A 72,089-nucleotide genomic window follows, 5' to 3' on the forward strand; every position below is an offset into this window, starting at 1 on the left:
ATTTACTTATTTATGGGGAATAGTAGGAATGAACCTCTCTGGATCGGTGGTGCCTGGGATTTTTCTGTACCTCTCAAAAAGTGGTTTGGGTGATTTTTGGCACTCTTCACAAATTCATGGTTATTATTTATGTGCTATCTTTCATCTCTTTGGCTTCTCCTTAGTATTCAGCATTGTTGATTCCCAGAATCACTCATTTGGGTGATGTCACAGATCTTTTTCAGAGGTGCTGACATCACTAGTATTATTCATGGACTCAGTCATAACCAACAGGGCTGTTAACTGGCATAAACCAAGTCTGGAAGCTTTCCTTTCTTCTCTCTTTTGGTTCAGCATCATCTAGTGAATTACCAGGTTAGATAGGGTGGACACAGTCCTGGTCCCTTCCCTTAAATGTTGCCATCTAGTGGGACCTTCCTGGTAGAAGCCCTTGCCCTATGGAACACCATTCCCTCTGAGATCCAGCAGGCCTCTACCCTCCTATCCTTCTGGAAGGCCTTGGGCACAGTGAGGCTGGAGCCTATAGTAAATATGAATGTTGATGTGTGGAAGACTGTTGCCTGGGGGGCACCAGGACTTTTCTGATGTTTTTTTTTTTTTTTTTTTTAATGTTTTATGTGTTCTTATGTGGATTATTTTTCCTGTTTTTATTGCTGTTTGTAAACCACCCAGGGTTATTATGGTTCATAAGATAGGTGGCTGTATAAGTCCAATAAATAAATAAATAAATTTGAAAGTGAGTACCAGAATCATGGAATATTCTGTGAAATCCTATTAAAGTATATGTGGTTCTGAATTTATATTTATTTGGGTTGAGTATGTTAAAATAATCTGCTTTAATACTCCCTTCTGTGGATTGCTCCAAATTCATTGTAATTAAAGGGCTCTGGGAATCCATGCAAGTTCCTTGGCATTGCCTGGTCATTATATTAATCAAACACTCTAAGATTTGGATTTACTAACTAGGTTTTTCTCAGCAATAATAAGAAGAAAAACACTAAACTGCGATAAAAGTATGGGTTTGTGCACATATGTGTATGGACACAATGGGGTGGTAGGCAATTTTCTTTTTATTTCTCCCATGAATTATAATAAAAAGCTTTAGATTTCTGGACTACTCAGTGAGGAAGGATTAAAAGAAATAACTTGTACTTGCTTAGGTGAACAATAATAATATATTCTGTGTGAGATGAAAAACATGCTGATGGAACCCTGTTAGTCATTTCATCACGTTCAACAGAATTGATCCTCCTCACTGCATACAGGATTAATAAAACAAGTTAATGGAATTTATTTTTTCACAAATGCTACAGTTTCAAAGTCTTGATGGCAGACTATAAGAAATCAGGGCCTTACTGTCTTTTAAAGAACTATGGTAACTTCAGGAAGTTATTCTATCTGAATAAGCTCTATTGAATAACAGTAGTCTGATATGTATGGCTTTTTGAAAACTTCTGATGGGAGAAAATGCCCAGAAGGAAGATATGTATATCAACTGTTCATGTTTCTTTCCCTAATTTGTAAATTATAAAGGTAAGCATTGATTTTAAGGCCAGATAGGGTAAGACTGCAATTTCCTGAATATTTTTTGCAGCAAATTAACATGTTGCAATTGACCTATACTAAATATGAAATACCAATATAGTAATCATTTATTTCTTAGGGTATTTCTTAGGGTGTTTATGCATGAGCCACTGGTTTGGCTTTGCCTCTTTCCAAACATCCTTCAGTAAACTACTTTTCATGCAGTAATTCCCAAGTTGATCTTTGAGGTCTCTAGGATGAATATCTGAAGCATAAGGCAGCACTGACTTTTAACACAGCAGGGCACTGGGGTGTGAAAATATCATTCAGTCTTTTGCAGTACAGACTAGGGAAGTCAAAGAGCTCTGTTGTGGAACCTCTGCAGGTAACCTGGTCCCCCAGAACAGACTCCGCTGTGAATGAATTAGGTGTGTGACACACAGCGTTTGCTGACAATTACTGCAAATTATGGATATGGATATTAAAGATAGTTGAGTGCAAAGCAATGATTGTTAGACATAGATAGATGGCACTTTTGTATTTCTGAATATGTTTGTTCTAGAAAGGATAATAACTCTGCAAACAGATCAAGGAGGAGGAGGAGGAGGAGGAGGAGGCAATTCCATGCAACAATGCATATTTTAAGGAAAGTTGTGAATGCAACATGTGCATGAAAAGAAAAAGAGGTGGACAAAATATATTTGCTCAAGAAAAGTTAGCATGGACTATGTGGATGTTTATATTATGTGAGGGGTAGGATATTTTTTAAAGAGTCTATAGAAAAAATTGTCAGAACAATCTTAGCATTTTACTGCACCTGGTATTGACACATTCTGGATTTAAACTGATCTGTTTAGATACACAAGCAGAAAAAATATTTTTTTTTCTGTGGAGGATAGATGATTTGGTCTTTCCTGAGGAATTTTGATAGAGACCAAATAGGGCTCTCTGTGTCTCATGATACCAGCTTCAAAAAAGAGAGAACTGTTATAAGTGCTCTGAATTCTTCTCAAATTCAGATGGCAATCTGAGCCAGAGAGGCATTCTCAGTTCATTCTCTTTTCCCCTTGTCATCAACTTCTTGGCACATCCACCAGCATGAGAAGAAGGGAAGGCATCTCTGCTGACTTGCCCTTCTGTTTAGCTGGTCTTGCCAAGTTGTGTAGGCACCTATGGCCCCTTGGGAAATGCAGTTTTCTCAAGAACTATTGATTTTCCAAGCCCTAGAATTAAAACACACACACACACACACACACACACACACTGGCCAGCTGCCTGTTCAGTCACTGCTGTACGCAAACTTCCATTTGTTGTTGTTTATTCATTTAGTCGCTTCTGACTCTCCGTGACTTCATGGACCAGCCCATGCCAGAGCTTCCTGTCGGTCGTCAACACCCCCAGCTCCCCCAGTGACGAGTCCCCGATATTAAAGTTTTGCCTTTAATATTGTTCCCTCAAGTGAGCAGTCTGGCTTTATTTCCTGGAGTATGGACTGGTTTGATCTTCTTGCAGTCCAAGGCACTCTCAGAATTTTCCTCCAACAGCACAGTTCGAAAGCATCTATCTTCCTTCTCTCAGCCTTCCCTCAGCCTTCCTTATGGTCCAGGCAAACTTCCATATCTTTCTCCATTTCTAGGAGCCTATGCCCTAATTACTTTCAACATCTGGTGGCATGGTTTACAGCTAAATCTGAGCAGTATAGTTTTACAGATGAAATTGGATGTAAAAAAAAATAGTTTTAAACATTTAACATCTTCAGGCTTCATTAATATTGTTTCATTATTAGCTTCATGTTATTCTGAAAATTACTGCATTCATTCATTCATTTATTTTCATGCCTGCCCTGTGGTCTACCCTCCAGTCTAGAAAAGTCTCTGGTCCTACTCCCAACTACTTCTGGTGCCTCAGCTTTTCACAGTTTTGACTATGGCCCTGATCAACCACATAAATACAAAGTGTAGTCCTTAGTTCCTTTTTCTTAACGATTTGTCCAACGCATTTGAATCCTACTGCTATCTAGATGATGGTATTTTTGAGTCTGTTGAGTGGTATATAGCTAAGCAATGCAGCCTTCTACCTGGGCTCACAATTCTGGTTTATGGTTAGCTGTTCTTAACTTTATCTAGACTGGAGTTACCCCTGATTAAGGGGGGTGGGTGTTTAGTGCAGGAAACAGCAATGCCAGTATGAGATGGGAGGAAACAAATCTTGCTTTCTCTAAGTTCTGAAGCTGCATGCTGTTCTACTAAAATGCAAGGTTAATTATAAAGTTCAGTAGTAATCAGCTGAATTAATAGCAGCAACATAACTTCATTTTCATAGAGAACTCTGATTATAACCATAAGTAAATATTGAGAGGATGTTCTGCCTTGAGACAATGGATTGGAATTGTTGCATAGAAGACCATGATGCTGGTAGACCTAATCAATGAAGTTTGTTTATTTAAGGTAAAGCTTGAAAGGGTTACTGGAGGAATAATATTCTTCCTATTCATGGTAAGTTGTATTGAGGTTTAGGAGAAAAGTTAATCTTACCTGCATACCACAAGCAAGGATCAAAGATACAAATTTTCATTATACTGTAGAACACATCTAATTTACTCCAATATATGAGCCATCTCCATTCGATTTGCAGCATACTAATTAGGAAGGGGCAAATTTAGTTATGGAACCATCTGAAGTCCTGCCTTCTAACTCTGAAAGTAGCTAATGGGGTTAAAATCTTTAGGGGCTGATGCTTTGCATAAAACCAGGAGGACATTCCAAAGTGACTTAAGAACAGTCACAGCTCTCATGGCTTGCCGAGCTTTTGAAGTCAGATAAAATCAAGTGCAGCTATTTTACAGATGGATTTTATATCCCAGGGCAATTGAATCAGTGTTCTACTGTGTCATTTTTATGTAAGTCAGCAGAAGGGCAAAGGCAAGGTAGATGCAACAATATTACTATAGATTTATTATCCACCCAAAAATGTATTGAATGCTACAGCTCTAAACTTTCTCATAATATTGAAGCACAAAGCAGGGGTTGTGAAGTCAGACAGTGGGATGCTCTTCTGGCACTCCTTATGCTGAGTGACAGAAGAGCATCCCGCTTTGTTACTTCAACCTGCATAAATCTTCTCAAGCTTGCATGCTCTGTTTCTCCCTCTCCAGTAGAACCATCAGCTTGATTAGCATTAGGATAACTATGGATCAGAATCCCCTTTAAGCAGCTATTTAGAGGGACAGAAAGAATACATTTGCCCTCTATTTTATTTGTTTTTTTAAAAACATTTCATATTGTTTTCTACCCAGTGCTTATAGACCCTGTAAATAGACTTCAGGCCAGTCACACATCTTGAAATGCCCAAGAGAGCACATCAAGACTGAGAAGAGTTGGAGACCAAAGAGTTGGAGACCAAAGTAATTAAGGGAGAAGAAGGAGGAGGATAACTTAATCACACTGAAGTTTCCTTTCTGTCCCTTTTTTACAGAAATAATCAGAAGCAAAACAGTGGGAGGGCCAGTGGTCCTCACGACATTTCATCACAAGTCCTGCTTACACTCTTGAATACGAAATGTTAAAGACAAACACAGAAGGAAACGTCTGGAGATATTTGGGTAGTCATAGCTGAAAATAGAATGTTTGCCATCTTAACTTCGTTGGAATCTTCGATTTATTTTAATCTAAAGTTCAAACTGAGTGACAAGTATAACTTTACATCCTGTTCACAAGGTCCTGGAACATCTGGCTGACCACCATTGGAAACAGGATGTTAAACTAATTGGGCCTTCATCTTATCTACAAAAGACAATTCTCATTTACTTAGCCTTCTCTTTTCCTTTTGAGGTAGAAAAAGGAAAATGAAAGGTTAAATAGATAAGATTATTATATTTAATACCCCAGAGAACAATTTTATCAATAAGCAATTTCTAGAAAAAAAAAGGTGGTGGTTTTATTATGTTATATTTATCTTAATAAAGGTGTCCCATGTGGCATTCATTCAATTTCCAGCTGAAGCATGGGTTGCTTGAGAGCTGTGGCAAAGGGGGAAAAGGAAGATAACAACATAAACATGTATGGATGATGGCTATTATTCTTGAACAATCAGAAGCTTCCTTGTTTACTCAAAGTTAGCGGATGGGATGGGTGGGAATAAAAGTTGTTTCACAAGAATAGAAACTCTTTCATCTGTTTGATCAGATTCCAAATTCCTGAACTGTCTCCTCAAATAAGCCAACTTAGGAACACTTAAATAAACAAGACATCTCAAAAGAGAAGTTATATGCAGGCTTCCCTTCCATTTTATACTGTATATCATAGGCAGCAACTGGATAAACCATTTGTCTCTTCATTCTCATCAGAAAGGCCATTCCCTTGCACATCTATCCCTTACTATATTTTTTTCTTCTTTCCCTTGTTTATCTTATCATTCTTTTTATTGGTAAAAGAGGCCGCTTTGTTCTTACAAATCTCATCATTGACAATCTTTAAAATGTAAGAGTGACACACAACAGCCTTCTCATGGTCCAAAGGGCCATACATTGAATGATATAAATATATGTATTTATTTACTACATTATATTCACTCAAATTAGGTAGCAGTACCTAGGCCATCTTAGATGATCCTGAAAAGCTAAGCAGCTTAGTATTGGGAGACTAGCAGAACATTTCATGGCTGTAAAGTGAAAATGTCATGACCAATAAGTTAAAACACACTCACTGTAATGGTATGTGGAGATGACCTTGGGAGACAGGGAGAACAACCACAGCCAGGGGAATGGTCAGACAAGTGGCAGCTGAGTCCGCAGAAGGAATGGAGGCTGGAAAATGTCTCAGAAGGGACCCTCCCTAGTTTCTTTGGCTGTAAAGCGGATAGGGAGAGATGTACTTTCAGACTTGCAAGACTGATCTCAGCCTAGCAAGGTAGTCCAGACAGGAAGCATGACTGGATGGACTAATTCTACTTCGTTGGAAGGTTACTTTAACAGAATCTTGCAAATTTGAAGGCAGTGCTGGCCCATGTATGCATCACAGGGAGAACTGTGAAAGGCACTCAGTAAAGGAAGAGTGAACCCCTGCACCCAACTCTGCCAGGAAATTGATTTGTAAAGGTCCAAAACATTGTGGCATGATTTTCTTTTGTTATCCGAAATATGTCTGTTAACCCCCACTAAAATTAATATTCCTATAGCTTTTCTTTTTTCAAGAGACCCACATCCCAAACAGAAAAAGAAAATGGGAAAAAAAAATGTTCAGAGCATTCTGGTGGCATTAATGCATCTCTGCTACATTTCCGATGGTGCACACACACAAACACAATGTTTTTCAACTCTAAGGTTAAACATCCAGTATTTACTTGGCCAGGACTGACCCCAAAATAGAGAAGAGTTCTTTGTTTAACTTTCATAGGGTGCTTCTCCATATGCCGGGGGGGGGGGGGAGGGAGTGTCCTTGTTTATAATAACACTGTCAGGCTGTAGGAATCTTAAATGCCATTTGGGATGCTCCTTCTATAAATATGCAAAAATGTTTATGTTATGGATCCCATTTGGACCAAGTGTACTAACAGCAAGCTTACAGAATGGATTCTTGAGGAATTTAATCTTTGCATACCTTGACAGAAGGGACCTTCTTTGGCGATAACTTATCAACTTATCACACCTCCTGAATGTTATTATGCAATGATTCATTCTCAAATATATATATATATATATATATATATATATATATATATATATATGTGTGTGTGTGTGTGTGTGTGTGTGTATAAAAGTATGTTCAGAATTGCATATAATGAAAAGAAAATGAATTTATAGTCTAAAATATGAATGGCTTATTCATATTTAGAGACCTAAAGAAGGATTCTCCTTGGATTCAATGCCAAAATAGTTCAGAACAGATAAAGTATTGATGGACCAATGTATGTCAACCTGATATAGACAAGAAATAGCAGTTCACCTCTTCTACCTAGAAGACCGAGATCTGGCAGTTAATGAAATTGCGGAAAACAAGGGAAGGAAGGTCCATCCCGAATTTCCTTCAATGGACAGAAGTGATCAGGAACACTACTCAGTGTTATCTGATGGCTTCCAGTGGTGACCCATGAAGTTTTTAGAGAGGGAAGCTAAAGAGAAATGGTCAGATTTGCAATAGTTAATAAAGACCCTAACTTTTTTTTTTAATTGCTAACAGTTGAGGAGAACCTGCTGGGTAGAAGTGCCTAGATATTCTTAGTTGTTCTCAGAAAGCTAAGTAACAGCAGATCTGGTTAGTACTTGAAAGGGAAACTATCAGGGAATCCCATAGCTATAAGGTAGACAAAGAAGCTGGAACTATTCTGGAAGAAGTCGGTGAAAACCCATTTCTGTCTAGGTGATAAGAAAATTTCACAGATATATCCATGAAGCCACCAAGAATCAAATTCAACCTGCAGGAGATTTTATTTCTCTTGGTCTCTTTAATCTTTGGAGAAGATATAGTATACTATAGAGTACTTAGACTGATCAAAACAGAACTCAAAATATTGTTGCTCTCCTAACCCCATGCTTAATTTGCATATATGGAGATTAACATTTTAGGCCTCCTTCCATGAAAGCTGCCCTTCTATAAAAACTGCCCTTTTAGCAGCTGGTATCATAAAGAGCATATTATGATAATACAAGAAAATGAGGCACATATGTATTTATTTCTCAACTTGAAAATGTTATTTACATAAAACAACAGAGAATAGCAGTGCTATTTTGAAATATCCAAGCTAAAAATGCCTGTTGAACTTAAGATCACTGATGGGTGTATGAGAGTGAAAAATACATATCTTCTGAAAAAGCAATCTGTAAAAATATCTCAAGAGATGCAGAATGACATATACTTAAGTCTTTTTAGATATTTTTTTTATGTTTTTATTGCTTTTAAAATAATAACAGAAAAAGAAAAAAAACAAAAAGGAACAAAACACAAAGAAACATACATTTTCAAAAAAATAAAAAAAAATACATAACAAGTGCTTAAAATAGGTGAAAAAAACCACATATTTTTTTTACTTGAGTCTTTAATTATTAAAAAAAAAATCAAGCACAGCTTCATAAACAATTACACAATCACTTAGAGTGATTATACCTGAACAAAATGCATTAAATGGGATTTTGGCAAGAATATGTTGCAAGTAGAAGCAGACCGACACATGGTTTATGAAGATTACAGAGAGTTTTTTATGTTTGAATACATTTTTAAAATGAATCTGGTATTTTAATTTGAAATTTGCAATGAGTGGGCCCTAGGCTACTGGTCTGATCTGATTTCCATCATAAAATATGTACACTATTAAAATAAATGTATGTAAAAATGTTCATATTCCTACATTGACTATGGAGGTAGAATGGAATATTTTTTTTGTGAATTTTCAGGGCAAATGTTAAGGAGATTTAGGGGATCTTCCACTTCATTATGAGGGTTTTTCTTTCTTGATTTTAATCCCAACAGCAACACTGTATAGTAAGGCATTAAGTGAATAGTTTAGTTCTCCACCCCACCCCTGTTAAAGTTCTTAACATTTGCTATTTTAGGGAATTTGTCACATCTTCAGAAAGCACTACCATGCTATGCCCCAAATAATTTAAAAATGTGGATTTTGTTTCCATAACTCATGGCCTGTGGGGGTTTAAGGCCTACCACCCATGTTTCTCAGAGGATAAATTGGGGTGGTTGCCCCACATCCAGAAACAAATGGTAGAACATGTGATTCGGAGAACTTATAAACTAGGATTGTTGGGTAGGTACAAGTTATTTGCTGTCTTTTTAATGTTATTTTTATTGTATCACATGTTTCTGTTTAAGTTATTGTATGTCTATAGGTTTTAGGTGTACAGTGTGTATTTTCTTCTATGTCTGATATGCATAGTTGATGTTAATTGCTAAGACCGCAATAAAGAAAGAAAGTCTATAGCTAGTTTAGTTTAGTTTGAGAACTAAACAAAGGTAATAAAACAAGGACGTTGAAACATCCAGTATTAAACAGTGAAGTTACACATACTGTAGTTCAAAAATGATTGGAAGAAGTACTTTGACATCACATGAATGTGGGCCTACACCTCAGTCCTATTCATTACAGCTAGCTGACCTTTTTCAGCTTCCATAGAAGCCCAGGGAGATAATTCATCTGCTCTGAGCCTGGCAGTAACCTTAATGAGTGAATTTCTGGAAATAGCAGACTTTTTTTGATGCGTGACAGGCAGAAGGAATTCTATGGAATAGTCTGAATAGCATATACAGCCCTACTAAAGAGACGGTATTTATTAGCCTATAAGCTGCTTCTCCTGACTTCTTCTGAAGAGGCTCCAGGCTCTTTTTTGAAATCGCTTTACCTGTTCTGTCATTTAATCATTCTTAAAGCTATCACCATCCTTCTTATCCAGCCAAAGATAAGTTTAATATAGCAGATCTGAGCACTGCAAGGATGAACCACCTTGGCATGTCAACTCAGGCACTGGAGGTGACAGATCTTCATTGAAAAACATGAGGTTGGCCAAATCCCTGGGCAGATAAATGCAGCTCCCCTCCCTTCCCCTAAAGGTGATACAGTGAGAGAGGAGTTTGGTAAAATCCTTCCTTTGGCCTCTACCTTCAATCACCCATGCAGGAAGAAAACACATGTTCATGCCACTCCAAGGCATTGTCTTCCAGGACTGAAGGAGCAATCCAGCTCACTCAGACTTCTCAATGCAGTGAAGAACAAAGCGGTATCAGAGCATTTCAACCACCCAGGGCATTGCATTGCAGATCTCCAAGCAGCCATTTTTGAAAATATAAACTTTACCAACACCATTGGGTGAGAGATTGCTGAACTCACAAATATCAAAAGATTTCAGGCTATCTCAGAAGGTCTTAACAATGGAGTTTTTAACACACTTAGTGTATTACAGTTTTGACTTAAATTTGGTATGTATTCACACTTTGTCCAAAACCTTAGTGCCTTGGACTGCAAGAAGATCCAACCAGTCCATCCTCCAGGAAATAAAGCCAGACTGCTCACTTGAGGGAATGATATTAAAGGCAAAACTGAAATACTTTGGCCACATAATGAGAAGACAGGACACCCTGGAGAAGATGCTGATGCTAGGGAGAGTGAAAGGCAAAAGGAAGAGGGGCCGACCAAGGGCAAGGTGGATGGATGATATTCTAGAGGTGACGGATCCGTCCCTGGGGGAGCTGGGGGTGTTGACGACTGACAGGAAGCTCTGGCGTGGGCTGGCCCATGAAGTCACGAAGAGTCGGAAGCGACTAAACGAATAAACAACAACAACAACCAAAACCTTTCCTGACTGTTTGTCTCCAAGGCATAGGCTCCAGGCTCCATTTTGGATGGCCCACCCTTTGTTATTATTATTATTATTATTTTAATCTTGGCTCTTTGAATCCTAATCCTTTTTCTCCAGGCCAAGTATCATCTACGTTTTCTTTGCTGTTGTGTGTGTTTTAATACACTAAACACTATTTTAAAAAGACATTTTGATAGCTTGTGTTTGGGTGCATGGGGAATAAATCTGACAACAGGGCTCAGACAGCCTAGCTTTTTCCAGATTGCTTAACATTGGTTACCAGATAGTGGCTTAAGGTACTGTAGTATTTCTCAAGTAATAGAAAGGGGAAGACTTTTTCTGGCTTTTAGCCTTTCTCTTCTAAACCTGGTTAAGAGGACAAGAAAAGTTGGTAGCAACAAATATCAGTCAAGACAATAAGTGTCTTATCACTCCAGGTGGTCCTAATTGGGTGAGGAGGCACAGTGTTGAAAGAACTTTTCACCCTTGAATCTAATAATTCCACCAATGCTTTGAGCAGCTATGCAATTTAGATCCAGTGTAATTTAGAAACAGTTATTCATGTAAGTTCCTCCAACTGAAATCATTTGGCCTTAAAAGTAGTTAGATTGAGATGAAGATGATTTACTATTAATCTGTTTTTTAAAACAATGCAAGGACTGTTAATATACATGCACTGCATGTAGCAGCTGCTAAATGCCTTCAGATCTTGAGCCTGAGTTTGAGCAAACCAAATTGAAGAGTGACCTTGTACTTTTTGGTTAAGCAAAAAGGAAAACAGTGATATCAGTTGACAAGTTAGAAGGTGGGGTACCCTGGTGTAGATTTTAACTAAAATCATTGATCTTTACAAATTATAGTGGCTTGACAATGGGAATGCATCACAGTCCAGAAACCCAGTGCAGGGAATTCATTTCAGCTCCTTTTGTCTCTCTTCCTAGACTTTCTTCTTCTTAAATACTTGCTCTCCCAAACAAATATCAGCACTGGCAAAATAGAGTCAGGAATTAGCCATTCTGATATGATGAAGCCTAAGGATACAACAACAGCAGCTATATGAAGGAAATTAGTTTAATCCGATATCTATTACCATCACTCTATTTATCCACTTTCCTCTCCTGAGGTTGGCTAATAAATTTGGCAGGCACCTGTTAAGTAACTGATATTGCTTTGTTGCCTAAAGGCACTGCAACAGGTTTCTAATAAGAAGCTTAGATCATTGTCTAAATGTATGGTCTGGAACTGTCCATCCAATATAAGTCGAAGTCACTTTTTACTTATCCACACCTGGAATTTTACACAACAGTTAGCATCATATGCACATCAGTGGCACCGTGTATATACATATGTATGTAAATGTGTTTGTTTATGTGTCTGTGTGTGTTGTTGTTTATTCATTTAGTCGCTTCCAACTCTTCGTGACTTCATGGACCAGCCCACGCCAGAGATTCCTGTTGGTTCTCAACAGCCCCAGCTCCCCCAGGGACGGGTCCGTCACCTCTAGAATATCATCCATCCACCTTGCCCTTGGTCGGCCCCTCTTCCTTTTGCCCTCCACTCTCCCTAGCATCAGAATCTTCTCCAGGGTGTCCCGTCTTCTCATTATGTGGCCAAAGTATTTCAGCGTTGCCTTTAATATCATTCCCTCAAGTGAGCAGTCTGGCTTTATTTCCTGGAGTAGGGACTGGTTTGATCTTCTTGCAGTCCAAGGCACTCTCAGAATTTTCCTCCAACACCACAGTTCCAAAGCATCGATCTTCCTTCGCTCAGCCTTCCTTATGGTCCAGCTCTCGCAGCCGTATGTTACTATGGGGAACACCATTGCTTTAACTATGCGGATCTTTGTTGTCAGTGTGATGTCTCTGCTCTTAACTGTTTTATCGAGATTTGTCATTGCTCTTCTCCAAAGGATTAAGCATCTTCTGATTTTCTGACTGCAGTCAGCATCTGCAGTAATCTTTGCACCTAGAAATGCAAAGTCTTTCACTGCTTCTACATTTTCTCCCTCTATTTGCCAGTTATCAATCAAGCTGGTTGCCATAATTGGTTTTTTTGAGGTTTAGCTGTAAGCCAGCTTTTGCATTTTCTTCTTTCACCTTCAGCATAAGACTCCTCAGTTCCTCTTTGCTTTCAGCCATCAAAGTGGTATCATCTGCATATCTGAGATTGTTAATGTTTCTTCCAGCGATTTTAACTCCAGCCTTGGATTCCTCAAGGTCAGCTTGTCGCATGATGCGTTCTGCATACAAGTTGAATAGGTAGGGTGAGAGTATACAGCCCTGCCGTACTCCTTTCCCAATCTTAAACCACTCCGTTGTTCCGTGGTCTGTTCTTACTGTTGCTACTTGGTCGTTATACAGATTCTTCAGGAGGCATACAAGATGACTTGGTATCCCCATACCACTAAGAACTTGCCACAATTTGTTATGGTCCACATAGTCAAAGGCTTTAGAATAGTCAATAAAACAGAAATAGATGTTTTTCTGAAACTCCCTGGCTTTTTCCATTATCCAGCAGATATTGGCAATTTGGTCCCTAGTTCCTCTGCCTTTTCTAAATCCAGCTTGTACATCTGGCAATTCTCGCTCCATGAACTGCTGAAGTCTACCTTGCGGGATCTTGAGCATTACTTTACTGGCATGTGAAATGAGTGCCACTGTTCGATAGTTTGAACATTCTTTAGTGTTTCCCTTTTTTGGTATGGGGATATAAGTTGATTTTTTTCCAGTCTGATGGCCATTCTTGTGTTTTCCAAATTTGCTGGCATATAGCATGCATTACCTTCACAGCATCATCTTGCAAGATTTTGAACAGTTCAGCTGGGATGCCGTCGTCTCCTGCTGCCTTGTTATTAGCAATGCTTCTTAAGGCCTATTCAGCCTCACTCTTCAGGATGTCTGGCTCTAGCTCCCTGACCACACCATCAAAGCTATCCCCAATATTGTTATCCTTCCTATACAGGTCTTCCGTATATTCTTGCCACCTTTTCTTGATCTCTTCTTCTTCTGTTAGGTCCTTGCCATCTTTGTTTTTGATCATACCTATTTTGGCCTGGAATTTACCTCCAACGTTTCTAATTTTCTGGAAGAGGTCTCTTGTCCTTCCTATTCTATTGTCTTCTTCCACTTCCACACATTGCTTGTTTAAAAATAATTCCTTATCTCTTCTGGCTAACCTCTGGAATTTTGCATTTAATTGGGCATATATCCCCCTATCACTGTTGCCTTTTGCTTTCCTTCTTTCTTGGGCTACTTCTAGTGTCTCAGCAGACAGCCATTTTGCCTTCTTGGTTTTCTCTTTCTTTGGGATGTATTTTGTTGCTGCATCCTGAACAATGTTGCGAACTTCTGTCCATAGTTCTTCCGGGACCCTATCTACTAAGTCCAGTCCCTTGAATCTATTATTCACCTCCACTGCATATTCCTTAGGAATATTAGTGAGCTCATATCTAGCTGATCTGTGGGTCTTCCCTAATCTCTTTAGTCTTTAGCATTCCAGTCTCCCGTGATGAAAATAACTTCTCTTTTAGGCATGGTATCCAGTAGGTGCTGCAGATCCTCATAGAACTGCTCTACTTCAGCTTCTTCAGCATCTGTGGTTGGGGCATATATTTGGATCACTGTGGTGTTAGATGGCTTGCCCTGAATTCGAACTGAGATCATTCTATTGTTTTTTGGATTGTATCCAAGCACTGCTTTAGCCACTTTACTATTAATTATGAAGGCAACTCCATTTCTTCTGTGATCCTCTTGTCCACAGTAGTAGATCTGGTGGTCATTTGATGTGAAGTGGCCCATTCCAGTCCATTTCAGTTCACTGACGCCCAGAATGTCTATCTTTAATCTTGACATCTCACCAATAACTACATCCAATTTGCCCTGGCTCATAGATCTTACATTCCAGGTTCCCATGGTGTGTTGATCCTTAGAACATCGGATTCGCCGTTCACCACCAGCACCGTTGGCCGCTAGCCATCCTTTCGGCTTTGAGCTAGCTGCGTCACCACATCTGGGGCTAGTTGAGCTCATCCTCTGTTCCTCCCCAGTAGCATTTTGACCATCTTCCGGCTAGTTGAGCTCATCCTCTGGTCCTCCCCAGTAGCATTTTGACCATCTTCCGGCCTGGGGGTCTCATCTTCTGAAGGTATACCGACATATCTCTGGTTGTACTGATCCATTTAGTTTTCACGGCAAGAATACTGGGGTGGGTTGCCATTACCTTCCCCAGGGATTGCATTTAGTCTGACCTCTCTGTCATGACCTTCCTGTCTTGGGTGGCCCTTCACGGTTTAGCTCATGGCATCATTGAGGTGCTCAAGCTCCAGCACCACGACAAGGTAACGATCCTTTGCTGATGGTATTTGTGTGTATACACACATACACACACACACACATACATACACACCTACACACACACACACTGAACTCAAGTGGGAAATGCCATTCCATGAGCAGTGAGTTAAAGGTCAAAATGCACAAATTTCTACAAGTCCAGGCAGTCTTTAAACTGTCATCTTTGCAGGTGATACCATTAGCCTGGTACTCAGGTTAATGGCACACAGCATTTATTGTGTTAGTGGAGGTGTTGGTTTGAACTGGCCCTCAAAACTGTAATAATCATGGTCACGTTGACCCAACACTTGTGAATGTTCTTGCCAAATATAATTTCAGAAGGCATTATTTATAATAGCAGAGTGCTATTCTATTTTTTTTTCTTTTTCTACTAGGCAGAGTAAAATGAGAGTAATATAAATGAATACCATGCCAAAAATTTCTTCTGCATTTCTTCCAGTTCTTCTCATTCAGTTTGATTAAAAGGATGTTTCTTCCATTTTTCTCCCAAAGGAATGTTTGGTAAATTTCTCAAAGTTCCTTAATTTCCTTCCTTTGAGAGATATGTCCTGTCTTTGTTATACACCCATCTTTCTGATAGTATGAAGCCTTTCTGACTTCCCTTATCAAAGCAAACATATTATAAAGGAATTCATCCATGGGAATTTTTGAGATTAGGAAATATTAGCAACCAGGTAGGTAGCAGAATGATTGCAAAGCCCAGCCATCATTTTCCAGAAGAGGATCCCATGGTCATGAACCTAGCCAAGATTTTAAATGCCAAGGAAGCTGGGCTTTGGCAATCATTCAATTTCAACCAATCACCAACCAATTTCAGTTGTTGTTTATTTGTTTAGTCGCTTCCGACTCTTCGTGACTTCATGGACCAGCCCACGCCAGAGCTTCCTGTCGGTCGTCAACACCCCCAGCTCCCCCAGGGACGAGTCCGTCACCTCTAGAATATCATCCATCCATCTTGCCCTTGGTCGGCCCCTCTTCCTTTTGCCTTCCACTCTCCCCAGCATCAGCATCTTCTCCAGGGTGTCCTGTCTTCTTATTATGTGGCCAAAGTATTTCAGTTTTGCCTTTAATATCATTCCCTCAAGTGAGCAGTCTGGCTTTATTTCCTGGAGGATGGACTGGTTTGATCTTCTGGCAGTCCAAGGCACTCTCAGAATTTTCCTCCAACACCACAGTTCAAAAGCATCGATCTTCCTTCGCTCAGCCTTCCTTATGGTCCAGCTCTCACAGCCATATGTTACTAGAGGGAACACCATTGCTTTAACTATGCGGGCCTTTGTTGTCAGTGTGATGTCTCTGCTCTTAACTATTTTATCGAGATTTGTCATTGCTCTTCTCCCAAGGATTAAGCGTCTTCTGATTTCCTGACTGCAGTCAGCATCTGCAGTAATCTTTGCACCTAGGAATACAAAGTCTTTCACTGCTTCTACATTTTATCTACCTTGAAGATGTGTAGGTTGTGTTTCTTCACATGAGTTCTTGATTGCCCAGACTGGATTTCTTCAGTCTTGATGCTGGATATGGATTGTCTGTGGAACATTGACCCTCTGTCTGACTTGAACATTGCTGCTGCCTAGCTGCTTGCAACTTGAATTAAAGTGTAAAGACTGAAAGCTTCACCATCAAGTATTGTAGTTAAGTGGACAGATCTAAGTACTTTGTGTATTTTCTGATAGGTTGTGAAAATGATGGAGAGATGTGTAAGTGGAAACAATGACTTTTAAAACAAAAACTCAGTTATGATGCTTATTGAGAAATTGGAAAAAAGAAACCAGTAGCTTTGTTCTCAAGGGGGAGTAATTCCCAGGGCAGAGGAGAGACTGTAGCCCAGCATTAATACCATATACAACAATTAGAAAAAGCACAGGAAATAGACAAGGTATATTCCAGAAGTGGAGAAAAGTAAAATAGATCTTTATGTTTTATCTTGCTAGTTATGCTACTAGGACATGCAAATATTTTTTTTAATTATTTAAATTTAGTATTTCAATGATCTGATTTTCAAGTTGGTCAGTTTTTATAGGCTGACAGTATCCTAACAGAGGGAACCATCAACATCTCTCCATTCTGGCAGCCATAAATAACCGATGTCCCGCAAGATCAGTAGTTAATGTGATTTTTCTCTCTGTATAGTTTTTAAAGGACAATTGGATCATTGGGTGGAAAATGATTGCCTCAGTTTCCCTCTTTCTTCCACTAACTGCACTGAAAAGGCATCACCGTTTCATTACTGAATCCAGGGCTTTGACATGAACATCTAGCAGCTTAGTATGAATTCATAAAAGAAATAGCATGTCTCTGCTGGACTACACTTAATACTGTGCCAAAATGTGTGTCTTAATTTCCTGAATATTCGCTTAACAAAAAAGCTAGGAAAAAAAATCTTTTTTTTTTCCTCCCTCCCTCCTTTCTGCTTTGGGTGCTTCCAAATTTCATTAGAAACTTTTTTGAAGTGTGGTCCTTAAGTTTGCTATATAGCTGGGGGGCCCTGGGAGCCACAGTAAGGAGCAGAGATGGCCTTCCACCAATGGGAGTTTTTTTGAAGTTGAATGGCCTTAACACATTTAATAAATAAATTAAATTTATCAGTGTTAATGATGATGATAAATTAAATTTATCATCATCAGTGTCAGTTAATGATGCCTTTGGCTGTATGATGTGAGAAGTACCACCTACCTTCTGAAGGTATGCTACTTTGTAGCCCTAGAATCACCTTGTCTTCTCAAGCATCCTGCCACCTACTCCAAAATAGGTTGTATTTTCTTGCTTCTATTATGAACTGTATCGTTGCTATGCAGTGCACCCACTCCTTGGCCTGAAATAAGTCCCATGGGAGGAATTATGTTGTGACATCATCTCTAGGACATACATAAAGCTGTAAAAGGATCACATATTATCACTTGTTGAGGAAAGGAATGAGCATGGTGGGTTAATGCATATTTTAAATTATGAGCATTTTAAAGGTTTAGCCAATAAAGACCTTAATGAAAGAGGTCGTTCATTTGCTGCATACAAATAAGCTAGGGGGAAAAAAATCACTAAATTCTTTCTTGCTCTCACTTATTCTGTGTGATATTTCATTTGGGTGGGGGAGTAATTTTTATCTTCTTAACCTACCATTCTGGAATTTCCTATTTTTTTTCAGTTTTGGTACTAATCAGTCTCACTCTGCTTAGTTTTTTGCATCCAGACCAGTTTGTACCAGGAGGTATTGCAGGAAGTACAGTATGTCTGTCCTCTAGATGCAGATTTTGTTACCTGGACAAAGAGCACTTTTTAACTCTGTCGTTCTTCAGGAAAGTCCTGTCTCTTCCACAAGTATCTGCCTGATCTCTGAGGTCACCTTTTAGGTGTTCCTCTGGAAGGAAGGTAGAAAGTTAGCTCCAGGAAGGAGGACCTTCTACTTTGTGGTGCTCTATTTATGGCACACATTCCTTTACTGGGAAGAGAAACAGACACACTTCTCTTGTCCCAAGGATTTCAGGACTTCAGTTTTAGATTTAACAAAGACGTTGAAGGCTAAGTGGGGACTGGTTATTTTTGTACATTGGTATGCACTTCTGTTTCCTGTGCTGTGGCTGCTGTTGGATCCCAATTTTCACTCTTTTTTCATGTTATTCAACCTGAGCATGGAGAGAAAAAAATCTAACTGGAGAAAAAAAAAAAAACAGTAAGGAGGAAACTCTAATCTTAATTCCTCTTTCTCAACCTCCCTAAGTCTGGCTGCCACAATTTCTGCTCACCAAAAGAGCCCTACGTAGAGCACACAGTTTGTTATGGGAGTCTAGTTGCAAACTCAGGACATCTGGAGAAGAGACATCTTATAAGGCAGCCTAATCCTTAGATTTCCCTCTTCACCTTTCATCCTTTCCACCATGGCCCCTAGCATGGAAATAAATGGAGCATGGCTCTCGGTGTGCTATTGTTCAGGTTGATAACAAAATGCTTTGAATTTAAATGTGACTGGTTAGCTGCTCTACACATTGATCTCCAGAGTAACTTGTTAGCTGTACCCTGTCTCAAGTTTCTATTAAAAATCAAAAACCTTCTACAGTATTTCTGAAAGGGGAGATAATCTGAAATAGGACGCTTTCAGAAACAACTTCTGATGGAGCACCAGTGCATATATTCTATACATAATGAAACTTTCTACAATATTTCCATAATAGAATTCAAGGAACTCCATACCTCCTCCATGCTTCTTAAGTTTTCATGATTACAAAATTCCCTCAATTTTTTAAAAGAATTGCTTTTCTTTGTAATGGATGCAGCTTCAGCTTACAGCTATTATCTCCTTCCTATGCTCCAGTGTGATGACATCGTTCTTAAACATTCATTTCCTCATGAATCAGCTTGTAGACCAGACCAAGTAAATGCTTTGCATTCCATGCAAACAAGTGAACAGATAGATCCAAGGAATTCAATTTACAACACTGATGTCAGCCTCTTTAATACTCATTCTCTCTCCCAAGGAACTATAGATTGGTGATGCAATGGGAAAACTCCATCAAAGCTAACATCCTTTGGAGAAAGCAGCTGTTAAAATGATCTACATTTATAGCCTTCTGAGATATTTCAGGAGATCCAAGTTTTGTTCCTGTACACACACACACACACACATATTTTAAACAAATGCTCTTTTGGGGAAAAAGAACAGGCTATATGCATGACTATAAACTAACCAAAAAATTAACAAACTTTTTAACTCTCAGACATTTAAATTATCAATCTATTGTCTATCTATTGTTTGCACAGCAAGTAAGAAAGGAAGTGGTAAAAATCAGACAAAGCAGAGAGCTTTTCTCAGCCTGTTTCATATCTCAGAATAACAGAAGTATAATCACTCTGGAATCAACATAAAGGACCACTTTAAGGAGAAGAGAAAACTAGTGAGTTGCCATTTATGAAGGAAGAAAGATCAGATTTTCACAAAATCACCCCTACTGTATTTGATTATCCTTCAGCCAACCTAACCTGCCTAAACATGAGAATAAGAATTGGGCAAAGTGAACAGTGTCTGTTTCATATTTTTCAACCACTCCTCAAAAAAATGAATATTTTTTTTCAAATTTTTAGTATGATATATGAACCTCTTCAATTGGTGGTATTAAATAGCAACAATTTCAGCCTTTAAATCAGTAACCACAGTGAAATACTGCCCAGTATAATAAAAGGAGTTTACATAATTACAGTTAAAATGTTACAGTTGTTATGACATTTTTAGCATTGGGAGTTCTATGGCATTTAAGTCCTAAAGGCCTTCTTGAACAGCTAAATTTTACATGCTTCTGGAAATGTGTAAGTGGGGAAGCCAGCCTTGCTTTGGGAGACAAGCTGTTCCAGAAGAAGGGAGAATGGTCCCTTTGGGGCCCCCCTCTCAACAGCAGGGGACTTTCAGTAGAAATTCTTGGTGCTCCTAATTTGGTTGGGCAGAATCTATGTGGGTAAGCAGTCTCGAAGACACCAGACCCTGAGACATTAAGGTTGTTTGGTGATAGCTGGAGGTTTGCAAATATATATACTATATATATATATATATATATATATATATATATATATATATATATATACACACACACACACAATAGGTACCCTTTTTCTAAAAAGCATTTCCTCTGTCCATCCTGTTCCATACCATCTAAGACAAGTGTGGGAGACATTTTATTGAATAGGGATTGATGATTGATTATGTGCCACCAAGTTGATCTCAACTCTTATCAACCACATAAATAAATTTTCTCCATGACCAAGTGCCCCTAACCTGATTCTCCAAGTCTTCCAACATTGCCCCCATCACCATTATAACTGAGTCCATCCACCTTGCTGCTTGTCACCCTCTTCTTCTCTTTCTTTCCATGTTTCCAATCATTATGGACTTCTCAACAGAGCTAAATATTCATATTGATTGATTGATTGATTGATTATGTGGCATCAAGGTGGTGATTCCTAGTGACATAGACTCCTCCAGGATGATCTGTTCCCAACCTGGCCTTCCAAAGATGCACCTGTTGCTGCTGTAACTGATTCCATCCACCTTGCTGCTAGTCATTCTCTTTCCTTCTACCCCTCCCACCATTATAGGCTTCTCAGGGTTGCTGGGTCTTCGCATCAATTTATTATGTTCTATCAAATCAGTTTTGACTCTTAGCAACCACAGAGATGGACCTTCTCCAGGTTGATTTGTGTCCAGCCTGATCTTCCAATGGCACCCCTCTCTCTACTATAACTGAGTCTGTCCACCTTCCAGTTGGTCCTCCTTTTTTTCTCATTCCTTCTACCTTTTCCAGCATGAAAGCCTTTTCCAGAGAGCTGGGTCTTTGCATCATGTGAACAGGGACTGCAGTTTTGCTTTTTTTCCCTCTTGCTTGCAGGACTGACATTCTAAATATTTTTTTTTCTTTTCTTTTGTGGGGTTATAGGGGTACACAATTTAAACCAATGATTTTTCTGCTTTTTAATAAACAGATTAACGATTGCACTGCTGAAAATCATCATTTTGGTGCTGAATATCCGAGGCACAATCCTGGACTGTAAAAGTGGGAGTGGGGCGGCCTACCCCAAACCTCAGACAATCTTTATTTGATTTGAGAAAGGTAAACTGAGGAACCTTCATGGTGGAATTGCCCATATGGAAAGCCTATCTCAGATGATCTGTGGTTCTGGGCATGTTGAGGTTATTGCTTAATCCAGAGGTGGGATGAATTGGTTCCAAAGGCATGACTTTTCTGAAGAAACAATTTATGTCCTATCCCATCCTCATAGTTCATTGGAATAAGCCATTGTGAAGAAAACAATTATGGAGGCCAATGGGCAGAATGGATACAAAAGAAAAATAAAATTAAAGTTTAGGAAAAATAAATAATACTGTTGCCAGTCTGAACTGTGAGCTTTATTACCAAACAGAAAGGGGATTTTGTCTGTTCCTGGGAGGGGTGGGGGAGGGAAGCTAGTGAACTTATTGCTCACAACTTGGGTGGAACATTATGGAAACCTTTTATGCACGACTTTAAATGATTAAAAAAAAAAACAGTTAGCAAGGCCTTTCTCTGACAGGCTTGTCATCTTACATGATCAGTAGCTTTGTAGTGTTTTGTGATGGATTTAAAGGATTCTGTTCTTTTAATTGCATTTACATTTGTCAGATTAAAAATGCTGAAAGCTGCCAAGTGTTGACAGGCATTGGTGGTTCTATGACACATGAGCCTTAAATATACATATACATATACATATACATATATATATATATATAAACATTAAAAAAATTACACTACTCTCAAATAAAAGATTTATGTTAGTGTGCAGTCATCTGGAACATGATAGCCACCTCACGTATCACAATGCAAAAGGAAGGAAAATGCAAACACAACTCACTAGTCTATTTTTATCCTCTTTTCATGAATAAGGCTGTTCTTTAGGAACCAAGAGCAACATTTGCTTGATTACAATATTATTATTAACAAGGCATTTGGGTTTTCTTTTTGCAACAAATTCACTGATTTTCCCCAGACTGCCTTTCTCTTTAAGCCATTTTTCTAAATAATAATCTCTTCTGACTTGTTAGCAAAGTAAAACAAAACAAAATAGAAAGGATCACATTTGTCTGAGCACTTTTGCTGCCTCCAAACTAGCCAACTCTTGCCTTCCCCTCAAGACCTGACTTTTGCACAGATGTTGAGTTTTCACTATCTTGGTAAGGAGCTTAAAAATTGAATAAAGAGGATGCATGTGCACTGCCACATGGGGACTGGTGGGCAGCTGCTCTGTGGATCTGGTGGCACTAAGCTCATATTAGAAAGGAGGAATGAGACGTGTTTGGTTTGAGACCTGTCCCCTATGCATGAGGTAATCTTCTCATGGCTTTTGAATAGAAATTCATAAGAAGGGACAACTTTAATTCACTCTTAAGGAATTACATAAAAGGGAAACTTTGGTTGAGGCAGGCTGGATTGTAGGATGTCCTAAGCAGGTTGCATTTGGTAATCCATGGAATGGAAACTTTTACTTGGAAAAGCAAGCTCACCTGGAGGATATCATGAAGCAAGTGGCAAGCAGGATTCTGTGGACCATGCAAAGGCAGAAGATCAGTTTATTTGGTCTGAAGGCTGCTCTTGACCTTGGAAAGGCATGTTGGGCACTCCAAAAATTAGGCACAGCCAAATTGAGAAGGTGGATATTGGCAAGGATAATCACGTGATTTAATCAATTTTATTTTTGATTTAATGCAGTTAATTAAATGCCATGTATTTCACGTTTTGCCCCTTTGGACCCATTGTAAGGTAATCATTTTGGGATGAAATCCAGAGCATTCACCCAAGGCTTTGGGGACTACTTATTGCCTAGTGACTATGTTAAAAGGTAAAGGTAAAGGTTTCCCTTGACGTAAAGTCCAGTCGTGTCCGACTCTAGGGGGCGGTGCTCATCTCCGTTTCAAAGCCTTGGAGCCGGCGTTGTCCATAGGACACTTCCGGGTCATGTGGCCAGCATGACTCACGGAACGCCGTTACCTTCCCGCCGAAGCGGTACCAATTAATCTACTCACATTTGCATGTTTTCGAACTGCTTGGTGTGCAGGAGCTGGGACGAGCAACGGGAGCTCACCCCGCCGCGCGGTTTCGAACCGCCGACCTTCCGATCGACAGCTCAGCGGTTTAACCCGCCCTGAGTGACTATGTTAGGACTGAGTAAATTTGGGAAAAATAAAGGTTTTTCTGGAAGCTGCAGGACTTGGTAGTTATTCCCTTTGTCAAGCTCTACCCAGCTTGCCAGACCAAGGAAGCAAGAAGTCCACCAATTCTAGTAAAATGCAGCACTTCAGCTAAGTTGTCACTTATTCAATAAACAGTCAATGGAGTCCTTTACTATCTCTTGATCGTTTTTGACTGTGTTTTCTTCCTTTCCAGACTCCCCACAATGTCTCTCACTAAGTAGATATGAAGCTTTCTCAGATGGTTGAAGAGATCAGAGAATTCAAGTCAATTCATTTGCACCAGTAATTGAAATAACAGAGCTATATGTGGGCAGCTATGAAAATCAGCTTCCAACTAGACAGCATCAGATCCTGTCTGAAGCTTCCCAGAGTTCTGATATCCTTTGCCTATTAAGAGGTGAGTTTTTCCTTGTCCAGATATAATGTGCTACCACCAGCATCATTAGGGCAGTATTCTTCTGCTAGAACCTTTGAGTTCCTACCTACTGAGCAGAGTTCAATCATTTGGCAATATAATCTTATACTGCCCTTTCTATTCAGAGAAAAGGACTTTCTCTTTTTTAGCAGTATTTCTTGGAAGTCTAGAAGATGACAACATGGTTCTCCATCTTTTAGCCAATAAGTCAGTGATGATGTCCGTGAGCATAACACAGTTTTGCACTATTGCTGTTGCAGTTTGTTCAAGAATCAGGCAGTCCTTGAATAGTACAGCTGTGAAGGTAATAAAGAAATATGTTTCATAGAACCTTAACCAATGTTCTCTGTAGTTCTTTAAAAATATATTTATCTTGGGTTATTTCTCAATTATTTAAATGCTCTATTAAATACTAAACCAGTATTTTAGTGTTCCAGCAGTTTTTCGTTTTAGTAACCCAGCTTCACATTCTTGGAATACTTTAACTGCAATTTTCGCTTTAGAAATACTTCAGTTTCTTTTCCTGTATTACAGCACCTTCAACCCTATCATATTAATCTTTAATCTTACCCTGAGCAGTCTTCAGCTGTATAGAATTTTAGTCTGCTTTACTTATTTTGAGCAAGTTTTCCTTTTTTTTTTTTTTTAGTTTTGCAATTTTGTTATTGAACCGTGTACAGATTTGGTCATTGACCATAATAAAAGCTGTTGTTGTTGCTTGTTGCCTAGGGAACCATGATTGTATAATCTAATTTATACCATATTGGTCAATTAAAGGCTTCAACCTGCCTATTGGTTGCATTGATTGTTTGGTATAAGCCAAGGTTCACTGCCAAGGGCTGCGTTTGAACTTGGAGTAGGTACATGCCAAACATTGACACAGGAGTGGATGGAGCAGGACACAAACGTAACTGAAACTAAGTTAATTAAAGGCAATATGATAAAAAAGGATTAGCTCTTTGTGAATCAGGCAAAATCTGATTTGAATTACTGCTATTATTAAGGGGAAAAAAAACTAATGTTACATTTCAGAACTGACTTTAAAAAACCTGCACAGGTAGAAGAACATCCAGGGCCTTTCAAAGGCATCTCATTCCATTTAATGATTCAAACTGACTTTCCAGTTTGATAAGTTGATTTGTGTTGGCAACTTTTAGAAGGGACTGTGCTCTGGAAGACTACTTGCAGCTCTGGGGCCTGTGGCTATGTACTCCTGGAATAAACAGTGGTACACCTACATCTATCTAAAGATTTTGGACCTAAAAGTCTTTATGTGAATGATCCATCTTTAAATGGTATTTGTACTATTTAGTTAGCTTTAGAATATAGTAAGCCACCCTGCTGATTTTAGAGACTCTCCTTCTCATTCAGCTGTGCACAGTTCCAAAGCGCTGCCCCAATGCACTACCTGGGGTCAGGGTTAGGGTTTTCCCATTCCATCCCATTTTAAATAGGAGTTTGTGTGTTTTGAAAGTGTTTGGGAATGTCAAATATTTTGGGTCTTATGTGAACGTTGTACTTCTTTGTTGTTCATAAAAGCAGCATGAAAAAATTATGCAGCTGCTTTAAGGGATAGTTATGGATTAATAAAGTTAATGTGACTTATAAGGCATACCTACTTCTTATTCAAGGTTGTCCAGTGTACTTCTTCAGATCTGAGCAATTTGTAATCTTTTCTCCACTGGTTGCCACCATAGCTAATTGTCTATGAGTTTGTAGGCTGAGAACTAATAATTAACCAAATGAGAGGGAGGAGGGAATTTTAGTGAGGACATAGTTATATGTCTCTTCATCCACCATGCTCTTGATGAAGCCCCTCTGTTCCCATGCTACAATTAATGTTTAGCTGGTGACACTGCCAATGCCCCCATTAGGCCTACATCTGGCTATGGTCTAAAGGAGATTTTGATTGATTATGTGCCATCAGGTCAGTGTTGACTCCTTGCAACCACAAAGATAGATTTTCTCCATGACAATCTGTCCTTAACCTGGTCTTTCAGTTCTTTCAACAATGCACTTATTGCCACTGTAACTGTCTCTATCCACTTTTCTGCTGGTTGTCCTCTTCTTCTCTTCCATCTTTGCCAGTATTAGAGAGCTAGGTCTGAAGCAGGATAATCTAAGCCTAGTCATTTGTGTCTTGAGTAAGAACTTTGAGTTGATTTGTTTGATGATCCACTGGTTTCTTGGCTGTTCACAGTATTCTCAGGAGTCTTCTCCATCACCAAAGTTCAAAAGACAAACTCTTCCTATCCTGCTTCTTCAATGTCCAACTTTTGCTTCCATAGAATGTCACAGGAAATATCATGGCTTGCATGGTTCTGATCTTTGTAGGTGTTGACACATCATGGCCAATGGAGTCCAATGGAGAGGTGAGCCTAAAAGTGCCTGAGAAAAGCTTGTTTTACAGCCCAACACATTTTGGACCTCAGGCCCTTCATGAAAAGCACTGAAAATTTGTTCATTTCTGCTTATATACACTTCACTTGTGTATTTCTAACCAACTCTGTAGTTAGAGTCTTAGCTGTAAGCAATGTTATTGCTGAAGGGAACTTTCCTTCTTCTGTATATCAATCTTTTGAAACAATGATTGTTTCAACAAATCATCTTCACTATTTCTTGCCTGAGGAATATCTCACTAAGATATTGGATATTTAAGGCATATTAATAATTACACCCAGTAATATGGCTGGAATGGTTAGATTCCTGCAATATTTTTCTGATCCCAGGTTCAGTGGACTCCACTTCTTCAGTGGATCTCTTCATATTTCTGTGCCAGGCCTTGCCTCTACCTTGCAAAGATTCCTGCTGAAAAACATCCTTTCTCAACTAGAGTTCTAAGAAAGAAAGTCAGGCAGCAATTTAATAAAGTAAGAATGTGCAAGAAGATACATCACACTTCCTGTATATAATTGGCTTTTGCCTAACTCCAGGAGTGGATTTCTTTGGCGCATTGTTTCCATAGTAGGAATATATTAAGAGGTTCCTGAAAAGGAGATATATTGGAAGTGTAATGTGAGTTATCATTGCAAAAAAACAAACAAACCAAAAAAAACACCTTTGTAATTTACATTTCTCAAATATTATCTGAATGATCCTTTGCAAACTAGCTAACCCTTGACTCAGCCAGTATGTTAGTGTGTGTGTGTATATATACTTAGAATAACATCCCTCACTATAATACCAAAACTAGGAACAGCATGTCATATCACCATGTTCTTCTCACCCTGTTCCATCTAGCTAATGTATAAGATAAATGTGCCACATCACAATCACACACCTATGTTTTATCATAGACTTTGGGCTGCCATTTTCAGAACAAATATGCATTTAAGTAATAGTTAATTAAGAGGCAAAGATTTACCTGTTGAGCTTCTAACACAGGTAAACATTTAACCTATAGCAGAGTCCGTAATTCTATACTCACTTACTTGAGAATAAGCTCCACTTAATTAATTATTTTATTTTATTTATTTTTCAAATTTCTATCACTGCCCATCTCTCCTGAAAAGATGACTCTGGGTGGTTAATTCAGTGCCTTGAGTGACTTTGGAGCACACATGCAGAAAACTCTACTGTCAGATCTTTCTTAGGAAAAGGAGTTATGAAAATCATACATTATGAAAGAAAATAAAAGAGCAATATGTATGATATTTGTGGTAATAGATGTAGCAGTGCCAAGTGACAGCAACATCAGGAAGAAGGGGTATGAGAAGCTGGAGAAGTACCAGGGCTTGAACAAGGAACTAGAGTGGATGTGGAAAGTGAAGGCCAAAGTGGTCCCAGTGGTAGTAGGGGCACTTGGGGCTGTGACCCCCAAGCTGGGAGAGGGGCTCCAACATATCCCAGGAACAACATCAGAGCTCTCTGTCCAGAAGAGTGCAGAGCTAGGAACAGCCAAGATCCTGCGCAGAACCTTCAGACTCCCAGGCCTCTGGTGGAGGACCCGAGGTTGAAGAAGACACAACCCCCCCATAGGAGTGAGAAGGGAATATCCCTATTCCTATTCCTATCCATCATCTCTATCTTCTCTATCTGTTGTCCGTTCTATTTCCTGATTAATATCTTTTTGCCATTTATTGGCAAGAATGTTCTGCATGAATACGTAGAAGAACAGATATAGATGTGAAGAGTGGAGAGTGATATCTGGGAAACTTAAAATGGACTTTTCTTGGAAAATAATGAAAGTTTTGGAAGGGAGGACCAGTCTGTACAATGGACAATCCATTCCTGGCAAGTTCTGTGAACTTTGGTAAGCTAAGAGATCCAGAAGACAAACAGCCCTGGTTTCATTCTTCAAAGGCGCTATAATATTTATAGCATGTTCAATTTTGAAGATAGCTATTACTTTAGATTAATGAAAATAGGTTTATAAGGAGCAAACACCAAGAATTAAAGAAGGGTCTTTTTATTACATTCATCCCAGACTCTGCCATCAAGCTGGCCTTGCAAACTACACTTATTTCATTATTTAGTGTAGTTTATTGCTCTTGAATTACATTTTTTCCCCCTCACTGTGATGACACTTCAAAATGAATGCTTGCATCCACTGATTTCCATAAGCATGTTCTGAATTCATTTGAGAGCCATCTTTCCAATTCTTTTCCTCCTCCTTTCATTTTGAGTGACAAGTGTAATAATAATGAGCTCAGGAGAAGACATAATCTTGAAAATTAGACAAGGAGTGGATAAAAGGGAATGGGTTGTATTAGTGAACGAAGAAATTACATTTCCATCAAGGCAAAATTAGAGACTTTCAGAAAAGGCTCAGACAAACCTAGAAGGGGTGGGGGTGGGAGAAATCACACAAGCTTTTCAGTTTAGAAGTAGAAAATGAGACAGCCCTCTGCCTGGGCTTGGTGAAAATTATGTGCCAAGAGTTTGTGATATTTAAATGGGGAAGGGGTAGTATGGTGCACTCTTTCTATTATCCTAGACAGGTATGCTGATTCTTGGGCTGACAGAAGAGGGTGATAATGGCAGGGATTAAATCTCAAAACAGTAAAGAGAAGATCATGTCTAAGACCCCCCTGATGTTTTGTCTCTAATGCTGACAGCTGCCTAAAATTTCTTCCTCTCTTTTTTTAACAAAGCTGGTTGAGCCTGTCACTGTAATAACTATTTCTGAATTGAGATGGACTCTGTAAAGGATTACACACATATTAGATTATGCCTAGGAAGCTTCAGGAAAAGCACACCTTACTTCTAGACTCCTTCAAATAAAACAATGGCTAATAGCTACTTCATTGGAAAGAATGGAAAGGTAATGGTTGCTTGATCTCAAGGAAAGAAGAGAGAAATAAGATGTCTCCCCACCCCAAAGCTTCTAGCATCAAGTTCTGCAGATATTAGTACATGATAATGATTTTACTCTTTTCATTGAAAGGATTCTCTTGCTGATGACAGCGGATCAACGTAATTTTAAAGTACAGAAACTAGCAGAGGTAATTTAATCTCTAGCAAATTGGTAACCTGTATACATGATCCTTGCTGTTAAAACAAAACAAAACAAAACGTGTTCTTCCCATCTTTGAGAAGGGAGACATTTTCCCCACTTTACAAAGGATATGTTTCTGATCACTTACTGATTTCTTTTTGTTTGTTTGTTTGTTTTGAATATCCTTTTTTTTTAATGGGACAAAATCCTAATATTACTATTCTGCACAGTTTTCTTTTATCCATCATTCTTCAGATGCTGGAAATTAATTTGGGAGCAAGAAAATAGATTACCACAAAATACACAAATCCAGAATGTACACATGGAACTAAAAATGTCAGCACATTGAAGAGCAGAAATGTTTTTTGCAAGTTATATTGGAAGACTATGTTTAGTTTCATAACGTAAGGTAGACCTTCTTATGGTATGAAACTAAAACTAAATTAGAGATGTTAAAGCACTCATTTTTTTTTTTTTTTTAAGTATCAGTAGGTAGTATATTGGCAATGGGTGCACCATTGAAAGACCTGAAAGACCAGGTTAGGGACAGACTGTCATGGAGAAAAATCTATGTGGTAGCTAAGAGTCAACACCAATTTGATGTTGAGATCATCAATCAATCAATCACATAATCAAACAATCAAACAATCAAACAAACAAATAATATACAAATTTAAGGCAAGGAAGATTAAATTTCGATCAGCTGCTGCCTGATACATCCTGCTTTTGTTGTTTATTCGTTTAGTCTCTTCCGACTCTTCGTGACTTCATGGACCAGCCCACGCCAGAGCTTCCTGTCAGTCGTCAACACCCCCAGCTCCCCCAGGGACGGATCCATCACCTCTAGAATATCATCCATCCACCTTGCCCTTGGTCGGCCCCTCTTCCTTTTGCCCTCCACTCTCCCTAGCATCAGAGTCTTCTCCAGGGTGTCCTGTCTTCTCATTATGTGGCCAAGTATTTCAGTTTTGCCTTTAATATCATTCCCTCAAGTGAGCAGCCTGGCTTTATTTCCTGGAGGATGGACTGGTTTGATCTTCTGGCAGTCCAAGGCACTCTCAGAATTTTCCTCCAACACCACAGTTCCAAAGCATCGATCTTCCTTCTCTCAGCCTTCCTTATGGTCCAGCTCTCGCAGCCATATGTTACTACGGGGAACACCATTGCTTTAACTATGCGGACCTTTGTTGTCAGTGTGATGTCTCTGCTCTTAACTATTTTATCGAGATTTGTCATTGCTCTTCTCCCAAGGATTAAGCGTCTTCTGATTTCCTGACTGGAGTCAGCATCTGCAGTAATCTTCGCACCTAGAAATACAAAGTCTTTCACTGCTTCTACATTTTCTCCCTCTATTTGCCAGTTATCAATCAAGCTGGTTGCCATAATCTTGGTTTTTTTGAGGTTTAGCTGCAAGCCAGCTTTTGCACTTTCTTCTTTCACCTTCATCATAAGGCTCCTCAGTTCTTCTTCACTTTCAGCCATCAAAGTGGTATCATCTGCATATCTGAGATTGTTAATGTTTCTTCCAGCAATTTTAACTCCAGCCTTGGATTCCTCAAGCCCAGCATGTCACATGATGTGTTCTGCGTACAAGTTGAATAGGTAGGGTGAGAGTATACAACCCTGCTGTACTCCTTTCCCAATCTTAAACCAGTCCGTTGTTCCGTGGTCTGTTCTTACTGTTGCTACTTGGTCGTTATACAGATTCTTCAGGAGGCAGACAAGATGACTTGGTATCCCCATACTGCTAAAAACTTGCCACAATTTGTTACGGTCCACACAGTCAAAGGCTTTAGAATAGTCAATAAAACAGAAATAGATGTTTTTCTGAAACTCCCTGGCTTTTTCCATTATCCAGCGGATATTGGCAATTTGGTCCCTAGTTCCTCTGCCTTTTCTAAACCCAGCTTGTACATCTGGCAATTCTCGCTCCATGAATTGCTGAAGTCTACCTTGCAGGATCTTGAGCATTACCTTACTGGCATGTGAAATGAGTGCCACATCCTGCTACTCTACCATAAATGGCTTTAAACATGGTAACCAGCACTTCTAATTGGGCCCAGAAGCCTATGGTCAATCAATACAGTGACTTCAGAGTAGGAGTTATTTTCCTTTGGTATGGAAGACCCATCAGGGAATTAACTGCTGAATTTTCTACCAACTGTAGATTCTAGGTCATCTCTCAAACCAATCCTATATATGAAGGGGAAAGTTGGTTGCTGAATGAGAGAAGAGTGGTATAAAATGGAAGTAAAGCATACATTGGGATAAATAGAACACTTATTGAATGGGACATAACATAAGGTAGATCTGCTTGTGTTATGAAACTAAAACTATATCAAAGGCCAAGATAGTTCTGTTTAACAGGGGAAATGGAATGAACAGTTACAAGTTATGCATAACTGGAGTAAGCAGATTTTTTTTTTCTTTTTAATCTTGGTAGAATGTTTACCAAGGTTAGGAAAACAGATGTGCAAATGTTAGTAGGACTGGTAGAATGTGGTCTTTGGCAAGGAATGGACATTTGTCAAAATGCATGAGACTGTGTGTCTTTTGGTCCGAATGCAGGGGGAATGGGGCATTTAAGAAGTAAGTGTGGTAAAACCAGAAGAGAAAGGATCAAGAATGACTGGACAATGAATTGAATGAATACAGAAGTGAGTGACTAGTACAAAAGACCTGTGTTGAGGTGATGTGGTTATATAGAGAGAATGAATGAAGATTGAATCACAAAATGAATACATGCAGGAAGAATGAAGAGGTCAAAAAGAAAGGAAAGACTGAGAGAGTCATGGTTGGATGGAGTTAATGAGGTCCCCAAGAAGAGAGAACTCAGGAGTTTCAGGAACAAAAGGTAATGTATGAAGTGATGTGTGCATTTGGTTGAATCACTGATTGTGTAAAAGATAGAGAGGTATGGTGAATGGTGTTCATGTAAACTAGACTTAATTTCAATTTCTTTGTTGTCTATTTTAAAATCCTTTTCTGTGCTTTGCAAAATGTTGCTTAACCCAAAAGTGAATAGTGTGATGGGTTTGTCTGTATGTAGGCAATTTAAATTTCTTTTACACATTCATGTTCTCACAAAATTTCTTCAGATAGGTGGGTGGGATGCCGTCTGACCATCTGAACTGGCTTGATCGACAGAGTTGATTTTCTGAATGGAAAATTCCCCAGATCTACATTTGATACAGCCATTCCATCCAAGCTATCTAATTTGTTTACAGTGTTCTGCATTAAGGGATTGCATTTACTGCCCCCTCATGGAGAAAATCTAGCTATGTGCTTGCTAAGAGTTGCAACAATGTATGGCACACAATCAATCAATCAATCAATCAAAAATAGTTTTATCTTAGCTTGCAGTTCTGCTTATGATGTGTTTGCTCTATATCTACTACTAGCTTCTTGTCCAGGGCTAACAGATTTTGTTCCTTCTCTGATACTTTGGAAAGCAACTTTGCTGAAAATCATTGGCTTGATCATGATGGGCCTTTGCAAAGGATGCTACTAATTATTTGATTTTGGTGGAATTTTGTAGCTATAAATTTCATTCCTAGTTGAGAAGTGTTCTAGGATGATTGAGTCTTTTGGCAACCTGAAGTGACAGCATCTTGTCATTCTCCAGAGATATTTAACCTATTAAAGAGACAGAGGGAGATCTTTCTGCACTCTACAGCCAAAGTATCTTTTGAAATGAAAACTAAATTGATGTTCAACATGTTTTTCCATTTGGATATGCCACTAGATATGCATGCATGTATGTGGAATTTGGAAAAAAGAAGACCTATCTATAAAATTCTACCACCTCTTTGGCACATCACTCTGGGATGCTGAGAAATTCCAAGGGTACACAGCACTTACCCAGGTTTAGTTTCCTTGGGGAAAAGGTCATAGGAAACTTTTGACACTGAATAATATTTCAGCTTATTTAGAAATGTAATAACTATGCAAATTAAGCATGATGTAGGTGGAGGCAAAGAGTGCAACTTGTTCAAAGAGTACAATTTGTTCAAAAACAAGCTACATCATATTACATCCAATCTCCAGAAAGAGGCAGCACTTCAAAAAGCATTTTCCAGATCTCAGAACAAGCCAGCTTCTGCCTTTCTTCTTTTCTCAGTCTCTCTCTCACAGATCGGTGTCCAAAGCCTGTCCCTTTTGTCCCTTTCATAAGCTATGATTTATTTTGAAATTGAAGAAAAATGGCTTTCATTTTCCTACTTCTAGTAACTTTGGATAATTCCTTCATGCCATTTCCCTAAGAGAAGATGCACTGACATTTTGGCATTAACTAGTAGAAAGACTGCAGTGGTCCTGCTGAGGCCATTAACCACCTCAAGTTTGCAAAAATGGATGGAACTGAACAAGAGCTGAAAATGCAGAAACTGGATCTAGACATACAGCAGAACAGAGTGATAAAATCCTGAACAAGAAGAAGGAATTATTCCATCCAGCTTCAGTGTGGCTGAAGACCTATCTTTAGTATCTGCATGCCTCCCTTAAAATAATATTGCATACAGAATGTTGCCTATTATAATATCACCTATTTTTCCTTTGTGCTCAGTAAAAGAATACACTAAATGAACATTCACATTGTGTTCACACAACACACTTAACTGTAAACCCTGATTACCAAACCACATAATGCAACATGTAATGCCAACATTGTGGCTTAAAATGATATTCTTGTTCCCACAACATGCCAAATATTCTTGGATTTGGCTTAACTATTGTGCTTTTTAAAGCATGCTTCAGAACTTTGTGTGAACACAACCTTTGTTCAGTGTGAGCTGCTGGATGGACGGTCCCTTTAAACAAGGTCTTCTCCCTAGCTTATCACCATGTTATGTTTACTGTGGCACCAAATGCAGTCATAGGAGTAAGTAACAGCAATACATCAGTTATTGCAAGTGATAGAGGCAGGGAAACATCTGCGTGGGAACATCTGTATGGGGACATCTTTTTCTCTCGTTCTGTTTTTATGCAGATGCATCTATATTCCGATATGCTACAATGAGCAAGATCGTAGCATCACAGGACTTTTACCACTGGATTGTGCTAGTTGTAGAGATCTATTCTAACAGACCCAGAAAAGTGGCTCGGTTAACTTGTAACTCTCCAGTACGAACCACAGATGCTCTGCCGCTGTGCTCATCGGTCTTTTAAAAATATAGAGTCAATACAGAAATAATAGAGACGAGCTATTATAACTGGCCTGCCAAAACACTGAACAACCACTAGAGGGCGGATATATCAAACTATAACCTCTCTCCTGCCCTCTGGTGGTTATACAGATTTCTACAAGCCAGATATGATTATTCTAATAAGGAAAGAAGTCTAGCAAAAACCTTCATCCGTTAGGTCTCTATCCGGTATAGAGACTTTTGACTTGTACCTTAGCTTGTGAAGAAGAATGCAGTGGATTCTGCACTGTGAAATATTTTAAAGAGAAAGGTGGCTCTGATTATCTGGAAGAACCCAATAGATCCACATGAAGCTTCTGGAACATTGCTTCTCTGCAAACCATACCATCTAGATGCTAAATGGAGAAAGGATTGACTAGATTGGTCTTTCTAAAGGCAGCATAGGAATCATTATTTGAAAGAGAATATATAAATATCTACCTATATCCATCCATCCATCCTGCAACAGCAATGATAAGGGTAACAGAGAGAAGGATCAAAACATAGGGAGACAGAAAATGTTTCCTGCAAGGTGTTACGGATGAATGGTATCCATATCTGTACAGCAGAACAGCTTTACTAAAATGTTTCCTGCTGCTCCATAGAGGTGTGCTTTGCAGAAAACTTTGAGAGATGGTATAGGGTGGGGTGAGGGAGTAGAATGATATTAAAGGCTCTTTTGAGTCCCATACCTCATAAATGAGCAGTAATACTGTATATCAAACAGCTATGGGTGAGTACCTGGCTTGTATCACTCTGCAGGTAGCAGTAGCTAGGCAACTGTGGTTGCTCTCGGAAACTAAGCTAATCTGGACCTTGTTAGTTCTTGATGGGGAGGCCATCAAGAAACCACAGGGTTGTAGGGTAGACTGGGAAGTAAAAGAAACTCCCTCCCTCCCAAAGGAAATGGAAAAACACTTCCATAAAGTTGCAAAGAAAACTGAAAGAGTGCAGTCATTAGGGTTTGAGCTCATTTTGAGAGGATCTTTGCTGTTTTGATTGTCTTAGAACCTGAACTGGGTTGACTTGGCAGAAGTATTCCAGTAAGGGGATCCTGGGGACAAAAGGAAGAACTTCTGCAACATTGATTTAATTTCTAACAAAAAGAAGAAAAGAAAGTTGCTGCTTTTCTCACTTAGCCTTTTTTTTTTTGGCTCTTTACATTTTATTCCCAAGGTAATGTTCAAGTGGAAGCAAGAATCTTTTTCAAGGCAGAATCATTATTATTTGCATAATACAGGCTTGCATTTAGTTAAGAATGCACATTTTATTACCATTCCCTTGAAAAGTCAACCGCTTGGATTGAGGAACGGAGATGTCTCATGAAAGTCCTAGCTGTTTGGGGACCAGTTCTGTAACACATCACACCAAGGAGGAACGGAATAGTATTCCTAAACCTCAATTTCAGGGGCTCTCCTATTGTGAAGGTCAGTCTATACTGCCTTACTGGCTATTACTATTGTTACACAATAATTTCCCTGCGGATTGCCTGCTGCTACATGTTTGGAATAGGGCAAAGTGTGTGGACTTCTCCTTTCTTTCTCCTTTCTCTCTTAATCCCTGTCAAATTAAGTTGCTTGGAAAGATTACACTTTCTAGAGATCCAAACTGGAAGAAATGCAAAGAAGGGTAACTGCAAGAGTGAAGGGATGAGAAATTAGATTTATTGGTGAGAGACATAAGAAACAGGGTATCTTTAGCCTGGAGGAAAAGTGACTCAGGAAGGATGTGATGAGACATTTCTAAATCCTGGAGGATGTCATACCAAAGAAAGCCATTACCTGTTTTCTTCTTTCCCAGAATGCAGAACAAAGAAGTTCCAGGAAGACAGGTTCTAAAGGGACGTTAGGAAAAGGTTTCTAATAATAACAAGAGTTTGGAGGTTGAAACAGTGACCAAGGAAGTTCCCTTCTTTTGAATACACTGAAACAAAGACTAGACATTGAGCTGCTGTGAATGTTTTAGCTTGCATTCCTGAACTAAGCAAGGGATTGTGCTCAGTTACTGTAATGGCTCTTTAAACTCCAGAATTGTACAGTGTGTCCAGGATGCTGGAGTAAATTGGGGGATTCCTTTACAACAATTTGCTACAAGCAGGATAGAAGAAGGAGATTCCAGGATTTGCTGCCAGGGGAAAAAAGTTAAAGAATACTTGCATGAAGTAGTACTGACTCATTTCCTTGGATATCATTTCCCTAACTGATGCCTCTTATCTTTTTTAACAGATTTAAACAGTTTTTAATAAAAACAGAATTTTATTTTTCATCCTTAAAATGGAAACTAAATAAGTTACCCTGGCCCAGTAACCTCCAATATGTCATTTTTAAGGAACATTAAAGTATCAAAATGTGATCTGTTTTCTGATTAGTTGCTGGGCTGCTGAGGTGCCACAGAAACCCTCTGTGAGCCTGGACTTCCGGCTGAGTGCCATGGCAAGCTGAATGTCCCTTTTTTGCATCAGGATGGTGTTTTGATGAAGATCTGTGTGGGTTGCAGGGTCCTGGCGGCTGAAATGCTGTCTGGATTAAGCTCTTTGAGATTGCCCGTGTGACTCTGCATAGCTGCTCCTCATGAGTAAACCACAGGAATTGTTGTTTTGCAGTTTGCCTATAGGTTGAGTGGCTGGCAGTCAAGGGAGAAATCATCTTTGCCCAGAGTCGTTAACACAGCTCTTTAAAGGACGATAATCTTGACTGATCTTCACCTCTTAATCACTTTGGATTTTTTTCCTGCTGCTTAAAAGCTGTACTGTATTTGTTAGGTGACTCACCTTCTCCTTAAAGAAAGTACTTTTAAATGCAATTTTTAAAAGCTTTTGAAAAAAAAAATATTACTTTTGGGATTAAACAGCAAAAGGGTGCTCAGAGTAGGGATTTTAGAAAATTAAGAATGGATTAAGGGCTCAGATGGACTTGGAATTATAACTGTAAATGTTCACAAAGAGCTTTGAATTAATTAGAATAAAATTTCCCTTGGAAAAAAGGCAATTGTTTTGAACTTTTTCATGATAAGGGAACTTTGAAGTTTGGACACTAGAAGGAGCTAGAGGCTAAAGAAAATGGAGCAGACATCTACAATACAAACCTGGGAATATTTGTCTGCCAAGTTCTTTGATAAAATAGAGAAATTGTTTGACAAAATTGACAGAGCATGTCATAATGGAATTATAGAACAAGAACAAGTAACAACAGATGATTTTGAAATTACTCTGAAGTGGGACTTAAACGTAACAGGTAATGAGAAAGATATAGAGAAAGATATGGGCATACAAATGGAACCTATGGATGACCTATTCCCAAAAGGAGATGTACAAATATTGAACCAAGAAATTGACTTCGATATATTTGTTTTAATTGGATATACTAAGGAGCTCTGTTAAAGTTTTGAAATATTTTATTAGAAGTGATAAACAAAAGGACAAATTTGACTTATTGGATATACAAAAGAAATCTGTTAAAGTTCTGGAAGATTTTTTTACTTGAATCATAGATGGACAGAAAACTGGGGGACTCTGGGACTCTTTTTGAAGAGGTTAAAAGTTATTTTTTAAAACTCAGAAAAGCAATACAAGGTTGGCTTATTCGACCAAGGCTAAAGGAGAAAAATAGTTCCATCTGGTTGCCCTTACTGGACTTTTGCTGACAAAGAATGACTGATGAAGCATTTGGATTTTGCTTTTTTTATTCAATAGATAGCAGATGAAGAGAGATTATGTTGTATTTAGAGAGACTGATAAGCTATTGAGATTGTTTTCACTTGCTGGGATGAAGGGGGAAGTTACTATTTCTTCCTGTTCCTGTTCCTCTTCTTCTCTTCTTCATTTCTTTTGTTTCCTTTTCCACACTTTTTCTTTTCCTTGGTATTTTTTTGTATTGGCTTTTATCCTTTTCATTTATACTTCTTAATAAAGTTATTCCAAAAAAGAAAGAAAGGAAGAAACCCGCTGTAAGCCATCTCCTGCTTAAAATTCAGAATGCATTACTTGGAGCTTCATGTGGCCCCTGAACCCCTTCAGTTGCTACCTAATTGTCATTTTTAATGCATTAGTATTGGCAAACGATTAAATACAAGGGCAGTGATATTTTCTCTGCCTCCCTCCCTCCCTCAAAAAAAAAAAAATGTTTCAGCAGGTGGTAGCAACTTGAAGCTAAGACAGATATTGCTTTTATAGTAACTTGGATGGGAAACCACCAGGGAAACCCAATCAACTGATTGCATTTGCATTAAATTTTAACTTAATAAATAAATACCCTTTGAGTCAAACAATACTCCATATACTTTTCCTGACAGCATATGGAAGTGATTTCCCATGGCTGCATTTTGCTTCTGCTTTGCTTCTATTTCCCAGTCCATTCTATAGCTTTGGAATTTATAGATTGTTCCAAGAATTAGCTAGCTCCAATACTTCCCTGAAGATGGCTCACCCTCCTTCTCCTGTCATAATGTCCCTGGCCTGTCACAACCTCAATAACCTGCCCCACCCTACAACCCCCAGAGTTTCTGAGTCCAGTTGCCCCCAGTCCTGGACCCCTGAAATCCCTGGTTAGAAGTGGGGGTGGTGATCCCTCCATTCATTCACACTAGCATGCACACAATCAAACAAACACGAGGCAGTGGAGCCCCCCCCCCCAGCACACCAGCTTTCACTCTCAGTGCTGACAGAGCCCAACCACCGCCCATACACTCACTGTGCCCTCCCATCTCTCTCACTGGGACACAGGAGGTGCACTCCACCCACTGCTCCTCAACCCCTGCCTCCCACTCAGAAGGTGGGTGTTCTCACTTACACCATCCAAACCCATACTCCCCCCTGCCCGCCTCTCACACCTCAGAGGGAGTACCCCATTCACCTTGGAGGGACCTTAATAACCCCCTCCACATCCAAGCAGGTTAGGATTAGCTACTGTCCTTCCTTCCCTCTTTAACAGACAGATCTTTTTGATTTTCCAAGGATGCCCAGGATGTTATGAGGCTCATTTCTTTTTGTGAGTTGTACTTTCCCAGTCAATTAGAATTAAAACAAAACAAAAACAAAAAAACAAAGTCACGTGAGATAGGCAGCCTGGTGATCTCAAACATTATCTCAATTTTCATCTGTGGTGAAAGATGAACTACTTTTGTGGAAGTGGGTTAATATTTAATGGTGAAAGTTGTGAAACTTGCACATATTTTCTCCTATGTACTGCCAATTGCTTTCTGAAAGCCTCCGAATGGTTGTAAGTAACAGATGCAGCACCATGGGAAAGGGAGCTGTCCCTACTACCACCTGCGATAAAATAGCTTTAACCATTTCATATGCCTTTTGGTGAACAGATACATGGATCAGAGTCCTCCTGTAAACAGAAAAATAAAAGTAACAAAGTAAAAAAAAAAAAATGATTGATGGACACTGGCAGTCAGAAACCTGTCTAAAATGCTAGAATTTTAATGCTGGGGGATGCACTAAATTTGAAAGTGGATGGGAGATCAACTGAGACTGAAAGAAAAAGGAAATTTGACTGCTTGCTTCCTCCTGGGAAATTCTGAATTTTCTGCAGATCTTTTCATTAGAAATCACAACCATACATAGCATAACTGACCGGTTATATATTTTGCATCTGTAAACCACAGAGGCTTCTTCTTTCCTTTTCCTCATAATTCTTTGCAAGGGTATCTAGATTCAGGCAGGTTGTTTCTGCAGGGGAAAATATATCTCATAGTGGAGGTTCAGTGCAGGTCTGTGATCTGGCTGGATTCTCTTAGCAAACTGTTATAAAATATTTAAGTACCTCCAATACTTATTCCCAAGAAATGCCTTCAAACAGGCATTGACATTTGATCTCTCTGAACAAAACACAGCTCCCATTCTTTGCCACTGAAAATATGCCTCTTTTTTGCATTATGTGATTTAGTTTACTTTGTTTAGATTTTAATTCTTCCTTCATTTCAAAGACTGTCATACATTACAATTAAACCAAGCCAGAGATAAACAAGAAGAAAAAAAAAATGTCCACCATGATATAGACTAATGCAGACTACCATAATGTACCATAAAATGCTGTCATGGGAAGTCTGATGATCTTGCCCTTCCAAACTTTGCTCCATCATGTGGATGATTTGCACACATTGAGTTCTTAACTGACTTTCATCCCACAATTTTTCTCAGGGGCATGGGAAAGAAATGAATAGAAAAGGAGAAAAGGAAAGAGACTGAAGGTGCAGAAGGGGAAAGCAATATATAAGCACAAAGAATGGAGAATTCAAGCAATGTAGAACTGTAAAAAAAGGGTAGGAAAATCATGTTTGAAGATCCACGTGAAAGTGCTCAAAGGTACCTGCTGTGATCGCTTGCTTATAAAACTCCAACACTTGAAGCACACAATGTCTTCAGTAATTACAGGAATCAGCTGTGATACATTTTTTTCTAGGATTGGTTAGGATTTGGGTCTCATGCGAATGTGAGTCTATGTTAGCCGACTTTGTTACATTTGTTGCATTTTACATTTCTTTGCAACTGTAGGTTTCAGCAGAATTCATATAAAATCACAATCCATATCAGTTAAATACATCCCCCCTAATATTAACACCATTATTTCTCATCGTTTGCTTTCGTATCTTCCTTGCAGCCATTGAACCAATGCAACCTGTTTAGTTACATGTTCATCAACATCAGTCAACAGAAAGTAGATTTTTTCCTTCTTAACAAGCATGATTCAGTTGGATTAACAAAGGCATGAGAAATCTAGCTCTAGGTTCCTGATATAATTTGCAAAATAGTAAGTAATGACTCAAGTCTTCCACCTGTGAATTAGACTTTGTTACATTTTTTGCTGTACTTAATGCTTCTACCAGATGAGTGTAAATATGAAGACAACAACAATGGGTTTTTTTATCCCCCAAGTCTTCTGTTTGCTGAAGAAAACTTCTATGGAACATTTCTGTTGGTTTTATCCCCACCAGAGTAAGTCAAGTAAGCCAAACTGGACTGAGGGATAATGCCTGAACCAAGGTCAGTCAGTTCTACACATAATCCACACCATGCTGCCATATACTTGCTACTGCACCGATTAAAATTAGGTTTCTGCTTCAACTTGGTTCAAAGCCAGAACCTAGACTGAATTCAGTGATGACAAATTTGTTTTACTTGTTAGAGATGGATCTCTATCATGTCCTGCCTGATTTAAAAATCTTTGCAAAACTCTGGCTGTAGCTCAGGGTTTCTCAACCAGGGTTCTGTGGCACTCTAGGGTTCTGTAAGAGGTCACTAGGGGTTCCCTGGGAGATCACAATGTATTTATTAAAAAAATATATATTTCAAATTCAGGCAACTTGACATTAAAGAGGTAAGTTTCATTCTTTATTTTTAGTTTAAGAACATTGTTAATGCATATATACAGGTCTACACATGAAACAAATATAATAATTTTCCAACTTCTGGCCTATATTTGAGCCTGAATGTGCAGGGGTTCCCCAAGGCCCAAACACTATTTCAAGGATTCCTCCAGGGTCACAGGGTTGAGAAAGGCTGTTCTAGGTGGTCAACTGAGAAATCACACAGGATTCACCACCATGCCTCAAAAGAGCAATTGTGACCTGACAGCAAAGAGACTTGACTTTCCCCTTTGCATCTATGCTAGGTGAGCATTCACAAGAGCCTGCTTGTCAGAGTGTTCCAATACTAAATTTACAACTGGTGCCATTTTAAGTTCCTATGTAGAAACAAAATTCAGCGGATCTGTGCTGAATCCAGAGACTAGGGAGGTGAAAAACAACCTTGATGAAAGCAGTGGCAAACAACTTTTATAACGCTGCCGAGAAAACTGCAAACATGCAGTCACCAAGAATGGAATTACTGAAATGGATCTTAAATTGATCTGATTAACATTCCATAGATTACAATGGGTCTCTTTAATTATGACTAAGTCCAAGTGAATTTTTACGTTTGCTGGTGAAGTTGGTGTAGGCAAGGTGCAGCCATCTTAAGGTAGCAGAAACTACTTTATTCTCTTCCCCTCCTCCTCCTCTCTCTCTCTCCCCCTCAGACAAAGCAGACAGTCATTGCAATGTGTTATCTATTAGCGAAGACAATAAAAAAGCAAAATATTGGTAGAAATGGAAGTGTTTTTCCCATCTGCCTTGTAAAACTGTGTCCATGTGCTTCTGCCCTTTGGAAGTTTCCTGATACATGTGAGTTTTTAGAAGTTCTTAATTATCTGCAAATTGTCATTTTGAGCTAAATAATTATGAAGATGCATTTAAATGAAAGCAAGTTGTTCGACCTGCCCTGAGATAAAACACATTCCCAGTCATATTAATTGGTAAACAGAATCTTATTGGCTGTTAAAATAAAATATTCTAGTTTACCAGTAAGTCACATTCTAAACATTTATGCAGTTATTACGTCTTCTTAAAAATGCAAAAATAAGTACACTGATTAAGCAGGTGCTGTCAAAGTTTCTGTGACCTTTATTTTCCAACAAACCATACTCCAGAATGAATGAATGGTATCAAAGGGTTGCAATTAAAACCAAGCACCCTATTGTATTAAAGAGAAAACAGCTATTTAATTCCTGTAAAATTTAACAGGTTCATACAAATAAAAGGAAATTGAAAAGACCAATTAAAGGATAAACAAGATTTGTGTTTGGAGAGGGCTGAAATTAGTTAATAAATTTTGGGAGATGTTGAGAGCAGGTAAAAGCTCTTTAAAAAGCATTTGTATGCTACACACAAAGGCAGCTCTGTTCCCATTTGATGCCAATCCAATTTCAATTCCATGTCAAGCCAGCCCTAACTCTTCCCCAAGGAAAAAAACAAAACAAAACTAAACTGTGTTCACAAATAAATGATGTAAATTGAGCTTCTTCTGCTTCAGTTGGTTTTGCCTGAACTGGTTTCATTTTCATGCTTTGAAAAAAATGTACTCCAGATTATTTCTGCAATTTGCAAAAGAAAAAAAAAGAAAAAAAGAGCACAGAAGGTCCTCCAAGAAGAGAGTTCAATATGTAGTACATCCTAGCTGCTACAGTGACTGGCTGATCCTGATGACGGGAATGGGATTACAGTAATATGTACATAGCCTTCATCGGTGCCATCACTTACTTTATGTAGTCATACATAAAGTGTGTGCATTCAAACACTTTATTTGTGTGGTGATTCATCCAACTTGGTGAACATGTATTGGTTCTGCAGGACCTGAGCAGAGGATGGGACTGCTTTAACAGAGTCTGGAAATGATGATGAAGATGATTGCTAAATTACAAATTGAGCTTGTGGATGTTTCTGGAAACTTACTTCCCGTATGAGTAATTCAGATTTTATGAGATTGCTGGAGCCAATCAGAAGGACTATTAAAGCTACAGTAAACAAGCTGCATTCCAAATACTGAGTGTGTTTTTTGTTTTTGTTTTTTAATCCATTAAATCATGTCTGATTCTTGGGGACTGCCTGGACAAGTCCCTGCAATTTTCTTGGCACAGCTTTTCAGAAGTGGTTTGCCATTGCCTCCTTCCTAGGGCTGAGAGAAAGTGACCGGCCCAAGATCGCCCAGCTGGTTTCGTGCCTAAGGCAGGACTGGAACTCCTGGTCTCCCAGTTTCTAGCCACTACACCAAACTGGCTCTTCTCTAAAACAGGCGAGGTGTATTTGTGCATTTGTGCAACAGGCAAGGTGTATTTGTTAATCTGGAACTTGTGCTTTCCGGTAAGGTATACCAAGAACTACTTGATCACTGTCCCCTGAAATCAGTGGAAGCAATCTGCTATATCTATTTTACTCTTACCTTCTCTCCATCTTTTGAAATGGGTCAGAATATTCTAATCCTTTCCCTTCTAGAGATATCATCATGCTGTTGTGTTCATGCCTGTTGTGTTCCTCACTGCACCACTATCCCTGGGAGAGGGGGAGGGAGGGGGGAGAACATCAATCAGTAGTAATCCAATGTGCTTTCCAATGTGCTGTTCCATCAAGATGTCTGCTAACTCCATTTCTGCTAGCAAACGACTGGAGCTTTCCTGAGCAGAGTGCTTGATTTATTGTGAAATGTGCAGGAGCTGCTGCTAAGAGCTAAGCCTAAATGACCACAGAAAAGCTTTGATCAAAAGCTAGTTCTTGAAAAATCAAACAAACAAACAAAGGGAGCAACACTGTCTCTGTCCTGATCTTTCCTAAGGGGAGGTCCCCCAGCTGCTGAGCCTCCACAATCTCATTGTGGGCCTTTTCTGTCTGGACTGCCACAGAGATAGCACATGCAGTAAAAGCTGCTGGCTGGACTTCATTAACTCAATGAGCTCATCTAGAGGAGATGGAAGAGGAAGAATAGAGCAATACCAAGTCGGCTTAGTCACTACACAAAAAAATTGGAAGGGAAAGCAAGAAGGGTACACTTGATCTTTGTATAATATGCTGGGATCTATGTTTCAAAATCACGGAGAGAGCTGGCTTATGGAATCGCCAAGGGTCAGATACAACTGAATGGATAATTCAATTCGATGTTTCAAAAATGGGTGGGACAAGACAAAGAAGTAGGCAGCAGCAGGACAAAAGAAACTGCAATGGAGACTTGCTTAAAATTACATTAAGAACATTTAGTGTTTATTTTATCTTTTCAATTTATCAGTTGAAAATGGAGCAATTTATCAACAACTTTTGAAGGTGTTCTGGATCCTGCATCCAAAACTTTGGGGCAGGGCCATTACAGCCGTGAAGATGCTGTTCTGTTGTTAAACTCTCTCTCAAAAATCTGGAATTGCTCAAACAATGAAGGACTTTGGATATATAGTGCTTGAACTTTTGCAAGAAAAAAACGGTTTGTGAATTTCTTGAAAAATGCTTGAAGAAGCCAGATTAGAAAAGATGAATTAATAAAATTTGTCAGCTGTCACCCTTTGAACTGGTTTGCATTGAAGGGGAGGCAAGATTGCCAGTTGTGATTCCTTATGGTCTAGGTTCAATTCACTGTTTAAAAACTGAGTGACAACCAATTGAATTATTATAAAGTTAACTTTAAAATATAGAATGGTACTATAATTTTGAAATGGGAATTGTTTGCTATTTCCATTAAAGCTTTTATTCCCTTTTTTGTTTATAGCTTTTCATTTATTTAGTATTTTTGTAATGTTTTCTTTTTTCTGGTTTTCTTAGATTTTTTTTGTTAGTTTGTTTAGGATTTGAATTTATGAACTTCAGATTGTCCACACTGATCTACACTGAAAATGGAAATAACACCCTACTTCTTGTCAGCCCTTCAAGGTAGACCAGAGTAGGAAACCAACACCATGCATGCTAATACTACTTTTATTATAAGGTTTCAGTAACAGAATCCTGCAAGTCTGAATGTGCTTCCCCGCTCTCCCCTTTGTCTTCCTGAGAACTAGGGAGGGTCTTGTCTGAGACACCTTTTCAGATTACAGTTCTGACCTAGACTCAGATTTCTTTTATCTGACTGTTGTCTTGGTAGCAGCGCTTCCTCCTGTTCCTCATGGTTATTCCTTCTTCCCATTATGGTTCATTTTCTGATATGGAGATGTTTTATGAATGTCCACACCTAATATGACATCCATGCTTTGAATACAGAAGTCCCTACAGCAATTGCTTCCATTTTATGAGAAGACTTATGAGACACCATGTGAAACCTCATGTATGTCCACTGACCCAGAGCAGTGGCCCTGTTCTATGTCATCATCAACTGTGACAAAATCTGGATTTTGGGGCTCAGGAAATAAAATAAGGCGAACAAGATGGGCATCATTAACGCTTGGATGAATGTTTCAGAATTCTAGCAACCATCCATAATTACCATAGAGTCATTCAAAACAAAGCCATGCCTCTGCTTGAATTCTGATTTTTTTTTTTTTTAAATCCATGAAAACAGATGGGGCTTAGTTGAATAGAAGAGTAAACAATTTCATATGTGATGCATTGTCAAAGTATCTAAAGAAAGCACAAAATGTTGTTGTGTATAAATAACTTAGCCTGGGAGCATCACATGCAGCATACATGGAAGGGGGTAGCAAATAAAACTTGGCACTTTGTTTCGGGGCTGAGAGTCAATCTTCACTGAACTCAGGAACTCAGCAGGACTATAAGGTAGCCTGGTGAGTTCAAAAAAGAATCAAGTGGCAAACCATTTGCTTATTCTTGCCAAGTAAATTACATGGATGTGTACATGAAGTCAGCAGGAGGCAAGCTTAAGTGAAAGGAGAATTTACTGTTATGAATTTTGCTAGTTGTAGCTAAGATAAGCTTTTGGTGCAAGGCAAGGCTCAGATTGGAATGCTGGTTCCCGGCCCCTGGTTCACTATGTAACTTTTTCTGGCTAGGGATGGAAGTTTGGTAGGCCCATTTGAATGAATGGGTATGAGGAGATTAAGGCACTATTTGGCAGGACTATAGGAAGCTCTGCTTCGATCCCTTGCACATTCCAGTGTCCCAGATCATCACAGCTGGAAGGCACAAAGCAAGGAGACATGGTTTTGTTTTGTTTCATTCAGAAGCTCAGTGTAACCCAAAATCACTAAATGAATTTCTTAAAAAAAAAAAAAAAAAATTATTAATTTTCAAAGTGTAGTTAAAATACAAAATGTAGAATATAGAAAAGATGGAATACAGAACTAAAGAAAGAAAGAAAAAACTATAAAAGTGCAAAGTTAGAGAGAAACAGAAATTGACTTCCGACCTTCTCCAACACAGATATAAATGTATTTACAAATACAATCTCTTTCCATTAGTTAGCGCTTAGTAACATTATTTCTATCAAATCAGACCATTTAATCATCAAAACCCAAAATCAAAACTTCTTTTTTTTTTCTGACACAAGCAAATAGTGTAAAGGTAAAGGTAAAGGTAAAGGTTTCCCTTGATGTAAAGTCCAGTCGTGTCCGACTCTAGGGGGCGGTGCTCATCTCCGTTTCTAAGCCTTGGAGCCGGCGTTGTCCATAGGACCCGTCCATGGTCATGTGGCCGGCATGACGACTCGGAACGCCGTTACCTTCCCGCCGAAGCGGTGCCTATTGATCTACTCACATTTGCATGTTTTCGAACTGCTAGGTGAGCAGGAGCTGGGACGAACAACGGGAGCTCACCCCGCCGCGCGGTTTCGAACCGCCGACCTTCCGATCGGCAGCTCAGCGGTTTAACCCGCAGCGCCACCACGTCCCTTCAAATAGTGTAAAAGTGGTTGCCAAATAGAGACAAATCCAGAAACAGTATTTTTCTCTTATCACCGCTGTTAACTTGACCATTTGGGCTCGTTCCATCAGTTTAATCATCCATTCCTCCACTGTAGGAATTTGTGGATCTTTCCATCTTCATGCATATAAAAGTCTTGATGCTGTTACCATATATAAAAGCAAAGTCCCATGTTGTTTCTTGAGCTGCTTCTCCATCACACCCAAGAGAAACAGTCCTGGTTTCTTTTGTAAGTCCACTTTAAGAATCTTTTGAATATTAACACATATCCGATCCCAGAATTTTTTAGCCCCAAATTCACTGAGTGAGTTTCCATGGCTGTGGATGTGTTAGAACCAGCTGACCCCGGGGCCAGTCCAATACTTTCACAGTGGTGGCCAATAATTTTACTGTTTACTGTGGCAGCTACATGATGGTGACATCAAAGAGGAGAATTAATTACCACAGAGTCATTTAAAAGCAAAGCCATGTTGGAAAACAAACGTTGATAACAGCATGGGAGATGAACACATTAACTGATTGCACATTTGCAGATGCTTACACCACGCAATAGTACAACATAATAAGACTAACTATCTGAGCAATCAGTTTGGTAAAAAGAAACAACACTATTTTCATTTAAATACAAAATTTCAAGCCTAGGTCACTATGGATCCCTTTCGGGGTTCATTTAAATAGCTGACTTTGTTAAGGTGCCTAATTGGTTGGGTGCCAGCTATTAGCCTTTTTAGAGAAACTGTCTGTGACACACTTACTCTGCTATTGTGTCTCCGTCGATATTATAATGATAAATGAGACCTGATTACATAGCATTTTCAGCAGCACTGATTTACATATTTGTGGAAATCTGTTGGGATCGGGTTTTTATAGCTTCAGTAATTTGTAGGCTTTTGACATTGCTTTGGGATAACTTGCCTAATTGCCGTTCCCGCCTGATCAGAGTAGAGGCTGTTTCAGCAATGACACACCACGGTCATCAAACTGCACAACTGTTAGATGGGGTTCTGCACTTTGCAGATTGTCATTGAAACATTCTTTCAGGGCTTCAACTTATGAGCGACTCAGGAGAATGGGTCTGGGGGAGAGAACTGGAAAAAACAACACAAGATTGAGATATTTGGGGAAAGTTTGTAAAGCCGTACTCTTGACCCATGAATAACAATGAGTAGCAGAGAAGCAGCCCATTTACATCAAGTGGCCATTTTGACTTCCCCACAGTGTCTCTGGGTCAGGCTGTTTCAGAGCACCACAGCATACCACTTTGAGTCTTTGCTGTCACCTCCCTGTCCACTCAATACTGCTGCTAAAAACTCATGGTGCTTCTAAGTTTCAGCATTACTGTAGTTTGCTTTCAAATGTTGATAGCAAAGGGCTTGGGAATAGTCCCCTATGTTTTCTTCATTTGATGCTGCCCAGATCCCACCCTTCTTCAGCTCAAACTGCAACCAGAATAAACGACCTTTCAAAGCAATTTTAAAACATACTAGAAATGAATACTACTAGTAGTTTTAAGCAGGAAAACTATAATTAACAATGAATGTAATGCATGATGAATATTAATTAATAAGCTTCTCTAGTGTACAAGTAGTCCTCGCTTAACAACCACAATTACGACTGGAATTTCCATTGCTAAGTGAAGTTTTCATTAAGCAAATCCAACCTGATTTTACAACCTTTTTTGTGGTGGTTGTTAAGCAAATCACCATGGGTGTTAAGTGAACCACATGGTCATTAAGCAAATCACACAGTTCCCCATTAATTTTACTTGCCAGAAGCCAGCTGGGAAGATTGAAAATGGCGATCACGTGACCATGTGACGCTGCAATGGTCATGTATGCAAACCGGTTGCCAAGCACCCAAATTGTGATCATGTAACCACGGGGATGCTGTGATGGTCATAAGTGTGAGGACTGGCTGCAAGTCATTTTTTCAGCACCACCGTAAGTCTGAACTGCCACTAAAAGAATGGTTGTTAAGCAAGGACTACCTGTAGTGTTAATAAGGTGATGATTAAATGAGTGAAGAACTTAAATTGTGTTATTTTGCAGTACAGCTGTGAAGCACATTGGATTCAAACCCCAAAAGGTACATATGGATACAAATGCAGCAACTCTGAATTAGCCTTAAACCAAACACACATTTTCCTGGGAACACACAGCCTTTGCAAAGAGTAACCATACTGTCTTGGGAAAACACATGGCTTTAAGAAGTTTCATACATGGACATCTCTGCATACCTGAAGCACCTTTTTGGCTTCAAAGTGCTACACAGCCTAATTTTGTACTGCTGGGCATTAAAACAAACCCATTTGCTTATCTCTCTTTTGTCATCCATTATTCAACATACTGTTTGGAATGTGGCCTGTAACATGCTGAATAAGACTTAATCCAGCCAATCCTACTGGTTCTCATAGTGCCCAATATGACTCACAAATTCACCTTTTCTATGCCTTTTTCAAAGAACTGTCTCCATCATTCTTGATCTTTGAGTCCAAATTTGGAAGCTACTAATTCAGAATCCACAGAGTAGCTGAATATTTTTACTTGAACCAACTGAAATGGAAGAAAATGTTGGCTCCAATAAAAACATGTTAGCCCTGAACAGTAGTCCAGTCAAGAAGCACAAGCAGGAGGACTCTCTTTATTGTGAGGGTACATTAACAGAATCTTGCAAGACTGAAAGAATTTCTCCCCTCCTTTCCTTTTACTCTCTGGAAAACTAGGGAGGGTCCCTTCTGAAACATTTTCCACACTCTCCCTCCTTCTGTTGGCTGCAATACCTTTTATATGCTCATTGTCCAGTCTGTCTCCCAAGGTCATTCCCACATACATTACAAGATATTAACCAACAATGGATCCTAGATTTGTCTCATGGAACAATATGGCTACTATTGGTTTATATTGTTTAATATAGGGAATCTGTCCACTGATGTCCATTCATCTGGCCACCCCACACAAGATTTTAATCAATTGTAAGAAGAAGAAAAGAAAAAGAAAGAAATCAAAGAGAAAGCTAAAAGTGCAAGAAAAAAGTAAAAGAAAAATAGAAAAGGAAGAAAAGAGATACAAACAAATGGCTTCCAATCTTTTTTTACAGCAGTTACGTATAAGTTCAGTACAATTATAAATTTATCTCTTACCTTATGGTTACAACATGATTCTGTTTTTTCTATCCTATCGAATCATCAAAGCCATAAATCATGAGTTCATTTTTTTAACGTTTTATGCAAAAAATCTATAAGGGGTTCCAGTCAGCAATAAAAGTAGATCCTATATTTTCTCTGATCAAAAATGTCAATTTAGCCATCTTAGCAAGTTCCATTATCTTCACCAACCATTCCTTCATTGTGAGTTGTGCCGAATCTTTCCACCTTTGTGCATTCAATAACCTTGCTGCAGTTTATCATGTACAAATTTTCATGACTTTTTCAAATTGTTTTTCCATCAATCCCAAAAGAAAAACCTCTGGTCTTGGTTGTACATTAATCTTTAAATTCTCTGAATCAGTTTATGTATTTGAATCCAGAATTTTCTAGCCTTTTTACATGTCTACTAAGCATGATAAAATGTCCCTTCTTGTTCAAATTTCCAACATAAATTTGAAGTGCCTTTAAACATTCTAGACAATTTCTATGATGACATATACCAATGGTACATCATTTTATAAAAAATCTCTTTAAGATTATAACATAATGTAAATTTCAATCCTTTCAGCCACATATTTTCCCATTGTTCCATCTTTATATTATCACCAAAATTCTTAGCCCACTTTATCATACATTCTTTCACTTGTTCTTCTGTTTCAAATTTCAATAGAGGTTTATACATTTTAGCAATTACATGTTCATCATTGGTACACAATTCTATTTCAAACTCAGTCTTACAATGTTCAAAACTATAAACTCTCTTGAGCACTTTAAATCTTTCTAATAACTATAGATAAGAAAACCATTGTCAACTCTATCCCTCTGCCACCAGTCCTCTTAATTTTATTTTGTATTCCCCTTGACAAAATTCTAGTATCACATGATAAGTTAGCCATTTGTGTTTGCCTATTATTTCTCGTCTATAAAATGCTTTTTGTGCTGAGAGCCACAAAGGTATTTTCAGGCACAACCTGGGATAGTATCCATTCCATATTCACAATATGTTCATGTCTAACATAATGATTTTTAAAACCCACATTAACCTTGACTTTGTTGTACCACAAATGTCCATGCCACCCAAATCTCAGGCTGTGTCCTTCTAACTCCAAAAGCCCTCTGTTTCTCAGGAACATCATTTTTTTCATCCATCTAAACAGCAAGCTGCAAAATATAATTTCAAATCAGATAAACCCAATCCTCCTCTTTCTTCTGCATCTTGTAACACCTTATATTTAACTCTTGGTTTTTTCCACTGCCACACAAATTTAGATATATCCTTCTGCCACTGTTTAAATGGTGCATCAGTTGTCAAAAAAGGTTTTGTCTGAAACAACATCATTCAGAGTAAGACAGTCATTTTTATCATAGAAATTCTCCCCAGCAAAGACAGTTGTAGTTTCTCCCACTTTTACATGGCTTTTTAAACTTCATTCCATGTCTTAGCATAGTTATTTTGAAATAACAGACAGTTCATATTTGTCATGGGGATACCAAAATATTTTACTTTCTTCTCAATCTCCTCAGAAATGTTTCCAAAATGTCTCTGGCAAGTTCAGTCCAAGACTAGAACCACAGCATCATTTCTTGGGATACAGGGATAAAAATCCTAACTATTAATTGGAGTTTTATGTGACCCAAGAACATTCTGCAGGATGCAAGAGTCATGTGGTTGGTGACCCTCTTAATCCTACTGATAGTTGGAAGAATATCCTTCTCACCAGCATCAGTGATATCACAGTTTTTCAGAAGAGCTTCATGACTCAGTGCTAACTGTCAAGGTACTAATTCCTTTTTCTTGCCAATGTGCAGTGACAGTAATACCATCTGCTCAAAAGCAACTCACCTGCCGGAGAACTAAATACAGGAAAAAAAAAAATCATTCAGACCTAGGAAGGTTGAAATATTGTTTTGCTGATTAACTATAATAGCAGGGCAAAGCTGCAAACCACATTTTAGGGGAGTCAGGATTCACCTGATTAAATGATAAAAGGGCATCTACAAATGGAGCTGTAAGCTCTACTTCACAAATCACACTTCAGCACTCTTATTCATTGTAACCAATCATTTTTATGTCTCAGTTGCCATCTATTTACTTGCATTATCAGTAATCTGGTTTAGCCTCTTATCCTGTTACATTCCAGTTGAAGTCTATTGCTTTAAAATTACTGGCCTCCTCTTGCAATTTGGTTTAACTCGGTGTCTTATATTATGTTCTCACACTTCTCACTGGTGTGTGAAGACTGTGTCATTTCCAAAAGTTATGTCCCCACCCTGAGATCTCTGCAACATGGCCAGAGAGGTATCTGTTTTATTTTGCTTTTTTGCTCACAATTGATTGTGCTTCATATTTAAGCATAGCATGAACCTCAAATGACATTCATCAACCATTCTGAATATCCCCATGTACTGTTCTTAACAGTTAGCATTAGCATCAGCTAAGATGGGCAACAAATAATTGATGGAGATGAGATAGTTTGCAACTGATCCCATGGTTCAATCTTAGGCTTTTTGGTATAAAACCCATGAATTAGTTTCTGGGCCAAATTTAAGAAGATGGTTCTAGTTTGTCAAGCCTTCACCCTTCCTTCACCCTGTTTTTATTCACTACCACCACAAAAATGGAAAGCAGCCCCAGAACATCACTGAGTCACCACCATGCTTAACTGTTGTCAGAGGGTTCTTTTCAGAGTACTAAACACAGAAGGTTTCCATGCCAGAACTCCAAGACGTACACCACTACTGACCCAAAAGCACAAGAAAAGTTGGCTCCAATATGCTCCAGATCATATAAATAAGCCACAGAAGTTTTGGGATTCTGTTCTGTGGAGTGATGAAACTAAACTGTAACTTTTCGGCCCGATGGATCAGTGGTATGTTGGGAGGAAGAAGAATGAAGCATATGCTGGAAAGAACACTCTGCCTACAGCATGGTGTGGCTCAGTGATGCTCTGGGGCTGCTTTGCATCCTCTGGCACTGGAAACCTGCAGTGTGTGGAGGGCAAGATGGATTCAGTGAAGTATCAGGAAATCCTAGGAGAAAACGTCATGCCGTCTGTAAGGAAGCTGAAGCTTGGGCATCATTGGACCTTCCAACAGGACAATGGTCCGAAGCATACCTCAAATTCCACTAAGGCTTGGATGCAGAAGAAGTCCTGGAAGATTTTACAGTGGCCATCACAGTCACCTGACTTGAACCCCATAAAAAATCTCTGGTGGGATTTGAAGAAGGTGGTTGCAGCACACAAACCCAAGCGTATTACTGAACTGAGGCCATTGCTCATGAGGAATGGGCTACAATTCCTCAGGAATGCTGCCAGAAGCTGGTGTCTGGCTATGCACCTTGTTTGCAGCAGGTTGTAACAGCAAAAGGGTGCTCTACTAAGTACTGAAGATGCTTGCCATGAAGGGGGTGAATAATTTTGAGACTGGAGAAGTCATTCTAACTTGCATTTTCAGTTGACTTTGGGGACACCCCTTGAAGCATTTGTTGCGTTGAGGTATTTCAATTGCTTTTGTTTTATTTGTTCATTGCAAACAGCTGAAAGTCTGTACATTTTGACAATCAACCTGATTTGCATTTTGATTACAGCTGTAATTCCTTCACCCACTTCCTCCAGGAAGACGTGTTAAATGACAGTTAAATACATTAAGTGACTGATCTTGCTGTCCTAGAAGCTCTTTATCACCTTTGTAAGGATGTGAGTTTTTCAAACAGTTGTCCTTCCATTCATAAATCACATTTTCTAAACAATGAAATCATGGAGTGAAGTAGGATTTCAAACATCAGTATGCAACTTGAGAATGTACATATGAATCTCCAGGATAAATTAAAGTTAATTATTCTGGTATTTTCAACTATAGCAATTGGATGCTTCTTTGAAGTAAACAAATCAGCTCTTGGCACTACTGATAAAATGAATAGGTTTATTGCCACCTCAAGTGCTCATCAGAAACTCAGGTTTTTAGAGTACATCCATCTTTTGTCTTTCTTAGATTCAGAAGGAAATGTGAAGATTTCTGAAGAATCGGAGAGTCACTATACAATATTATCTCCAATAAATGTAGCTCTTCCCTCCCTCCCTCCCTCCCTCCCTCCATCAATAAAGTATTCCCCAGCTCTGGATTAGCAATTGCACAGCACAGATAACTTACTAGTAGGCAGGCATGAAATGGGCAGAATATGAAAGCTCAACCTTTTCATGGAAGGCCATTGGAAAAAGCTCTGCATTTCTTTATTTTCCTGAAGAATAAATATGCATAACCATCCCTTCCCTTGTGGACAACCGTTGCCTGGTTTTATCACCAGATTTTTCTCACACACTTTGAGATTTCTCTTGGTACTATTAAAATGTGCACTATAAAACACAGACACAGGATATTCAGGACTACCTGTATAAAGGCAACTATAGGAAACAGGAATTAAGGTGCTGGGCTAGAAACCAGGAGACGGTGAGTTCTAGTCCTGCCTTGGCCATCAAAGCTGGCTGGGTGACCTTGGGCCTGTCCCTCTCTCTCAGCCCAAGAGCCAATCAGGCATGGTAGGAGAGTTCTAGTCCCGCCTTAGGCATGAAAGCCGGCTGGGTGACCTTGGGCCAGTCCCTCTCTCAGCCCAACTCACCTCACAGGGTTGTTGTTGTGGGAAAATAGGAGATGGAAGGAGTATTTGGTATGTTCACCACCTTGAGTTATTTATAAAAATAATAGAGGCGGGATAGAAAATAAAAATAAAAAATAAAAAATAAAATCAGCATTATCGTCCTCAGCTCTTTTATTTTCGACACTGCTTCTTTTCAAGGCTTACACATGCATTTTCAGCTTTAATACGATTGGAGGAAGGTTGAATGAAGAATTTCTTTAAAAAAAATGTCAGCCCCAATAGGACTGCAACTTATTCCCATTGGAGAAAAGAAGAAGAAAGCAATAGGCCACTGAGCTAAAAACTAGTAACAACCAAAGTCTGTGTGTGTGTGAGAGAGAGAGAGAGAAAAAGAGACAGAGAGAATATGTTTAGGGTGAACCTACTCTGTAATAACAAAGTAATAGAGGGGTTGGAGAAAAAAACACATTTCATTCTAAACATAATTTCAGACATATTATTTTAGATCTATTGTACCACCCTCTCTCTGTTTCCTTTTGCTACCAGTCCTCTAGAGGTACACTTAAAAAAAAACATTATTAAATTGTCCAAAAATGTACTGCTTTGATAAGTGATATGTAAAATTCCCCCTCCCGATGGCCAATAGCAGGGGGAAAACAACCACGGTTAATAACCTGCCAATCTATTGTGGAAGCTATGGTCCTTTCTCTCTTGCCTGCATGAGAAAACAGACTGTGTCCTGCATGAAATTACTTTTAAGAATTCTCTCTTCTGGGAAGCCTATGACACACACACAATCCAGCTTTAAAAAATGAGAAACTCTAAGCTTTGAGCTTTGGGCTAGGGAAGAGATTTCACAGTAGAATGAAGAAAGTAAACTAACAGTAGCTAGTAATAGAGAAGGTAAATTAAAGGAAATGACACCAATAATTAATTTCAAGGAAGAAGGCTGGATTTAGAATTGCTATCCTCTTGCCTTGCAGTGCAATGCATTGGTATGCAATGCAATAAGCTGCTGGGCAAACTGAATTTGGTTCTCTCCCCTCCCCCACTTTTTTCCTGTAGGGGACCATCTGCAATGTTGCCTATGAGGAAAAAGGAAGGAAGGAAGGACGGACTGACCCTCCTGGTTCTTTGCTGTTGCTATATGTGTCCCCTTACAACATAACTCAGGTCCATGTTGCATCTTGAAGAATTTTAGGAAGCACATGATAACTCCTTGTGAGGTTGTGCCTTATGGAGTTTTGGGGCTAAAATTCCCTAGAGCTACTACTGTGATGTGTTCTGTTGACCTGGAAGAAAAAGGGAACACGTTTTGGGGGTTGAACCACCAGCAAAAACCAAAGATAAAGATAAATAATGAATGCAAAGATAAATGCAACTCAAGGATATCTTTAACTCAAGTTGTCTCTCTGGAAAAAGCTCTGAAAAAGGAAGATATAAAGTGAAGCTGTATGAGTGTATTAAGTGACTGAAAGATTCCTTGTTCAATTGCCCTATTATATATCTTAATGTTGGCCTGAGCATAATAGAATAATTGAAACCAACCATGATTTTCCCTAGTCCTGGCTGTGCAAGCATGCTGCTGATTTATAAATTTGTTATATGCCATCATACGCACTTTACGGTGATTTAAATCTCTGGATTGGCAGCAACAAGAGACCAGGATAATGCCAGTGAGTTGGACTCTTTCCTTTAAAATGTAAAAGAAAGTAAGAATTTTGGCTCTTTTCTTTCTCTGTGCTGCCCAAAAGCTGGACAGTAGTTTAAGAAGTCTAAAAATGCAGTCTAATATTATTTAAAAGCCATTCCTGCTCTCCGTGGATTCTGTGAGTTCTGAGAGAGGTTGTTAATAAAATTCTCTGAATTCTTCAACAATTAAAATTGCAAGAGGCTTGAAAACTAAGCCATAGCAATGTAAGTTTGACATGTAGATAGCTAACTGCATCGTTCAGCCTGTAACAGCGGTCTCTTATAGACTTGATATTTGTTTATTTTAAAGGATATTCCATGTACTGCCCCCACCTTTAAAAGTGCTGGATCATTTAGAAATGGAACATTAACATCCATTAAAAGCCTTTATACATCACTGTGATCACTTTGGATTGGGCTCAGAAAGCAACTGGCAGTGAATGAAGGTAATGTCCAAGAGCCATCATTCACTACTGTACAGCCACATCTAGGCCTGTTCCTATTCCTATTTCAATAGTTCCTATTTCAGGACTATCTGCAAGAACCATACCATGAAGAATGCATTGGACTAGACCAAACTTGAGACTGCCAGCAACATGTTTCACTGAAACCAGGCCTCCAAGAAGGGATGGCAAAAGGGATGCTTGCTCTTTGAGTGAGATGGGCGGTGACGAAATCCGAAACAGAAAGGAAGGAAGGAAGGAAGGAAGGAAGGAAGGAAGGAAGGAAGGAAGGAAGGAAGGAAGGAAGGGAGGATGAAACTGATAAAAGACACTGCTTGCTACAGTTGGTATGTGTATGCCCACTGCCAATGCTTTCCAGGCTACAAACTTTTATTCCTTAAGGAGGAATAAAACCCTATCCAGAACAGGGTGATTAGCTAAATCCTGAAATACAGTCTCCAGAATTAGTTACAGATTTGTCTTGTCTGAAAACAACTTCATTTCATTCTTTCACCTCCTGTCTTTTACAGCCTTGAAGACTCATGGGGGCTGTAATAATTTTAACACTAACTTCAGAGGAAAGGAAAAACATGATGAAGTCTTATCAGCCTGTTGATGACAAATAACTCCAGAACTGTTACCAGGCCTTCCCAGAATTTTGATTCAGGTACAAGGCAACATAGAAGACTAGATAAAGAGACTTCTCTGGAGAATTTCCAAGGGGTTGAGCAGAAATATCATTTTCTAGTTGAGTCCAATTTTAGGCACTGTAGGAGGAGAGCCGTATTAGTCTGTGGTGGCAAAACATCAGGAGTCTGTTAGCACCTTTTCTGACTCACAAATTTTATTAAAAGACATCAGCTTTTGTGAGCTGCAGTTCCCTTCATGAGATGCAATTCTGTGAGCAGTGGCTCACAAAATCTCGTGCTTTTCAATAATTTTTTTGAGTCAGAAAATATGCACACAGACTCCCATTTAGTTGAATCCAGAGAACTGGAGGGCCATTACAGCAAAGTGTTGTCACTATCTCCACCCACTAAAGTGCTTCAACAAGACACTATGATCAACAACACTGAAAGCTTCTGAGAAATCCAGGAATAACAACAAAGTCATACTGCCTATTTTCCATAAGTACCCATGAGAAAAACTTCATACTTTAAAGTTTATTCACTGAACTTACACAATTAACATGAGCAATAATAATTTGCATTATGGGTATACTGTATGTTTGTGGTCACCAGTGTCAAACAACAATTGAAAAGGGCCTGTACATTTTTTCTTCCTTTTGACTACATTCAGAGTAGATATCTTACAGTATGTAAGGCTGAATAGAGAAGTAGATGCAAGAAAGTGTGAACTGAAAGTTTCTGAAATACCAACCCCCATCCCATATGGAGAAAAAAATATAAGAAACCAAGAAAGAAAACAAAATTGTGGTATGGTATTGGTTGTGCGTTCATTGTTGGAACTGCTTCTCAAAAAGAAGTTAAAATAACAACTCCCAGCTATAAGTCTTTGGTTTCCCGCCATGAATGTGTGGAACATATCCAGAATTTGGTTTGCTGGCTGCTTGCCCCTTTTATCTCCTTTTTCTGCAAAATGGCATTCAGAATAATGAACAGGTTTGGTATGTGCCAAACTGATCATTAGGAAGGTGATATTTGCAGAGCAGTTTCCAGGATCTATCAGCCAACCTCAAGACAGAAAGGCAGCACTGAATTAAATAATATTCAGAGGAAGCTGAATATTCTTCCCAGTTCCATATGATTTCCTACTAATTAAATTCTATGCATATTTACTCAGGCATAAGTCCCACTGTATTTGGCACATCCCACTTTCTAGTGACCAACAATGGTCGCTTGAATGAACTACTAACAATACTGGCAATACAGTATAACCTTTAGTCATTTCTCTTCTACACGTTAAGGTGCATCTACTGCTACAAGACAATTGAAAGTATCCATGACTCTTTCTGGGCTACACCATATTACACATCTGTTCTTGCTCTGTATGATGCACCAGACCCTTTCCACCAAACTACAGAATCAATACATGAGAGGTAAAGGGCAGAAGAAGCTAACTGACAGAAAGTTGGCATAAACTGGCCCCATCCCATTTCCTATTTTGTGACTACAGCAATCAGCATAAATCCTAAACTGAACTCCAATATCAGAGCTGCTCACTCTCCAGTGCAAAAGGAACATGATAAGCCAGCCAGAAATGGAGATGGAGGAATGGAGCAGGATGGCCAACTGACCAAATCTTGTCACAAGGAAGACATTCTCAAACTTAACTGTTGTGTCTGTCACTTTCAGCCAAAATTTAATGCCCTTATTATTTGTGAATTCACCAGCAGAACATTGTCTGCCAGCCTGTCTACTTAAGACGGACAATTATTGCATTAGTAACTATTCTGATCCCCCCAAAATGAGCACCATAGGAATAGGCATTGAACACAGCAGCATGCATTAATACCTAAAATCTATACTGTATTAGTGGATCTTATTTTAGTGATGACAAGCCTGGGGACAGGTTGTCATGGAGAAAATTTATCTATGTGGTTGCTAAGAGTTGACACCAAGGTGTGTGTGTGTGTGTGTGTGTGTGTGTGAGTGTGTGTGAGAGAGAGAGAGAGAGAGAGAGAGAGAGAGAGAGAGAGAGGAAATGAGTACCATATAGGGAAAATAATAAAAGAAGCAAAATTAGGGCTAAAGATCATGGAGGGAAGGTTATCAGTTAACCAATGAACTCTCTTAGCCTGATTCCCTTGTTAATGGCTGACTGACTCAGGGGGTTACCAAATGAATGAAGTCATAGCTTTGGCACAAGCTGAGCCTCCAGGTGATCAATGGCTTCTTAACTCTAGCGGTTTGGAATTATGAGAAATCTCTGTGCAATTGTTGTATGGAGTTGCTCTTTTTTTCCAAAGATAGAAAACATTTACAGTATTTCAAACTAGAACTGGCAAACCTTTGATCTCTGGACCATGCCTGCAGAACTTCTAGAGGGAAAAGGGCCATGTTAATTAGTTAAAAATAATTGTGGACCACAAAGGGATGGTTTGTGCACCAATGAGATGTTTGGTAGCCAGCAGCATGGTGGCAGCAATGGAGCTGGTGGCGTTGGGGAGGCACTGGAGGCACTCAGCAGTGTGTCTTTTGGGTGGCAGCCATGGCAGATCTTTCCTGGTAGTGGTGATGTTTGGTAGCAGTGGACTTATGGAGTTTAAAAAAAAACAGTGGGCTATACAAGGCTGAATGTTGTACAATCCTGCTCTAAACTGTCTAGAAGTTCTAGCCAATCAGCTCTGGCCAGTTTTGTGGTGACTTTGCCTGGGCTACTGTACACAAGAGCATGACTGAAAGATCAGAAAGACCACAAAAACAGCCAAATCAGCCTGGAGCAATCTGGAGTGTATTTTATACTAGAATCAAAACAGCTGGGAAACAGAGAACAGAGGCACTTGGAAGCAGTGATCCAAGAGCACAGTGCAGAAAGTTGCAACACAATGGTGAAAGGAAAGGTAATTTCAAGATTAAGTTACAAACTTTATCAAATTGACTCAAGATTACCTTTAGAATGCCTGGAGTTACCATGGGGAATGGAAAGATGGGATCTCACATATCTATTAAACATTTCTCTTATTCAAGCATTCCCACTGAGTCTAGTTAACTTTTAGACTGTACCTTGAATTGGGAAATGTTCTACTCATATCACTTTTGCTGAGAATCTGCTGCAAAATGCTGCACAGGTTTAAAAAGGCAGGTAAATTAGTACTGAATCTGAACTTCTGAAATGCCCTGATCCACTTTCTGGTCTAGCTTGCTCTGGAAGTGATGAAAGCTCATCAGCCAAGCCTCTTCAGGATTTTTGGTATTTTTGTCTGGCCCTCCCTAGGTTTATGGTACCTACTCCTCCGAAGGTACAATCTGAAAATGAGGCAGAATTCAGCAATGCAATTTTTATGATCTTTCTGTCAGATAAGGGCTCTAATGACCTTGGATGTCCTTGCTGGAGAGGAGGATTCTGGATGTTCATCATTGGGATAATGATCTGAATGTTACACCTGAACCAAACAGAACATTTCTGCATTTCTTGTCAAAAAGGTGTATGTCACTTATTTGTTTGTTTGTTTGTTTGTTTGTTTGATTTCTATAGCCACCCATCTCAGCAAATGACACATATCCCCTTGTGTGTTGTAGAGGGCCTTTCCCTTCAACATACTTTGGGTCTCCAGCAACCACTAAACTCCTCTGAGGGTTTTGGAATTTTTTAAATCTCTAAGAGAACAGAAGTGGGTAAAATGTGGGAAAAATGTTGAATTAGTACTGGGGTGACACATGTTCTTGTCCATCCTTAGCTAGGGAAATTTAGATAAACATTAGGCAGAACATTTTAGTTACAATAAAATGGCCAGACATTTGATGATCTTAGAAACAAATTGACTTTTCTTAAATACTGATTCTAAAAAAATTAAAACTGGCTAACTTACTTCCACAAATATCTATCTTCCCATCACTACTAACCTACCCCTACTCAAAAGGTATTCCTAATCCTGTATCCCCGACAGGGGAGTTATTCCCAGACTTAGACTTTGAGCTTCTCTCAGGTGTATCCTCCCACCTGCACCTCCTGAATCCCACTCATTTTTTTTCCTCACTGTGATATAACCTGGGAGGAAGTGCCCAGTGTTGTCACCCTTTGATCCCAGTCATCACAATGTGCAGTGACAAGCAGAAGGAAGAAGAAATATAAAGCGTCTCTCAACATAATCCACTTGACTCATGATGTAGCAAGCATCCATGTATGAGCAATGGGGAAGGGAACTGCAAAAAATCATCCAAATGCCTGCAAATCTGTGCCTTAGTCTGTTCATGCTGCAAGTTCAGGCCAGCCTGGATGCAAAGCACCATGAACGTCTATCCACCTGACCTGAGAGAGAGACAGAGGCAGAAATGAATGTTGACTGCCCTGTCAACTCAATGATCCTCCTGCCATAAAAGGGGCTCCTCCATGGACTGCTTCATTCTGTACTTCCAAGGCATGACACCCACCAGTGCTTATCTGTGCTTCTACATTGTGCTTCAAAGGAGGCAGAAGTAGACCCACAAATTTTAAGTGCTCATTGGACATCATGGCACCCTAAACTATGAACATTCAGTCACTCTGACACCTGCCCTTCACTGTGGCTTCTGTGAATAGGACTTCTGTTTTCATGCAGAATATTGACATTTTTCTGATGCAGACTCAATAATGGTCAAAACTATTTCACCCTCTAAAAATTGGATCTGCTGTGAATGAAGCTTTCTTTTCTCTTCTGCCTTCTTACACACTTTATTTGCTCTATGTTGATGTAAGTTTGCCCCATTCTTTCTTAATAGGCAGATAATCCTTCTTTTGACATCATCCTGTTATGAAAAAAAAAAAAAAAACATGACAATTTCATTTCTTCCCTTAATAACTTCCCTGTGAACCACCAGATTGCAAATCTCTCAGTGTATTAATTATCAGAAATAATTAGAAAATCCCTCTGGTGACTAATTTTTGTCAACAGAGTGTTTACAAACACATTTTGAACAGTCAAAATTCGTGCTGTGTAGATAAATTGGGGGGAAAAAAACCCCTTCCCTTCTATTTAGGAAAAACAGAAGTGGAACCAAGAGTGCATATTCTAAATATTATGATAATAGCAAGTTTCAAATGCATCTTCTTCATAGGATGTTTTAAAGATTAACATTGTTTTTCATTAGCATTCATGACAGGAAAGCTTGATTTCTCATACACATGGAGAAACAGCCACGATGAATATAAAATTTATTTAAAATTCTATTTGTTCCCCAGTGAAGTCAAACACCCAAAGACTGAAGCCATTTCACATATTGTAGAACAGAAAATCTAGATTTATCATAAGTGATAGTCAATGGGGACTCTTAGTAAATCTTGGTTCTCTGATCCTTGTTGATAATACATTCGAAATTCCATGTTAATGACATAATATGTTCCATCACGTTCCATATCTTCCATGGTTGGCTGTATACTTAAAGAATATATTAGGGATAAATGATTTAATTTAAGCATGTTTGTAGAAGTAATTATGCTATTATCAGCAGCAAAATGTCCAACAGCCAGGTAGATGTACAAAAGTCTTGCTATTTTTAAATTATTTATTAAAATTATTTATTCTTTACTAACTATGTCACTGGACATGGGAGAGCCTTGAAGCAGCCATATAAACCTAAGGAGCCATGACAGCTTTGTTCTTTTGTGCCATGGATTGATATAGGCCCTTTGCTCATGAGTATGGCACATTATAAAATGATCCACACAACTCTAGGACTTGACTTGACTTGACTTACTTGACTTGACTACCTAGTTCCAGGGGTATATTGCGGGCAAGATCAAAGATATCCTTTTGCCTTTTGTCTGGACTGTTTTACTGATCTGAGGGAGGGACAACTCTGTTTTGTGCCCTAGCTGTGCCAGAGTATGAGAGACTGGGAAAGAAACAGATGAAAGAGATAGCTAAATGCAAGTCAAGTAACAGCTTATCTCATAAATGGCAACTCAGATTAGGTGGGGAGAAATCGGAGAAATTCAAAGAGACTGCCTTCATCAATGCACCATGAATCAAGCTGAAAAATTCCACTTTTCCAAGATTCTATAGTTACCCCAAACAAGCAAGGAAGGTACCTTAGTGAAGTCCACACAGAAGTCACCTGGCAATGCGATCAAATGTGATCCAAGCCCCACAGAAGATCATGTAATTCATGTGATGCACCTGGCATATATTCTAGAGTAATTTGAACAATGTGGCTGCCTCTTTTGTCGAAGACAGCAACTGCTGCCTTCCTGAAATTCACAAGTGAAATGTTAACTCAATGAAATCTCATTTATAGTCTGTTATTTACAGATGGGACCTTCTTCAGTTCTTCTTTCATCTTTTAAGATGCCTTTTTAATATAACTGCTATTACTCTTTGGCACTTGTCATCGTCCAATTTATATGAAGTCAATTATTGTCTTGTGCAAGAAAATTGCACAACTTTTTAGTCAAACCTTATGCATCAATTGCTTTCAGTTCTGTGTTTAATTAGGGTATTGTGGAAAGAATATACACTACATGGGGGAGCTGGACCTTGTAAGTGATTCCAGCAAACTCCCCTTTATTAATTTCATTGATTACACATCAGGTAGTGTCATGGACCTCTTCTCTGCTAGTTAGCTGTTGCTTTGAATATGTATTTTATTTATTTATTTATTTATCCTTTCATTTTTCAAACTTTGGAGAACACAGCTATTGTAAATTTGCAGAAATATAATTTGATCTCAACTTAAAAAGCTACTTTGGATATTAGTAAGTAAGCTTTCACATGCAGTAGCCCTCACAGGAGTGGTGATATGGCCCAGCCCTTGGTCACTTAATATGTGGTATTGTAGGAAGAAGTTTGTATCTATTGTCTGATCCCCAAGAATCCTGTCATTAATTGCTAAAGGCAAATTTCAGGCTCCTCTGTGCCATATCAGATTTTCATCTTCAGAACCATTGTTTTTAAAATGAGATGATTTTAACGATTAAATTTCCTATCTGAAAGTTGGATTATTAACTATATTTTCTGTCACTGAGGACCAAATAAAGCAATGTAAATGTAATGTTTATCAGAAATACATTTTCCAGCAAACTAACTGATGATTCTACACATGGACATCACCAGATGGGCAAGACCAAAATCAGACTGATTCTGCAAACAGAGATGGAGAAACCCTATTCAGTCAGCTAAAGCAAGACCTACAGTAGTACTGAATGTGGTTCAGGTTAGATCTCCTTACTCCAAAATTATAACTTAAACTAAAGAAAACAAATCAAGTAATCGGACCAATAAGATATGATCTCATCAATACCCCATATGATTGTGTGGAAGAATAGATTTAATGGATTACATCTGATGAACAGAGAGCCTGAAGAAATCTGTAGTGTAATTTGTGACATCATTAAAGATGAAGCAAACAAAAATATCTTGAACTGCAAACAGCAGAAGGTGAAATTACAGTCAGCTGACAGTTGCAAATCACTGAAGAAAAACAGAAAGGAAAAAGCAACAGAGATGGATGAAAATGTTCCCAGTCATATGCTGAGTTCTAAAGAAGGGGCAAGGAGATATATGTAATAAGCACCCGAGCTTGCAGATCAGAAGGTCAGCGGTTCGAATCCGTGTGACGGGTTGAGCTCCCGTTGCTAGTCCCAGCTCCTGCCAACCTAGCAGTTTGAAAACATGCAAATGTGAGTAGATTAATAGGTACCGCTTTGGCAGGCAGGCAACGGCATTCCATTTAGTCATGCCGGCCACCTGACCACGGAAGTGTCTATGGACACACGCCGGCTCTTCGGCTTTGAAACGTAGATGAGCACCACCCCCTAGAGTCAGACACGACTGGACTTGATGTCAAGGGAAACCTTTACCTTTACTAATGCAAAGGAACTGAGGATAAGAATTGAATGGGAAGGACAAACGACTGATTTAAGAAAATTACAGAAATCAAGGGAACCATTTATGCAAAGATGGCCATAATAAAAGACTAAGAAAGCAAAGATTTAATGGGAAAAGAAGATACAAAAAAGAGATGGCAGAAATATGTGAAAAATCAACAACAATATCACCCCCCCCCCCAAAAAAAAAGTCTTTGAATTGTGATGCTGGACAAAATTGCCAAAGAGATCTTGCACCACAGGAAAAACGTCATTCAATGCTAGGTGAAGAGAAGTCAGACTACTGTAAATACTAATAATGATGCTGAAATTTGAATAAGCTAGTTTCCTAATGCAATGGCAAGAGTCACTGGCAAAGACACTGATGCTTGGCAAAATCAAAGGCAAAAGGCCAAACAATAACCAGGAACTATCACTGATGATACCAGAAGGAGCTTGCCACAACTCAAAGAAGCAGTTGTATGCAGAAGGGACTGAACGACTGTCCATCAAGATATGTAGGCTGCAAAAATCAAGAGAACTATTTTATGGTAATGAAGAGTGTCTGCATCTTTTTATGGCCAGCTAATGGACATCACCATTTTTTTCAGCCCAGTTGGTAGATCTGTTTTAATATTTGTATTTGTTTTCTAAACGAACAATGGAAACATATGAAACTGTAATTTTAGATGTTGAACTAATTTTCACTGTTATTTCAGAATGGAAAACAGCTTTCTTCTAGACCAGCCTTATGAGTGTCAGCAGGGTAGCACTAACCACACATTGGAAGAAACAGTTGATTCGACTTCATTGGATTTCCTAAGCTGAATTTTCAAATGCACCATGTACCAAAAACCTCTTATGTCTCAATTAAACTGGATCTTCTATTTGATCTTGATCATATATTAAAATGTTCCATAACTTAGGAATTTTGGTCTGTATCCCTTATGGAAATCTTTTTCCCCTGAAATTGTATTTGCATGATTTTTTTCTTCTCTCAATTGGCTTCCTATATTACAGTATGTTTCTATTTAATTTATTTCATGTATCTCTTATCCATCTTTCACAGTATCACACCAGCTTCCCCATGGGATGGACAAGGAGTCAACTTCCATCTTCTCTTTCTTTTGCTTCATGTTTATGATTGATTCATAAAATTATAAACTTGCATGAATAAAATCATCATCATCATCATCATCATCATCATCATCATCATCATCATCACATACTGAAACTGAATTGAGGGTTTGTCAGATCAGCAATATTTGCATGATACTGATTTATATACTACAGTAGTAATTCTCTTTTTTTTTTCTCAAGACCACAGAAAACATCTGTTAAAAACTGAGCAATATCTGTGATTGTTCCTTTGAAAAGAAGGGGGAGGGGATATTGAAATAAAATGTGTTTTAATGATATCCTTTATTTTCCTTTCCATTTAATACCTCAATTATAGATCTTTCAGGGATGCATGAGTTTGCATATAACCACATATCTCATCAATGTTTGGAGTGAGATTTGGGTTGGTGTCTTGTTTTGACAGCAGATGTTTGGCCCTAGTTGTAGGAAGAGCTAAAAATCCTGTTTCCACAAAGACAGATTGAAGGGAAAGGCAATAGAGCCTTCATTGCCTTTGAAAGTGCTCATGGAACAATTTCATTTTTTTCCCTTCATGTTTGTTGTTGTTGTTTATTCGTTTAGTTGCTTCCGGCTCTTCATGACTTCATGGACCAGCCCACACCAGAGCTTCCTGTCGGTCGTCAACACCCCCAGCTCCCCCAGAGACGAGTCCGTCACCTCTAGAATATCCTTCATGTTACCTGGGGATAACTGTTTTTTTGTGGAACATAGTCTGACAAATTCTACATTAGATGAAACTGGATAACCTTGCCTGGGCTCAAAACCTCTTAGTATGATGAAAACCTCCAGGAGACACTAGGCTTGTAGACTAGGCTAAGAAGTAAAAAAGAAAAGTCCAGAAAATGTCAGCAATGGATCACTGTTCCCATGAAAACCACATGGCCATGGACATTCAACTCAGAGGAATCTTTCCCTTTAACTAGAAGCAGTTAGCCTTAACTGATCTTCAAAAGCTAAGCAGCGTCACACTGTTAATACTTGAGGGATTACCTGGGTCAGAAAAGTCAGAAAGAAAAGAATCAGGGAATAGCAAACCATCTTGATCATGCTGGCAAAAAATCTGGATGCCCCCCCCCCTCCAACCCCACTGTTGTTTAGAAGGGCCATGAAGACCTGACTTGGTGAGGGAGACTGAAGACACTTTGCTTTGTTCCTCTTCCGTTTGTCATTCTCACCATCTATCTATTTATTTATTTATTTGGCTGGTTATTATTGCACTTTGTTCATTGTTTTAGTTCTTGTGAGCCACTCTAATTCTTTGGTAAAAAGGCAGGCCGAATAAATAAATAATAATAATAAAAAAAATAAAAAAAATGCATGCTTCATGAAGTCACCCTTACATTATAGGAAGGACATGAAGTGTGCAATTTTTGAGACAAGTTGATGCTGGTTCTTGGCTTCCCAGCATATTCATAGGATTAATATTCTACCGTCCATTGAAGGTTTCTCCCCTGGAAATCACATTGTTTGGTTATTATTAGCCTTCATTTCCTTTGTCTGAATGAAAGTGAGAAGCCTTTGTTACCTTATTAGTTGATATGTGAATGAAATGCTCTTGATTTAATAGTACCAAAACCAAAGAACGACAGAATACAATAATTTGGCATAGCTAACTGTGGGCATTAAGCATGTAAGTTAATAATATCAGATGCACCCTACTATTAAAAATGCTTTGATTTTACTCATAACTTGTTTTCTTGCAATGATAAACAAAGTCTAAACGGTGACAGCTATTAAATGTGTGTGTCATAGCAACCCAGTTGTTTCAGTTTCTGTAGGCTCACTGAATGTAAACAATGCCACCCATAAAATGGCTTTGTGATTCTACACCATGGACTAAAATGCCTATGAAGTCCCTTTTTAATTATTGAGTTAATTAGATTCCTCTAGAAGATGGGAATAATAGCCAGAGGCCAACATGGTGTTCTCTTGATAGTCCTCATCTTGACATGAAAGAGACAGTTTAAATTCTAGTACAAAAATAACCTGGAACACCTATGGTACTTCTTGTACATTGTTCGTTTTGTGCCAGCTACCAGGATAACAAAATATTCATCTACTTTCCCCCCGTTAAAATTATATAAGCCAGAACAGCATGAACAGCAAAGCCAGAGGAGAATACATATTTTATGAAGTAAGTTTCTCCAGTGAGGCATTGCTCCAGGTGACATTTCTGTTGAAAGGCTGGTGATGATTCAAAGCAGAACCTTTCAGATGTAGCATCATGACTGTGAAATATCTCTGCACCTGCCCAGTGCAGTCCAGCTATTTTTTATTTTTTTATTTTTTGCTCTGCCAGGAAGATAGCATTGGTTGCTGGTGTATTTTTCCAGTGTTTCCAATAGAAATCACTTGTGCACTGAAAAGTTTCAATAGACATGTTTCTAACTTAATGGGGATTCTGTGCCAAAATAGATGAAGAAGAACAGTTTCTAGATCCATTCATAATTATGATTTCTGAATATCCTTTGTCACAAGCATAAGACAAAGTAATCCTAGTAGTATAGAAAACAGTGTGGGGTTTTGTTCATGTAGCTGCCATTATGATTTTTTTTTAAGCTTCCCCACCCTGATGTAATGGGAAGAACGAATAACCTTGAGGAACAGGAGGGAGTTATGAATGCTAATGCTTCTTTTATTATAAGGTTACCGCAACAGTATCTTGCAAATCTGATTGCCATTCCCCCCTCCCTTCCTTTATCTTCAAGAGAACTAGGGAGGGTCAAGCCGGAGACACCTTCTCAAATTACATTTCTGCCTGAAACTCAAATTTCTCTTGTCTGACCATTGTCTTGGCTGTGGCTCTTCCTCCTGTTTCTCAATGTTATTGCTACTACCCATTACATCATGTTAGTTATTATGCAAAGGGAAATCTGTAGTGCATCTGCTTTGTGAAAATTCAACCAGTCAAGGAAATTACCCCTTGATAACCACAGCTTCTAGGAGGCATAATAAGATATATCATTGACATGCAACTAAATTAAGGTATGGTTGATGTAGAAAAATAGGCCTTCCTGTTTTTTGTTTTTTTTTCCTTTCTCTTTTTTCTTTTTTGTAAATTCAAGCATAAATCTGGCTTGGATGATCCTAGGGTGCACAGTTTGAGATCACTAAAGCAACTTTAACTTGCATTTTGTATTTTCTAGTTGACAATTATCCTGGTTTCTACTATCATCCCAAACCAGGAGATTTACTGAACCCTGCTAGAATGAATTGATTTTTATTTGATGACTTCACTATAGTATTAAAAATGCATTGATTATTCTAAAGACTACTAGTTAAGACCTTTTGCTTTGAATGCTTGATTTATGGTACACTTTAGCCCAAATATGAAAGCCCTGATTTTTATGTATAACTCCCACCTCCCACAGATTGACTACAAAGATGGAATATCCATGCGGTAAATAATAAAATATTGCTGTAGACTGTTATGTTCCCTGACTTTTTCTGGGATAAAGGCTTTGATTTCAGAAAGATAGTTTCATAGGTGTCCATAAGTGTTTATGAGTGTTAAAGGCCTTTTGGCTTCACTTCTATGATTTTGTTGAAAATTGCACTCTCCATCTTTCCCTCTCAAATCAAATACAAATAATTTGGCCTTTAGAAAAAAAAAGAAAGAAGAATCTTTAACACATTTCAGTTAAAGGGGAAAAAGAAAAGACTAGCTGCTAATAACACAGGAGATTACAGTAAAGACTCCTTTCAATTTCACTGAACAAATAAAAAAATTGTCAAATTAAACCTATTTTTAAACTGTATTCTGACAAAAATGCTATTGTTTTTTGCAGAATGCCAAAGTAATTAACAGTATGGACTGAACAAAGGACCAAACAGTTGGCTTTTAAAATTTTATTTTATTTTTCTGAGAAAAGAGTCAGTTAACAATAGTCAGCCCTGTGAAATTGCCTTAGAAATAATGCTAGACAATGTCACTTATTTTGTGCAATGTCATTTATAGACCATTCCTTCTAAAGCAATTAATTTAATTGAAATAAAGTGTACCACCAGTATTTGGGAGTATTATTTGATATGGCTGACAAAGGCAGAGCAAGAGGTATAAAATTGTTCCTTCAGGGTAGAGCTAAGCTCAGTTTTGATGTGATTCCAGAAGGATAAATGTATGAGATGTGCCAGATCACCAGTCAATCATGCCACAGGGAGCAGCGATTAATTGTAGAAGCCTGTTTAGGAACCTATCTTCTTGAAGCTGCTATTGCCTCTACAAAGGAAGGAACCAAGCATAGATATGCTTCCTTATTGGGGGGAATGGTTACGGTATGATGAATTCATTGCTCTTCTTGCAAAATTCAGCTATTAAATTAAACTTTTCACTTCCCAAAAAAATAACAAAGAGTGGGATACATTGCAGGGAAACTTTGTGTAAAATGGAAAGAATCCAATAATAGTTTGAAGTTTCAAAGGCAGATAAACTTCACCCCCCTTCATTGCCCCCCAGTGGGGAGGAAGATGAAGACAAGAAGGAGATACAGAACATGGTTTTAATTGTTCTCATACTGACAAGGAAG

This window comes from Candoia aspera, chromosome 5 (assembly GCF_035149785.1).
Source record: "Candoia aspera isolate rCanAsp1 chromosome 5, rCanAsp1.hap2, whole genome shotgun sequence".
NCBI lineage: Eukaryota > Metazoa > Chordata > Lepidosauria > Squamata > Boidae > Candoia > Candoia aspera.